General features: G+C 51.2%; 1 protein-coding gene across 1 annotated transcript; it reads right to left on the bottom strand.

Annotated features, from left to right (window-relative positions):
• Positions 1-20,687: 20,687 nt before the first annotated feature.
• On the bottom strand, positions 20,688-66,504 carry LOC140390215 (zinc-binding protein A33-like). Its single transcript, XM_072475185.1, has 6 exons — positions 65,995-66,504; positions 62,603-62,698; positions 59,898-60,131; positions 46,716-46,738; positions 46,452-46,624; positions 20,688-27,813 (listed from the first exon to the last, which is right to left on the bottom strand). The coding sequence occupies exons 1-6, from the start codon at positions 66,502-66,504 to the stop codon at positions 27,290-27,292; spliced, it is 1,560 nt and encodes a 519-aa protein (XP_072331286.1). The 3' UTR covers positions 20,688-27,289.
• Positions 66,505-71,537: the final 5,033 nt, after the last annotated feature.

Genomic DNA, 71,537 nt, shown 5'->3' with positions numbered 1-71,537 from the left:
CCCTTCGGGGAGGAATGTCCGATGGCCACTGGCGTCGGTCTGGTCGTTGCCTCGCCCAAGGTACCGCAGGAGTGCGGGGGGACGTTTTTGGGCGGAAAGGGTTTCGCCCCAAGGCATGCACTTCCATTCCCTGTAGCTCCTGTACTCCTCGCTCTGCGCTCTCTCGGGACAAGACTATTTGTATTGCCTGTTGAAAAGTCAATGTTGGCTCCGCTAACAATTTTCTCTGGGTGGCCGCATTGTTAATACCGCAAACCAAACGGTCGCGTAACATTTCTGACAAGGTCTCACCATAGTCACAGTATTCCGCAATCCCGCGTAGCCTGGATAAAAAAATCGGCAAGGGATTCTCCAGGGGTCCTCTCAGCGGTATTAAACCGGTAACGCTGGACTATCGTGGACGGGGTTGGGTTAAAGTGTTGCCCCACTATATTCACAAGTTCGTCAAACGTTTTGGTGTCCGGCGCAGCTGGGTACGTAAGGCTCCTAATCACCCCAAACGTATGCGGCCCGCAGGCGGTGAGCAATATGACCACCTGGCGCTCGTTTTCAGTGATATTGTTTGCCCGGAAATAGTAACGCATCCGTTGCGTGTAATGGTTCCAGCTTTCCAGCGCAGCATCAAAAACATCCAAACGTCCGTACAGAGGCATGGTATAATAGAAAACAACTTCCAACCTGTATCCAACAAAAATCCAGGGAGGTGGCTTCAGCAGTGTAGACAGCTATTCACTTTTACCTTCGTCGCCAGTTTTGTAAGGGCCCCGAAGAATCCAGCACGAGTTTTAAGGATACAAAATAATAAAGTTTATTTACTATAACAATATATACATAGCAGTAGCAGCAACTTCCCCTGCTACCTTCTCCTTCTCCTTCCTCCTGGTTCCTGGACTGGCCAGCTTATTTATAGTAGGAGTTTCTCCGCCCCCCTCATTGGGGAAGTTCATACTCCCATAGGATTGTGGGATAGTCATTAGTCCCCAGCCAATCGTCAGTAGGCAGGTTATAACAAGTTCCAAGTACTTTTCAATGCACCCCCTCACCCGTAGACACACCCCCTCATCTGCCATTAGTCCCATGTCCATTCTCCAGGGTGGGCGCCCTCCTGTTTCCTCCCCTATCTCCAAGTCTACACTGTGTGGAGCGTGATCCGAAATGGCTATAGCCGTATACTCCGTTCCCCTCACCTTCGGGATCAACGCCCTTCCCAGCACAAAAAAGTCTATTCGCGAGTAGACTTTATGGACATAGGAGAAAAACGAGAACTCCTTACTCCTAGGTCTGCTAAATCTCCACGGGTCTACACCTCCCATCTGCTCCATAAAATCTTTAAGTACCTTGGCTGCTGCCGGCCTCCTTCCAGTCCTGGACTTCGACCTATCCAGCCCTGGTTCCAACACCGTATTAAAATCTCCCCCCATTATCAGCTTTCCCATCTCTAGGTCCGGAATGCGTCCTAGCATCCGCCTCATAAAATTGGCATCATCCCAGTTCGGGGCATATACGTTTACCAAAACCACCGTCTCCCCCTGTAGTTTACCACTCACCATCACGTATCTGCCCCCGTTATCCGCCACTATAGTCTTTGCCTCGAACATTACCCGCTTCCCCACTAATATAGCCACCCCCCTGTTTTTCGCATCTAGCCCCGAATGGAACACCTGCCCCACCTATCCTTTGCGTAGCCTAACCTGGTCTATCAGTTTCAGGTGCGTTTCCTGTAACATAACCACATCTGCCTTAAGTTTCTTAAGGTGTGCGAGTACCCGTGCCCTCTTTATCGGCCCGTTCAGCCCTCTCACGTTCCACGTGATCAGCCGGGTTGGGGGGCTTCCTACCCCCCCCCCCTCCTTGTCGATTAGCCATCACCTTTTTCCAGCTCCTCACCCGGTTCCCACGCAGCTGTATCTGGGCTTGGTTATTTTTAAAACAAACTTTATTATGACTTCAATATTAAACATTTTAAACTTCAATTTTCCATTAAACAACAAGAAAATAAACATACAGCTCTCAATCCAGCTTAAACAGGCATGGCATAGAGTAATACTTATTTTACAGAACAGATTCTGGCTCTTGTTAGAACACATTCACACTCTGGCTGAATGTCTTCAAATGGCTGCCTCAGCTGGGTTGTTTCAGCCTCTTCGACCATCAGACAAAGGAGCAGAATTAGGCCACTTGGCCCATCGAGTCTGCTCCGCCATTCAATCATGGCTGATATTTTCTCATCCCCATAACCCCTGATCCCCTTGTTAATCAAGAACCTATCTATCTCTGTCTTAAAGTCACTCAGTGATTTGGCCTCCACAGCCTTCTGCGGCAAAGGGTTCGACAGATTCACCGCCCTCTGGCTGAAAAAATTCCTCCTCATCTCTGTTTTAGTCTGAAGTTGTGCCCTCTGGTTCTAGTTTTTCCTACGAGTGGAAACATCCTTTCCACATCCACTCTATCCACGCCTCGCAGTATCCTGTAAGTTTCAATAAGGTCCCCCTTCATCCTTCTAAACTCCAACGAGCACAGACCCAGAGTTCCAGGGATCATTCTTGTGAACCTCCTCTGGACCCTCTCCAAGGCTAGCACATCCTCCTTAGATACAGGCCCAAAACTGCTCACAATACTCCAAATGCGGTCTATCCAGAGCCTTACACAGCCTCAGAAGTACACTCCTGCTCTTGTATTCTAGTCCTCTCGACATGAATGCTAACATTGCATTTTGCCTTCCTAACTGCTGACTGAACCTTCACATTAACCTCAAGTGAATCTTGAACAAGGATTCCTAAGTCCCTTAGTGCTTCTGATTTCCCAAGCATTTCCTCATTTAGAAAATAGTCTATGCCTCCATTCCTCCTTCCAAAGTGCATAACCTCACACTTTTCCACATTGTACTCCATCACGGTAGCACAGTGGTTAGCACTGTTGCTTCACAGCTCCAGGATCCCAGGTTCGATTACCGGCTTGGGTCACTGTCTGTGCGGAGTCTGCACGTTCTCCCCGTGTCTGCACGGGTTTCCTCTGGGTGCTCCGGTTTCCTCCCACAAGTCCCGAAAGATGTGCTGTTAGGTAATTTGGACATTCTGAATTCTCCCTCCGTGTACCCGAACAAGCGCCAGAATGTGGCGACTAAGGGCTTTTCACAGTAACTTCATTGCAGTGTTAATGCAAGCATACTTGTGACAATAAAGGTGATTAATTATTAATTAATTCTTTGCCAACTCTCCTAGCCTGTCCATGTCCTCTGCAGCCCCCCTGCTTCCTCAATACTACCTGTCCCTCTGCTTACCTTTGCATCTTCAGACAAGACTGTTCTGCTTTTAAATCATATTACTTTTTTGAAAATAATTGTCTTACTGGGAAAGAAAACTGCTTTTTCATGTGGTGAAAACAAGGTTTGCCTGATAAGATCTTACTTCCAAAAACTTTCTCCAAAATCTCTCTCTCTGAGCTCCACTCAGCACTGACCTCATCTCCCCAAGATTTAAAAAAAACAAATTAGCTTTCCAGGGACTAAAAGCACATTTCCCCTGGGATTTCCCCAGTCAAAACACTATGCATAAGCCCAGACTGATAAACATATTCCTTCATCAATTTCATCTTCTGGCTGCTAAAAGCACCCAGACCCTGCAAAACAGAATTCTTTTTTTAAAAAAACATGACCACTGCAGTCAAACACACTCTAACCCCAGGCCTTTAATCCTTACATTTCCACTAGATTTATAATCCAACTTTTCTAAAATCCTCCAATCGTTACAAGCAGTCCCACCAACAATCGATTACAACAGTTCACGGATTCCCAGGCCGCCTGTATTTTCTGCTGCCTCGAGGAGTCCATGCCCCATGTCTGGATAGGGTGTGTGAAGTTGCAGCGCCTCTTTGGTTACTTCAGGGGGCTGCTCCTCAGCTATTGCTTGCACTTCAGCCCCACGTTCCTGATCCTTGGCCACCCAGTATTGGAAAGGGGCAGACTGATGGGAGGGCCTCCTCGTTCACCTGCCCCGGGACCAGGCTAGATGGCAGAGTGGCCTGCATGACTCTATAAGAACATGTGTGCACTGTACATCTGGTGATGTCCAACTCACGGCCAAAGCAATTCAGCACCTGAAAACTCTGGTGCTTGCCTAACAGAGAGTTTCTAAGTTTTACCTGTTGTCGCGAGACTTCAAGAGGTCCAGAGGGAGGGCCTGGAAGTAGGAGAGCTGGAGGGTTAGGGATCACTGAAGGGTTGAGGCAGGAATTTTGAATACAGACTATCCTAGAAGGGAAAAAGGAAAGAAAGCAGGTGAGATTGTGTAGGAAGGGCAGAAAGAAAAGAAGTGAATAGAGGGAAGAAAATATTAAGTGGAACTGAAGTCATAACTCAGGGCCAGGTTAGTAACCAAGTATAAATACACAGAAGGCTGAGTAGTCGGGTGAACGCTGCACACACTGTATTACTCCCATTGGGAATACCAACATGGCAGTCCCTGTTTGGGCCGGCCTTTATACAAGGTAATTATGAGCCTCAGCTGGGCAAGCCGCTATTCACTGACCGGGAAGCTCATATTCCACGAGTCCCACAGGGAGATTAATCAGGCTATCCCCGTGGGCTTCGTGGGGGCTATTACACCCATTACCTGCCCCCAGTCGGAAAGTTTCCCCTCTACAATCATATGGGGAGGCCTTCTTCAAAGCTTTGAACACGTTGTGTTTCTGCCAGTGGTGGGTCTGGGTTGGGTGGCATGTAGCGATTTGTTGATCATCTTTTTCGAGATGATCTCTGGAGGGATTCTGCCGGGGGGTTTGGCTTTAGGCAACAAATTATCTTTGACCGCGAACGCTTCGAAGTCCATCTCCAACCTGAGTTGTTGTCATCTTGACCATGGCAGGTTGGCACTCTTTTTGACTACTGAGAGATTCCATAGAGATGGAGGTGCTGACACCCCTGCTGTGGCATGGTCCTGTAATGAAAAAGGAACCTTGTCAGTATCGTGTATCGAGGGAGCCCATGGTCTGCTTCACTTAAATGGTTGTACCGCCCACTTTGACAAGCCGTTTGAGGACCGGTGTTAAGGGGTGGTCCGGATGTGCCTTACCCTGTCAGCACACACCAATGCTAAGAACTCCTCGATCGTGAATGTTAACTGTGATCAGTACCTCTGGTATATCATTGGTACGAAACAAGCACTATAATTTCTCAATAGTGGATCGCGAGGTAGTGGGGGTCATCCTGTGCTCATCTAGCCATTTAGAATGAGCATCTACAAGGACTAAAAACATGAACCAGTGAAAGGTCCGGCAAAGTCAGCATAAAACTGCACCCAGGGGCACCTTGGTCGCTCCCAAGGATGAAGCAAGGCCGACGGAGGGAGTTTCTGGCGCCCTTGACATGCCAAGCATCTTTTCACCATTCATTCAATATCACCATCGATCCATGGCCACCAGACATAGCTCCTAGCCAGCATCTTTATCTTCAAAGTCCCTGGGTGTCCGCCATACAGTCCTGCAGCATCAACTCTTGGCCCGGTCATGAGATGACTACGCAAGCTCCCCATAGGGAGATGCCATCCTTTACACTCAGCTCTTACTGTTTCATGATGTTGGGCTGCCGGGGAGATTCCCCTGCAATCCACCCTGTAAAATGATGTGACTAAGTTTCGCCAATGTATGATCTCTCCGAACAAAGAATACAGCATACGAACAGGCCCTTTGGCCCTCCAAGCCTGCGCCGATCACGTGTCCTATCCAGACCAACCACCTGTATCCTTCTATACCCCGTCTGTTCATGTGTCTATCCAGATAAGTCAAAGGTTGCTAACATATCTGCCTCAACCACCTCACTTGGCAGTGCATCCCAGGCCACCACCACCCTCCACTAAACATATCCCCCCCCCCCCCACCTTGAAATTGTGCTCCCTTGTAATTGTCATTTCCGCCCTGGGAAAAAGCCTCCAACTGTTCACCCTATCTACACCCCTAATAATTTAATAAACTTCTATCAGTTCGCCCCTCAGCCTCCGTCCCTCTTGGGAGAACAATCCCAGTTTATTCAATCTCTCCTCATAGCTAATACCCTCCATACCAGGCAACATCCTGGTAAACCTTTACTGTACTCTCTCCAAAGCCTCCACGTCCTCCTCTGATTCCATGTACTAATCTGTGCGGCTGTTACTGGCAGACTATCCATGAAATTTAATGTTGCGACGACTTCATCCAACGCTGATGGAGAGGGGCAGCTCACAGGCAACGGGAGATGACTGAGGGCGTCAGCATGTGCAATTTGGACCCCTGGGCGATGTTGATATGTGTATTCGTACGTCAACACTGCGCTCCGGCGCTAAACCTTGACACCTTTAGTGTCTAGAAATCTATTTCATTCTTAAATATATTCAGTGACTTGGCCTCCTCAGCTTTCTATGGTAGAGAGTTCCACAGGGTCAGCACCCTCTGAGGGAAGAAATTTCTCCTCATCTCAGTTCTAACTGGCCTACCCGTATCCTGAGACTGTGACCCCCCAGACAGAGGAAGCAACATTCCTGCATCCAGTCTGTCCAGCCCTGTCAGAATGTTATATGTTTCAATGAGAAGGGGCGGCACGGTGGCATAGTGGTTAGGACTGCCGACTCAGTTCCGGGTGCGGCAATGACCAGCTACGTCGCACATTTCGGCATCTCCTGGTGGAATGGACTTTTGGGCTCTTGATAGGAGCCCCAACGGCAATTTAAACGGCTAAAAACACTGTGCGGTAAACCAGAAGGGAATCCCCCCGGACACGCATGGAAAAGGGAGAGGATAGCGGCCGGATTGCGGAGGATCCTCTAGAGCAGTGGCAAGGAAGGCAAGATCAAAGCAAGATGGCGTCGGAAGGTGGCCGTTTGGTATGGGGCCCGGACCAACAAGAGTTCCTGCGGCGCTGTGTGGAAGAACTTAAAAAGGAGATGAAGAAGGAGCTGTTGGCCCCGATATTACAGGCGATTGAAGGGCTAAAGGAGGAGCAGAAGACCCAGGAGCAGGAGCTTCGGGTCGTGAAGGCAAAGGCTGCTGAAAATGAAGGCGAAATACAGGGCCTGGTGGTGAAGACAGAGATGCACGAGGCACAGCACAAAAGGTGTGTGGAAAGGCTGGAGGTGCTGGAGAATAATTCGAGGAGGAAGAATTTAAGGGTTCTGGGTCTTCCCGAAGGCGCAGAAGGGGCGGACGTCGGGGCATATGTGAGCACGATGCTTCACTTGCTAATGGGATCGGAGGCCCCGACGGGCCCTTTGGAGGTGGAGGGAGCTTATAGAACATAGAACATAGAACAATACAGCGCAGTACAGGCCCTTCGGCCCACGATGTTGCACCGAAACAAAAGCCATCTAACCTACACTATACCATTATCATCCATATGTTTATCCAATAAACTTTTAAATGCCCTCAATGTTGGCGAGTTCACTACTGTAGCAGGTAGGGCATTCCACGGCCTCACTACTCTTTGCGTAAAGAACCTACCCCTGACCTCTGTCCTATATCTATTACCCCTCAGTTTAAGGCTATGTCCCCTCGTGCTAGCCATTTCCATCCGCGGGAGAAGGCTCTCACTGTCCACCCTATCTAACCCTCTGATCATTTTGTATGCCTCTATTAAGTCTCCTCTTAACCTTCTTCTCTCTAATGAAAACAACCTCAAGTCCATCAGCCTTTCCTCATAAGATTTTCCCTCCATACCAGGCAACATCCTGGTAAATCTCCCCTGCACCCGTTCCAAAGCCTCCACGCCCTTCCTATAATGCGGTGACCAGAACTGTACGCAATACTCCAAATGCGGCCGTACCAGAGTTCTGTACAGCTGCAACATGACCTCCTGACTCCGGAACTCAATCCCTCTACCAATAAAGGCCAACACTCCATAGGCCTTCTTCGCCACCCTATCAACCTGGGTGGCAACTTTCAGGGATCTATGTACATGGACACCTAGATCCCTCTGCTCATCCACACTTTCAAGAACTTTTCCATTAGCCAAATATTCCACATTCCTGTTTTTCCTTCCAAAGTGAATCACCTCACACTTCTCTACATTAAACTCCATTTGCCACCTCTCAGCCCAGCACTGCAGCTTATCTATATCCCTCTGTAACCTGCTACTTCCATCCACACTATCGACAACACCACCGACTTTAGTATCATCTGCAAATTTACTCACCCACCCTTCTGCGCCTTCCTCTAGGTCATTGATAAAAATGACAAACAGCAACGGCCCCAGAACAGATCCTTGTGGTACTCCACTTGTGACAGAACTCCATTCTGAACATTTATCGAGTTATGGCGCGAAGACCGAGGGCTGGATAAATACCTTGGGCTATAGTGGTGAGGTTTTTCCGCTATAATGACAGAGAGATGGTCCTCAGATGGGCGAAGAAAACTCGGAGCTGTAGGTGGGAGAACGCGGTGATCCGCATATACCAGGATTGGAGTGCGGAGGTGGCGAGAAGGAGGGCGAGTTTTAATCGGGCTAAGGCGGTGCGTCACAAAAAGAAGGTTAAATTCGGAATGTTGCAACCGGCAAGACTGTGGGTCACACACCAAGGGAAGCACCACTACTTTGAGACGGCAGAAGAGGCGTGGGCATTTATTGTGGACGAGAAGCTGGAATAGGCGGGCGAGAAAAATAACTTTTGGGACAAAGTGGTGGGGTGATTATGTGGGGTGAGGGGGGAAAAAAAGGGAGAGGGGTTGATTTTTCAAGTTGTTAATCTTGCGACCCTGTAACTTTTCTCTCTTCCCCATGTTGTGGGGGAGGGGGGGGGGGAAATGAGGAACTGTGGGCGCCGGTCATTAGGGGCGGGGCCAAGTGGGAAATGCGGGCTTTGTTCCCGCGCTATGGTAATTATGGCGGGAACAGGGACGCAGGAAGGAGGGGGCCTCGCACAGTGGGGGCCGAGGACAAGGGGGGAAGCCGAGGTCAGCCAGAGTTCGCTGACTTCTGGGAGCAACATGGGGGGTGCAACTACGCTAGAAAGGGATCTAGCGGAGGGGGGGGGGAGGGAGGGGGGTTAACTGGGTTGCTGCTGCTAAGGAGAAGGGGGAGCTGTTATGGGGTGGGGTGGTCGAGGCGGGAGGGCGCCGTCGGGGGGATATACGGGTACGTGGGAACCGGGTGAGGAGCTGGGTTAAAAAAGGGGATGGCTAGTCGACAAGGGGGGAGGAGCGGGTAAAGAGCCCCCCAACCCGGCTGATCACGTGGAACGTGAGAGGGCTGAACGGGCCGATTAAAAGGACACGGGTACTCGCACACCTAAAGAAATTAAAGGCAGATGTGGTTATGTTGCAGGAGACGCACCTGAAACTGATAGACCAGGTCAGACTACGTAAAGGATGGGTGGGGCAGGTGTTTCATTCGGGTTTAGCTGCGAAGAACAGGGGGGTGGCTATCTTAGTGGGGAAACGGGTACTGTTTGAGGCAAAGACCATAGTGGCGGATAGTGGGGGTAGATATGTGATGGTGAGTGGCAGATTGCAAGGGGAGGCGGTGGTTCTGGTGAACGTATATGCCCCGAACTGGGATGATGCAAATTTTATGAGGCATATGTTGGGACGTATCCCGGACCTGGAGGCGGGAAAGTTGGTAATGGGGGAGACTTCAATACGGTGCTTGATCCAGGGCTGGACAGATCGAGGTCCAGGACTGGGAGGAGGCCGGCAGCGGCCAGGGTGCTCAAGGACTTCATGGAGCAGATGGGAGGGGTAGACCCCTGGAGATTTAGTAGGCCTAGGAGTAAGGAGTTCTCGTTTTTCTCCTATGTCCACAAAGTATACTCACGGATAGACTTTTTTGTCTTGGGAAGGGCACTGATTCCGAAGGTGACAGGGACGGAATATGCGGCCAAAGCTATTTCGGACCACGCTCCACATTGGGTGGACCTGGAGGTAGGAGAGGAAAAAGAACAGCACCCACTCTGGAGAATGGATATGGGATTATTGGCGGATGAGGGGGTATGTTTAAGGGTGAGGGGGTGTATTGAAAGGTACTTGGAGCTTAATGATAATGGGGAGGTTCAGGTGGGAGTGGTCTGGGAGGCGTTGAAGGCGGTGGTTAGAGGGGAACTGATATCCATAAGGGCACAGAAAGGAAAGCAGGAGGGTAAAGAAAGGGAGCGATTGCTGAAAGAACTTTTGAGGGTGGACAGGCAAATTGCGGAGGCACCGGAGGAGGGACTGTACAGGGAAAGACAAAGGCTACACGTAGAATTTGACCTGCTGACCACGGGTAAGGCAGAGGCACAGTGGAGGAGGGCATAGGGTGTACGGTATGAGTATGGAGAGAAGGTGAGTCGGTTACTGGCCCACCAACTGAGGAAGAGGGGAGCGGCGAGGGAGATAGGTGGGGTGAGAGATGAGGAGGGAGAGATGGAACGGGGAGCGGAGAGAGTGAACATTTTCAAGGCATTTTATGAAAGGTTATATAAGGCTCAGCCCCCGGAAGGGAAGGAGAGAATGATGTGTTTCTTGGATCAGCTGGAATTCCCTAAGGTGGAGGAGCAGGAGAGGGCGGGACTGGGAGCACAGATTGAGATGGAGGAGGTGGTGAAAGGGATTGGGAGCATGCAGGCGGGGAAGGCCCCGGGACCAGACGGATTCCCGGTGGAATTTTATGGGAAGTATATGGACTTACTGGCCCCGCTTTTGACGAGAACCTTTAATGAGGCTAGGGAAAGGGGACTATGTCAGAAGAAACGATATTGCTCCTTTTGAAGAAGGAAAAAGACCCGCTGCAATGTGGGTCCTACAGGCCCATTTCCCTTTTAAATGTAGATGCTAAGATCCTGGCCAAGGTGATGGCGACGAGGATAGAGGACTGTGTCCCGGGGGTGGTCCACGAGGACCAAACCGGGTTTGTGAAGGGGAGACAGCTGCACACGAACATACGGAGGTTGCTAGGGGTAATGATGATGCCCCCGCCAGAGGGGGAGGCGGAGATAGTGGTGGCGATGGACGCCGAGAAAGCATTCGACAGAGTGGAGTGGGATTATCTGTGGGAGGTGCTTTGGTTTTGGAGAAGGGTATATCGGATGGGTACAGCTGCTGTATAGGGCCCCGGTGGCGAGTGTGGTCACGAACAGACAGAGGTCTGATTACTTCCATCTTCATAGAGGGACGAGGCAGGGGTGTCCCCTGTCTCCGTTACTGTTTGCATTGGCGATTGATCCCCTGGCCATAGCACTGAGGGGCTCCAGGAAGTGGAGGGGAGTGCTTAGGGGAGGAGAAGAACACCGGGTATCTTTGTATGCAGATGATTTATTGCTGTATGTTGCGGACCCAGTGGAGGGGATGCCTGAGATAATGCAAACACTTAGGGAGTTTGGGGAATTTTCGGGGTACAAATTGAATATGGGGAAAAGTGAGTTGTTTGTGGTGCATCCGGGGGAGCAGAGCAGGGGAATAGATGACTTACCGCTGAGGAAGGTAACAAGAGATTTCCGGTACTTAGGGATTCAGATAGCCAGGAATTGGGGAACCTTAGACCGGCTTAATTTAACACGATTGGTGGAACAGATGGAGGAGGATTTTAAGAGATGGGACATGGTGTCCCTGTCACTGGTGGGTAGGGTGCAGGCGGTTAAAATGGTAGTCCTCCCGAGATTCCTCTTTGTGTTTCAGTGCCTTCCGGTGATGGTCACAAATGCTTTTTTCAAGAGAATTGAGAAAAGTGTCATGCGTTTTGTGTGGGCCGGGAAGACCCCGAGAGTGAGGAGGGGGTTCTTGCAGTGTAGTAGGGATAGGGGGGGGCTGGCACTACCGAGCCTAAGTGAATATTACTGGGCCGCCAATATCTCAATGGTGTGTAAGTGGATGGGAGAAGGGGAGGGAGCGGCGTGGAAGAGATTGGAGATGGCGTCCTGCAAGGGGACCAGCCTACAAGCAATGGTGACGGCGCCATTGCCGTTCTCCCCGAAGAAATACACCACAAGTCCAGTGGTGGTGGCAACACTAAAAATTTGGGGGCAGTGGAGACGGCATAGGGGAAGGACGGGAGCCTCGGTGCGGTCCCCGATAAGAAATAACCATAGGTTTGTCCCAGGGAGAATGGATGGGGGATTTGGAGCATGACAAAGAGCTGGGGTTGTGCAACTGAGAGATCTGTTCGTAGATGGGACGTTTGCGAGTCTGGGAGCGCTGACGGAAAAATATGGGTTGTCCCAAGGGAATGCATTTCGGTATATGCAATTGAGGGCTTTTGCGAGGCAACAGGTGAGGGAATTCCCGCAGCTCCCGACACAGAGGGTGCAGGATAGAGTGATCTCAGAGACATGGGTGGGGGATGGTAGGGTGTCGGATATATACAGGGAAATGAGAGACGAGGGGGAGATCATGGTAGATGAGCTAAAGGGGAAATGGGATGAAGAGCTAGGGGAAGAGATTGAGGAGGGGCTGTGGGCTGATGCCCTACGTAGGGTAAACTCGTCGTCCTCGTGCGCCAGGCTAAGCCTGATACAATTCAAGGTTCTACACAGGGCGCATATGACCTGAGCAAGGCTCAGTAAATCTTTCGGGGTAGGAGGATAGGTGTGGGAGATGCTCGAGAAGCCCAGGGAACCACACCCACATGTTTTGGTCATGTCCGGCACTACAGGGGTTCTGGGTGGGGGTGGCAAAGGTGCTTCCAAAGGTGGTGGGGGTCAGGGTCGATCCAAGCTGGGGGTTGGCTATATTCGGGGTTGCAGAAGAGCCGGGAGTGCAGGAGGCGAAAGAGGCTGATGTTTTGGCCTTTGCGTCCCTAGTAGCCCGGCGCAGGATATTGCTTATGTGGAAGGAAGCCAAACCCCCGGGCGTGGAGACCTGGATAAATGACATGGCAGGGTTTATAAAACTAGAACGGATAAAGTTTGCACTAAGGGGTTCGGCTCAAGGGTTCACCAGGTGGTGGCAACCGTTCATTAACTACCTCGCAGAACGATAGAGGGAATGGGAAGGCAACAGCAGCAACCCAGGGGGGAGGGGGGGTGGGGTGGGGGGGGGGGGTGCGAGGGGCCCGGGCGGGTCCTCAGGGATGTCTCTGTATATGTATAGATATTTGTATTAGGTAATGTATATTGGATTGTTGGATTGTATTTTTGGAGAGTTATTATTTTTGATAAGGCAGTTGCCACTTAGTTTTTTGTTTATATATTATTTATTTATTTGTTAAAAAACTGGCCACTGTTATTTATATTGTTTTATTGTTGTTAAAAAGGAAAACCTTTGTATTGTTATGTTTGGACAAAAAATTTGAATAAAATATATTTTTTAAAAAAGGACTGCCGACTCATTGCACCGAGGACCCGGGTTCGATCCCGGCCCTGGGTCACTGTCCGTGTGGAGTTTGCACATTCTCCCCGTGTTTGCGTGGGTTTCGCCCCCACAACCCAAAGATGTGCAGGGTGGGTGGATTGGCCACGCTAATTGCCCCTTAATTGAAAAAATGAATTGGGTGCTCTAAATTTATATTTTAAAAAAATATGTTTCAATGAGTCCCTCTCTCATTCTTCTGAATTCTAGTGAATACAGGTGTAGTTGACCCAATCTCTCCCCATATGACAATTCTGCCATCCCAGGAATCAATCTGGTGAACCTTTGATGCATTCCCTCTATGGCAAGTATATAATTTCTTAGATAAGTAGATCAAAACTGTACACAATACACAAGGCATACCTGTAGTAAGACATTCTTGCTCCTGGATTCAAGTCCTCAAGCAATGAAAACCAAAATACTATTTGCATTCTCAGCTGCTTGCCGTGGTTACACACTTTTTCCAGTGCCTGGTGTACGAGGATACGCAGGTCACTTTGTATGTCAACATTTCCAAATCTGGGCAGTTTCGCCAGCACTTCAGGTTGGGGGTAGGTTCAAGGGAAATGCCGATTCGGGGGAATCACAGATTTGAGCCAGGGAAGTGGGATGGGAATTTTCGGAGATGGGAGGAGAAGGGAGTTAGGGCACTAAAGGACTTGTTTCTAGGCGGTCGGTTTGCAGGATTGAAGGAGCTGGGAGCGAAGTATAGGCTGGAGAGGGGGGAAATGTTTAGATACTTGCAGGTTCGAGATTTTGCCAGAAAGGAGATACAGAGCTTCCCGGTGGAGCCGGCCTCCACATTGCTGGAGGAGGTGCTGACGACAGGGGGACTGGGGAAGGGGGTAGTGTTGGCGGTTTACGGGAATATTTTGGAAGAGGAAAAGGCACCGCTGGAAGGAATCAAAGCAAAGCTGGAGAAAGAGTTGGGAGAGGGTATGAAGGAGGTATTTTGGTGTGAGGTGCGAGTGAACGCCTGCACCTCGTGCGCGAGGTTGGGGCTGATACAGCTGAAGGTGGTATACAGAGCGCACATCACAAGGGCGAGGGTGAGCTGGCTCTTTGAGGGGGTAGAAGATGTGTGTGAGCATTACGGGAGGGGGGGGGGGGGCGCAAACCACGTTCATATGTTTTGGTCCTGTCAAAAGCTGTCTGGAGGATTACTGGAAGGTGGCTTTTAGGTTAATCTCTAAGGTGGTGCACGTGAAACTGGACCCAGGCCCCTTGGAGGCCATATTCGGGGTGTCGGACCAGCCAGGGTTGGAAACGGGTGCAGAGGCAGATGTTGTAGCCTTCGCCTCGTTGATCGTCCGAAGGTGGATCCTGTTGGGATGGAGATCAACCCTGGTGTGGTGGGGGGACACCTGCTGGAATTCTTAACTCTTGAGAAGGTTAAGTTGAAACTGAGGGGAAGGATGGAGAGGTTCTACAATTCATGAGCATTATTCGTTATGCACTTTCAAGAATTGGATGACATCGAACATTAGGGAAGGGGGGGTTTGGGGGTGACTGTGTATATTGCTGGTGACTATGGGTGATTCCTGATTGCTTTTTTATTTGATGTTTGTGTTGACATGTGGCCTGTTGTTTGGGGGTTGTTGGGAGGATGTGATTGTTGTTGTTGATGAGGAGATTGACATTGTATTTGTTACCGTTGATTGTTTGTTGGTGGGTGTAAAGTTTGAAGAAAAAGTGAATAAAGAATAAAAAATATTTTTAAAAAACGTTCCCAAATCTGTCCCCATTTAAATAATACTCCGTCATTCTTTTTTTCCTACCGAAGTGGATAACTTCACATTTATCCAGATTATACTGCATCTGCCATGTATTTTCACTCAACTTGTCAAAATCACCTCCAAGATTCTTAACATTCTCCTCACCACTCACCTTCCCACCAAGTTTTATGTTGTCAGCAAACGTGGAAATATTGGGCTGGATTCTCCGGTACCCCAACCGTGCGCCATCCGCTGGCGGCAGGATTCTCTACTCCCGCCACTTATCAATGGGATTTCCCTGATTTTTATACCTACATCATCCTTCTTCACAGCGAACACAGATGCAAAATACTCATTTAAAACCTCGCCTATATCTTTCAGTTGATAGCTGTGACGCCTTGATGGTCGTCTCCTCGGAGTAGTGACCTCTTGGGTGATGGGGGGGAACGACACCACGTGACCTGGCCTGGCCTGATCAGATGGAGATCCTGTGAGACAATGGGCATGTGGTCAGTGAGAGGGAAGGGTCATTTTCTCTAACAGGAACTATTCACTTGAGACAGGTCGCCTGGGTGAAGGGGCATTGGATCCTCACCCCTGTAGCGCAGGCAAACCTTGCTGGCGGTGACTGCTCTCTCCTCAGGCAACCCCACAATTTACAGGGCCCGTTCCTCATAGGGGCTGAGGACTCGAATCTCTGGCATCCTGTCCTCTGTCTTGGCCCTTTCCTGCCTATGATGGGCTATCTTCTCCTGCAGGGACAAAGGCAGGGCATGTGAGCCGCAAACTTGGATGGGTTAGGGGGGTCTATAGCAGGTGGCATGTGTGGGCACCGTACCTGGACATGATGGGGTTATGCTAGTGGGTGCCAAGGGATGCTGAGGAACAAGCACGAAAATTGGATGCGGGGAGGGTGAGAGCTGTCGGCCAGTGAATTGTGGATGCAATGGGATTTGAGAATTTGAGGCGTGTCAGGCAGAGCTAATGCCAGGAGGGAGATGGTAATTTACCCTTACAGCTCGAATGAGGTCATTCGTCTTCTTCCAACATTGTACGCCGGTCCTCCTTGTCATGTTGCCCACACTGACAACTGCTGCCACTGCCCCCCAGGCGGCATTGCTGACCCTGCTGCTGATCCTCCAACTCTTTTGGGGGAACATGGTGGCCCGTCTCTCACCGATGGCGTCGAGAAGGCTGGCCAGGTCGGCATCCCCAAAGTGAGGAGCAGGTCTGCACACTGCCATGCTTGTGTGTTGACTGGGAGCAAGTGGTGAGGGAGCGTTTAAAAGCAACTCCGCCTTGTTAGTTGCAAGATGCTGAGGTGCAAGTCTGATGTATCAGACCGGGAAGGAGTCAGTAATGGCGACAATCTCATGGGGACTCATTTTTGACACTAAGTACCGTTAAGTACTGGCCACCATCTCACAAGGTGGCTGTTATGAAACACGCCGCCAAAAGCGGCCGAAATTACACTTAGAAATATGTCCCTTTGTCTACACGTCATCTAGTGCCATTGATATTTTTCAAGTTATCACATTTTTTTTCATAGACACTAGCATTTCCCCGACCATTGATGTTACGCTAACTGGTCTATAATTCCCTGTTTTCTACATCCACCCTTTTGTAAATAGTAGGATTTTAGGGGTCGTGAGATGTGAACACGGGAGCAGCTGTACTTTCGCATGATATGGCTTCATTGTCTTTGCATCCTTTTTCTATCCTGATGCACATCCCTTACTTACTTATTTTTGGGATATTATTCTTGTAATATGTCCCTGGAAAATTCTGGCTGGATTTTGACGATGAGGAGCCCAGATAAGTAAAAACAGAATCCTCGTCTCATTGAGGCAGCCAGAGGTGGTTAGGGTGGGGTCCAGCTTGCAATGGTGGGTTTGCTGTTGAACCACAATGCCTCAGCGGTGCTCTCGGCAACGAGACATTAAAAAAAGAACAAAGAACCGTACGGCACAGGAACATACCCTCCAAGTTGCCCCTCTAACCTAAAACTAAATTCTACACTTCCGGGGTCCACATCCCTCTATTGCGATCCTATTCATAGATTTGTCAAGATGCTCCTTAATTGTCACTATCGGACCTGCTTCCACCACCTCCCGCTGCAGCGAGTTCCAGGAACCCACTACCCTCTGTGTAACAAATTTCCCTCGCACATCTCCTCTGAACTTTCCCCCTCGCACCTTAAATCTATGTACCCTAGTAATTGACTTTTCCACCCTGGGAAAAAGCTTCTGACTATCCACTCTTTTTCTGCTCCTCATAATTTTGCAAACCTCTATTAGGTCGCCTCTCAACCTTTGTCATTCCAGTGAAAACGATCCGAGTTTATCCAACCTCTCTTCATAGCTAAAACTATCTAGACCAGACAACATCTTGGTAAACCTCTTCTCTACCCTTTCCAAAACATCACATCCTTCTGGTTGTGTGGCAACAGAATTGTACAAAATATTCCAAGTGTGGCCCAACTAAGGTTCTGTACAACTGCAGCATGGCTTGCTAATTTTATACTCAATGCCTCGACCGATGAAGGCAAGCATGCCGTATGCCTTCTTGACTAACTTATGCACCTGCGTTGCCACTTCCAGTGATCTGTGGACACTTTTGCCCAGATCTCTCTGCCTGCCAATACTCTTAAAAGGTTCTGCCATTTACTGTATAATTCAAATCTATGTTAGACCTTCCAAAACGTATTACCTCACACTTGTCGGGATTAAACTCCATCTGCCATCTCTCCGCGCAATTCTTCAACTGATCTATATCCTGTTGCATCCTCTGGCAGTCCTCAACACTAACCCACAATTCTACCAACCTTGCATCCTCTGGCAGTCCTCAACACTAACCCACAACTCTACCAACCTTTGTGTTGTCTGCAAATTTACTAATCAAACCAGTTACATTTTCCTCCAAATCATTTATATATACGACAAACAGCAGAGGTCCCAGCACTGATCCCTAGAACACCACTAGTCACACCCCTCCATTCAGAAAAGCTCTTGCGAATTATGTTCGAGACGATGTTCTTGGCTCCGTGGTGCAGGTTATTGGTGCTCACTTTGATTTTTTTTTAAAATATTTTTATTAAAGATTTTTCACTATAAACACAATAATATGAAAGAGTTAATAAAAGTTACAATGCAAGAAGAACACAATAACCAATCAAGAACCTACATCAACTTAACCCCCCAACCAAACCCGGTAACAACTGATGGTGACTATCTCTTTCAAAAAGGAAATTAATAGGTGCCATCTTAGGTGGAACCCTCTACCGACCCTCTAATGGTGCACTTGACCTTCCAAATGCAAGAATGACAGGAGGTCACCCAACCAAGCTGAGGCACTGGCGGAGCGAGGATCTCCACCCAACCAGAACTCGTCTCCGGGCTGTAATGAGGCAAAGGCGAGGATATTCACCATCACCCCCATCTGCAGCACTGGCGAGCCGGACACCCTGAAAATGGCCACCAACGGACATGGCTCCAGGTCAACATGAAGAATTTCTGACATGGTGCTGAAGAGAGCCAGAAGCTCACCGACTTGAGACAAGACCAGAATATATGCATGTAATTAACCGGCCCCCGAGAACAACACTCACACCTGTCCTCCGCCCCAGAGAAAAAAATGCTCATCCTCACCTTGGTGAAATGAGTCTTGTGCACCACCTTGAACTGGGTCAGACTGTCGAATGCGAGAGGATGTGGAGTTGACCCTCAAAGAGCCTTGCTCCACACCTCATCCAGAATAGGATCCAATTCACCCTCCCATTTCTCCTGGACCCCATCCAACAGAGCGGACTCCGCTGACAGGATCTGGCTGTAACTACCTGAGATTTACCAGGATGTTGCCTGGTAGGGAGGGAAAATCTTATGAGGAAAGGCTGATGGACTTGAGGTTGTTTTCGTTGGAGAGAAGAAGGTTAAGAGGAGACTTAATAGAGGCATACAAAATGATCAGGGGGTTAGATAGGGTGGACAGTGAGAGCCTTCTCCCGCGGATGGAAATGGCTGGCACGAGGGGACATAGCTTTAAACTGAGGGGTAATAGATATAGGTCAGAGGTCAGAGGCAGGTTCTTTACGCAAAGAGTAGTGAGGCCGTGGAATGCCCTACCTGCAACAGTAGTGAACTCGCCAACATTGAGGGCATTTAAAAGTTTATTGGATAAACATATGGATGATAATGGCATAGTGTAGGTTAGATGGCTTTTGTTTCGGTGCAACATCGTGGGCCGAAGGGCCTGTACTGCGCTGTATCGTTCTATGTTCTATGCTCTCCTCACCAGACCTGGTCAAAGGCAAGATTCTGTTCAACAGGGAGGAAGGGACTTCCGGTTGCGGCGATGACCAGCTAGGCCGCATGTTTCGGCGGCTCCAGCTCCAACGGACCTTCGGGCTCTTTTAAGAGCCCCAACGGGAAATTTTTGGGCGACGAAACCCGGTGTGGGGTGAGTGAATAGGGAGCCCCCCCCCCCCCCCCAACGAAAGAGGAAAATATCGTCGGCGGCGGCTGCAGCGCGAGGAATCTTCGACGAAAGGGACAGAAAGGGAGAAGACACAAGTTGGCGGATGAGAAAGCCCAGGCGACATGGGGGCCCGAGCAAGACGAATTCCTGAGACGGTGTGTGGAGATACTAAAGAGGGAGGTGCTGACCCCGATGCTACAGGCAATTGAGGGGCTCAAGGAGGCACAAAGGACCCAGGAGACAGAGCTCCGCGTGGTGGAGCAGAAGGTGACGGATAATGAGGGCGAGATCCTGGGCCTGGCGGTCAAAACACAGACGCACGAGGCACTCCATAAAAAGTGCATTGAAAGGATTGAGGCCCTAGAAAACAGAGTGCGAAGGAAGAACCTTCGGATACTGGGTCTCCCTGAGGGAGTGGAAGGAGCGGACTGTGGAGCTTATGTAAGTACGATGCTAAGCTCATTGATGGGAGCTGAGGCCCCTACGGGCCCCTTGGAGGTGGAGTGGGCACATCGGATCCCGGCGAGAAGACCAAAAGCGGGAGAACCACCCAGGGCGACAATCGTACGATTTCACCGCTTTAAAGATAGAGAAGAGGTCCTGAGATGGGCTAAAAAGGTGCGGAGTAGCAGATGGGAGAATGCGGTGGTACGGGTGTACCAGGATTGGAGTGCGGAGGTGGCGAGAAGGAGGGCGAGTTTTAACCGAGCCAAGGAGGTGTTACACAAAAAGAAGGTGAAGTTCGGGATGCTGCAGCCGGCACGGCTATGGGTTACGTACCAGGAGAGACACCATTATTTCGATACGGCGGAAGAAGCATGGACCTTTATTAAAGAGGAGAAATTGGATCGGAACTGAGGGACTGAGGCTGTAGGGAATGTTATTGTTATTGTTACGGTTGATGTAAATAGAGAAGTAAATTGGGATGGGGAGGGGGGAAAGAAGGGACATAGGCGGAGAATGAGGAATGGGAGGGGGAGAGGAAAGGGAGCTGGGCCACAAGAGGCATGTCAGATAAAGGGATGTTCCCGCACCAGAAAGATTATGGCGGGAAGACAGGCACAAGGCGGATGGGAGTTCCCCACACGGGGGGGTCAAGGAGTGAGCAGGAGTAGACGGGGTCAGTTGAAGTCAGCTGACTTGCGGAAGTAATATGGGGGGGGAGCAATCACGCTAGAAAGGGATCTAGTGGGGGGGGGGGGGGGCGGGGGGGGGGGACAACTGGGTTGCTGCTGCGGAAATCAAAAAAGGAAATGGCTAAAGAGTGGGTGGACGGGGATGGAATGCGACGCCTGGGGAGCGAGTGGGAGCGCGGAGGCGGGATATGGGACTGGCCTAGAGAAGGTGATGGCTAGTCGACACGGGAGGGGGGCAGGTAGCCCCCTAGTGAGGCTGATCACGTGGAACGTGAGAGGTCTGAATGGACCGATTAAAAGGGCCCGAGTGCTCGCGCACTTGAAAGGACTAAGGGCAGACGTGGCTATGCTCCAAGAGATGCACCTGAAGGTGGCGGACCAAGTTAGGTTAAGGAAAGGATGGGTGGGACAGGTGTTCCACTCAGGACTAGATGCAAAGAATAGAGGGGTGGCCATATTGGTGGGGAAACGGGTAGCATTTGAAGCAAAGAACATCGTAGCAGATAGCGGAGGTAGATCTGTAATGGTGAGTGGCAGGCTGGAGGGAATGGAGGTAGTGTTGGTTAATGTATATGCCCCGAATTGGGACGATGCGGGATTTATGAGACGGATGTTGGGTCGTATACCGGACCTGGAGGTAGGAAACTTGATATTGGGAGGGGACTTCAATACCGTGCTGGACCCAGGGTTAGATAGATCCAGATCAAAGACCGGAAGAAGGCCGGCAGCGGCCAAGGTGCTCAAGGGGTTTATGGACCAAATGGGGGCAGTGGATCCATGGCGATTTCTTAGACCGAGGGCCAGGGAGTTCTCCTTCTTCTCCCATGTCCATAAAGTGTACTCCCGGATAGATTTTTATGTTCTGGGAAGGTCGTTGATCTCAAGGGTGGAAGAAGCTGAGTATTCAGCCATAGCGGTTTCGGACCATGCCCCACACTGGGTGGACCTGGAACTAGGAGAGGAAAGGGAGCAGAGAGCACGCTGGCGATTAGATGTGGGATTGATGGCGGACGAGAGAGTGTGTGGAAGAGTGCAGGGGTGTATTGAGAGGTATCTGGAGGCCAATGACGACGGGGAGGTCCGTGTGGGAGTGGTATGGGAAGCACTAAAAGCGGTGGTCAGAGGAGAGCTGATCTCCATTGGGGCCCACAAAAGGAAAACAGAGGCCAAGGAAAGGGAAAGATTACTAGGGGAGATTTTAAGGGTGGACAGGGAATTTGCAGAGACCCCGGAGGAGGAACTGTACAGGGAGAGGAGGCGACTCCAGACGGAGTTTGACCTCTTGACCACCAGAAAGGCGGAGGTGCTGTGGAGGAAGGCACAGGGGAGGAGGTATGAATATGGGGAAAAGGCTAGTCGCCTGCTGGCTCATCAGTTGCGAAAGAGGACAGCGGCGAGGGAGATAGGGGGAATTGGAGACGAAAAGGGAGCCACGGTGCGAAGAGCAGGGAAGATAAACGAGGTGTTCAAGACCTTTTATGAGGGACTGTATAGGTCCCAACCCCCAGAGGGAGAGGAGGGGATGCGGCAGTTCCTGGATCAATTGAGGTTCCCGAGGGTGGAGGAGCAGGAGGTGGAAGGCCTGGGGGCACCGATTGGGGTGGACGAGGTTATTAAGGGGCTGGGGAACATGCAAGCAGGGAAGGCTCCGGGACCAGACGGGTTCCCGGTGGAATTTTATAGAAAATACGTGGACTTGTTGGCCCCGTTGTTGGTGAGGACGTTCAATGAGGCCAGGGAAGGAGGGACTTTACCCCCGACAATGTCGGAGGCGACGATATCGCTAATTCTGAAGAGGGATAAAGATCCGTTGCAGTGCGGGTCCTATAGACCTATTTCATGATTGAATGTGGACGCCAAATTGCTGGCAAAGGTACTGGCATCGAGGATAGAGGACTGTGTCCCGGGGGTGGTGCACGAAGACCAGACAGGGGACAGGGTTCGTAAAGGGGAGACAACTGAATGTCAACGTGCGACGACTATTAGGGGTGATAATGATGCCCCCAGTGGAGGGGGAGGCAGAGATAGTGGCGGCAATGGATGCAGAGAAGGCATTTGATAGGGTGGAGTGGGAGTACTTATGGGAGGTGTTAAGGAGGTTTGGGTTCGGGAACGGGTTTATTAGCTGGGTCAAACTTCTTTATGGGGCCCCAACGGCAAGTGTAGTCACGGGTCGGCAAAGATCGGAGTATTTCCGACTAGATAGGGGAACAAGACAGGGATGCCCGCTATCTCCACTGTTGTTCGCGTTGGCAATTGAACCTCTGGCCATGGCGTTGAGAGACTCCAGGAAATGGAGAGGGGTGATTAGAGGGGGAGAAAAACACCGAGTCTCGCTATCCGCGGATGACCTACTGTTGTATGTGTCGGACCCAGCGGGGGGGGGATGATAGAAGTCATGCAGATATTGAGGGAGTTCGGAGATTTCTCCGGATATAGGCTTAACATGGGGAAGAGTGAACTATTCGTGATACACCCAGGGGACCAGAGTAGAGAGATAGAAGGCCTGCCTCTAAGGAAAGTGGAAAGAAACTTCCGATACCTGGGGATTCAGATCGCTAGGAGCTGGGGAACCTTACACAGACTTAATCTGACATGATTGGTAGAACAAATGGAGGAGGACTTCAAGAGGTGGGACATGCAGCCTCTGTCGTTGGCGGGCAGAGTGCAGGCAATTAAGATGATGGTCCTCCCGAGGTTCTTATTTGTATTTCAATGTCTCCCTATACTAATCACTAAGACCTTTTTTAAAAAAATAGACAGGAGCATCACGAGCTTCGTGTGGGCAGGGAAAGTCCCGAGGGTAAGGAGGGGGTTCTTACAACGTAGCAGGGACAGAGGAGGATTGGCGCTACCGAATTTGGGCGACTACTATTGGGCCGCCAATGTGGCGATGATTCGTAAATGGATGATGGAGGGAGAGGGAGCGGCATGGAAAAGACTGGAGAGAAAGTCCTGTAAAGGGACGAGCTTAGAGGCGCTGGTGACGGCGCGCTACCGCTCTCACCAAAAAAGTTTACCACGAACCCGGTGGTGGCGGCAACATTGAATATTTGGGGACAATGGAGGCGACAGAGGGGTGTGCGGGGAGCCCTGGTGGGGTCCCCAATCAGGAACAACCATAGGTTTGCCCCAGGAAGAATGGATGGAGGATTTCAGAGCTGGCACCAGTCGGGAATTAGGAGGGTGGGAGATTTATTTATAGATGGGACGTTTGCGAGCTTGGGAGCATTGGAAGAAAAGTATAAGTTGCCCCGGGGAAACTTCCTTAGATATATGCAGGTGAGGGTGTTCACAAGACAACAGGTGAGGGAATTTCCACTGCTCCCGGTACGGGGGATTCAGGACAGAGTGCTTTCGGGGGTGTGGGTCGGAGAGGGCAAGGTGTCAGAGATATACCGAGAGATGAGGGAAGAGGGGGAGGAGTTGGTGGGCGAATTAAAAGGAAAGTGGGAAGAAGAGCTAGGGGAGGAGATAGAGGAGGGTATGTGGGCTGATGCCCTAAGCAGGGTAAATTCCTCTTCCTCGTGCGCCAGGCTTAGCCTGATTCAATTCAAGGTGCTACATAGAGCACACATAACGGGAGAAAGATTGAGCAGGTTCTTCGGAGTGGAGGACAAGTGTGGGAAGTGCGGCGGAAGCCCGGCAAACCATGTACATATGTTTTGGTCGTGCCCGGCACTGGTGGGGTATTGGAAGGGAGTGACGGGAGTGATTTCCAAGGTGGTGAAGGCCCGGGTCAAACCAGGCTGGGGGCTAGCTTTATTTGGAGTTGCGGATGAGCCGGGAGTGCAGGAGGCGGAAGAGGCCGACGTTGTGGCCTTTGCGTCCCTAGTAGCCCGGCGCAGGATCCTACTCATGTGGAAGGAGGCGAAACCCCCGGACTGGAGGCCTGGGTAAACGATATGGCGGGGTTCATAAAATTGGAGCAGATAAAGTTTGCGGAGAGGATCGGCTCAAGGGTTCACCAGGCGGTGGCAACCATTCCTCGACTACCTAGGGCAACGTTAGAGGGAAGACAGATGACCAGCAGCAGCAACCCAGGGGGGAGGGGGGTGGTGGAAAGTTTTAGTTTATGTTAAACGATTAGATTACCATGTTGATTAGCCATTTGTTTATTGTTAAATTTTCTTTACTGTTATGTTTGATTTGTAAAGGGAAAAAATTGTGATCGAAAAATTTTCAATAAAATATATTAAAAAAAAAAAATAGGGAGGAAGGGGGTGCCAAAGGAAAGGAGGGAAAAGCCTCACGTGAAATATTGTGAATCTGAAAATATCTAAACAGATTGGAACCAGGGAGTTGACATTTTCCGTCAGCTCCTTAAAGCTGGTAAACCTTTCTTCCACGAACAAATCTCTCCAAAACCCTTCCCCTCCCACGACTTAATCGTCAAATCTAAACTGCAGATAGGGGCCAACAAAGAGCTACGTTTAAAATGTTGTTTGAAATGCTTCCAGACTCTCAGGGTGAACACCACCACCAGGTTCGAGAAAACATTACCGGAGAAAATGGCAACAATGCAGTTACTAAGGCACCGAGGCTGAAACCCTCACAAGGACTCACCTCCAATTGCTCCAATATGGAGCCCAGATCGCTGAACCACCCCTATACTTTCTCATTATTAGCTGCCCATTAATAAAATAATAAACTGGATAAAGCTAAACCTACTGTCTATCCCTCTGGAGGAACGCCCTACAGATCCGAGGGGTCTTACCTGTGACGCCCCCTGGGAGTCACCATCCGGTTCCACGTGACTACCAGTGAGTATGAACCCCCCAGTAAAACGGGATGGGGTTTCCCCCTCACTGTGTAAAAATCCTGACCTGGGTTCAGGTTGGCGAGGGTGACCCTTCAGGGCAAGGGGAGTTAGTTGTGGGTACCTAAATAGACCTGTGTTAATTTTATCCTACTGTGCGTTACCGTGTCTCTTCATTGGATTCTACAGTCCCCTCCCAAATGAAAGAGGATGCTAATTTGTTAATTCTGATAAAGAAGGACTTGGGGAGAAAAATGGGGAGACACTGCCAAAGAAATAAATATCTCAGGAGTACATTCATCTTTTGAAAAAAAAATTTGAGTACCCAAATTCATTTTTTCCAAATAAGGGGCAATTTAGTATGGCCACTCCACCTACCCTGCACATCTTTGGGTTGTGGGGGTGAGATCCACGCAAACACGGGTATCATGAGTTCATGGCTGTATCCTGGTGGGAGTTCCACTGAAAGTTAACTGAAAGGGCCGAGAGCTTCAAGTTCTTAGGTGTCCAGATCACCAACAATCTGTCCTGGTCCCCTCATGCCGACACTTTAGTTAAGAAAGCCCACCAACAACTCTACTTTCTCAGAAGACTAAGGAAATTTGGCATGTCAGCCACGACCCTCACCAACTTTTACAGATGCATCATAGAAAGCATTCTATCTGATTGGTATGGAGCCTGCTCTGCCCAAGACCGCCGGAAACTACAAAAGGTTGTGAATGTAGCCCAGTCCATCACGCAAACCCGCCTCCCATCCATCGACTCTGTCTACAATTCCCGCTGCCTCAGAAAGGCAGCCAGCATAATTAAGGACCCTACACATCCCGGACATACTCTCTGCCACCTTCTTCCATCAGGAAAAAGATACCAAAGTTTGAGGTCAGTACCAACCGACTCAAGAACAGCTTCTTCCCTACTGCCATCAGACTTTTGAATGGACCTACCTCTACACCTTGCTATAACTGTAACATTATATTCTGCAGTCTCTCCTTCCTTCCCTATGTACGGTATGCATTGTTTGTACAGCATGCAAGAAGCAATACTTTTCACTAGACTAATACATGTGACAATAACAAATCAAAAAAGTAATCTTGATCTGCAAAATGGCAGACAAGCGGTCAATGTGTGGAGCAGATGGGACAACCTTTTTTTAAATTCTCAGGTAGAGAATTCTAAGATTGTCTGTCAGGAAGATCCAATTGTTAAAAGTGAAGTGACTTTCCAGTGAGAATTTTACAGCCTGCAAGTTCAGGACCACCATTAGAAGATCGCAGTAAAACCTCAGGATTGATACAAATAGCATAAATAAAGTCACCATAGTCCCAGCTGACCAGAGGTTACTTTCCCATTTGACGGGGAGAGCTGACTGGTGGTGATTTAATGTGAGGGTCACCACATCTCAGGCGAGGTGCAAGATTGAGAAGGTAGGGCCTTCATGAACAACCTCAGCCGGGATGGGAATTGAACCCACACTGTTGGCCTCGCTCTACATCATGAACCAGCTGTCCAACCAACTGAACTAAACCGGCCCCCATTGCCTCAGTGTACATAAATAGAGAAGAGGACAGGAGATCAACAATAGAGTTGGTTCAGTGTAATCACTGAGCTTGGTACCTCTATATGTATCTGTGGATTTACGAAAAGAATGAGAGAGAGGAGGTAGAGGCCATGAAAATTTGGTGAACTGGTGCACAGCTTCCCACGCGGTGAGGGAGTGCATCGCCCACGAGAATTCAGGATAAGGTGTAAGTTATGGTTGGGCCACTTTTCTTGCTTTGTTTTTGAGCCAAAAAAGAATGCATAACTGTTGCAATATTCCTTAAATATTAGCCAATACTATCCAACATCACGCCTTTCAATGAACTTCCCCAACCTATTTTAGCCAACTCACACCTCATACCTTTATAGTTTCTCACATCAGTCTACAGTTAAAATTGACGCAATTTAATAGCAGCATTTTTGCCAACATCGCATGATCTAGGAGAGAAGAAAGGGAAGAGTTTCTCAGTAAAGGTGTCAGTTAAAGTGTGGAGAATGGACATGTCATCAGCATTGTAAAAGGTGACCCGTCCTCCCTCATAGTCCAGGAAAACTCCAATGTTCCTGCGATTTACACTCCGGGTTAGGGGGACTGATGGGATTTTGGCAGCTACAATTTCAGTCCCATTTGACAGCGGGATCTGCCAGTAACCATATTTAAATGATCCCTTCCTATTGGCTGATTCGATCACCACACCCAAGCCCCAGTCAACCTTGTCCCCGACCTGCACCTCCCAGTAGTGTTTCCCTGATGTGAAGCCCTGAGAAGACAGGACACATGGAACTGTGTCAAATCTCTGAAGATTATCAGGAACATTTAATCCCCCAATACCGAGTCTCACACTGGTCCGGTCCTCAGACAGGATGAGGTTACGATGAGCAGTATTTGGATCCAGGGTCAGTGAGGCTGGAGCTGTGGGAAAATAAAAAAAGATATCATGTCAAATATTTATGGCAAGGAAAGGTGCGAAAACACAGTTTAATTTTTGGCATCTGCAAAACTTGACTCAATGTCCTGTTCATAATTTTATTGGGTTAAAGTCCAACAGGTTTGTTTCGATGTCACTAGCTTTCGGAGCGCTGCTCCTTCCTCAGGTGAATCCTGATTCATCTGAGGAACGAGCAGCGCTCTGAAAGCTAGTGACATCGAAACAAACCTGTTGGACTTTAACCTGGTGTTGTAAGACTTCGTACTGTGCTCACCCCAGTCCAACGCCGGCATCTCCATATCATAATTTTATTATCAGTGAACAATACAGCTAGCAACAGTTCCAGACTCCAGTCGGTACAGAGAACAGACATTACAGACTGGGTACGGTGTACAGTTAGATATATTCCCAGACTCCAGTGTGTACAGTGAACAGATATTACAGACTGGGTACGGTGTACAATTAGATATATTCCCACACTCCAGTGGGTACAGCAAACAGATATTACAGACTGGGTACGGTGTACAGTTAGATATATTCCCAGACTCCAGTGTGTACAGTGTACAGATATTACAGACTGCGTAAGGTGTACAATTAGATATATTCCCAGACTCCAGTGTGTACAGTGAACAGATATTACAGACTGGGTACAGTGTACAGTTAGATATATTCCCAGACTCCAGAGTGTACAGTGAACAGATATTACAGACTGGGTACGGTGTACAGTTAGATATATTCCCAGACTCTAGTGTGTACAGTGAACAGATATTACAGACTGGGTACGGTGTACAGTTAGATATATTCCCAGACTCCAGTGTGTACAGTGAACAGATATTACAGACTGGGTACGGTGTACAGTTAGATATATGGCCAGACTCCAGTGTGTACAGTAAACAGATATTACAGACTGGGTACGGTGTACAGTTAGATATATTCACAGACTCCAGTGTGTGCAGTGAACAGATATTACAGACTTGGTACGGTGTACAGTTAGATATATTCACAGACTCCAGTGCGTACAGTGAACAGATATTACAGACTGGGTACTGTGTACAGTTAGATATATTCCCAGACTCCAGTGTGTACAGTGAACAGATATTACAGACTGGGTACGGTGTACAGTTAGATATATTCCCAGACTCCAGTGTGTACAGTGAACAGATATTACAGACCGGGTACGGTGTACAGTTAGATATATTCCCAGTCTCCAGTGTGTACAGTGAACAGATATTACAGACTGGGTACGGTGTACAGTTAGATATATTCACAGACTCCAGTGTGTGCAGTGAACAGATATTACACACTGGGCACGGTGTACAGTTAGATATATTCCCAGACTCCAGAGTGCACAGTGAACATATATTACAGACTGGGTACGGTGTACAGTTAGATATATTCCCAGACTCCAGTGTGTGCAGTGAACAGATATTACAGACTGGGTACGATGTACAGTTAGATATATTCCCAGACTGCAGTGTGTACAGTGAACAGATATTACAGACTGGGTACGGTTACAGTTAGATATATTCCCAGACTCCAGTGTGTACAGTGAACAGATATTACAGACTGGGTATGTGTACAGTTAGATATATTCCCAGACTCCAGTGTGTGCAGTGAACAGATATTACAGACTGGGTATGTGTACAGTTAGATATATTCCCAGACTCCAGTGTGTGCAGTGAACAGATATTACAGACTGGGTACGGTGTACAGTTAGATATATTCCCAGACACCAGTGTGCACAGTGAACATATATTACAGACTGGGTACGGTGTACAGTTAGATATATTCCAGACTCCAGTGTGTGCAGTGAACAGATATTACAGACTGGGTACGGTGTACAGTTAGATATATTCCCAGACTCCAGTGTGTGCAGTGAACAGATATTACAGACTGGGTATGTGTACAGTTAGATATATTCCCAGACTCCAGTGTGTGCAGTGAACAGATATTACAGACTGGGTATGTGTACAGTTAGATATATTCCCAGACTCCAGTGTGTACTGTGAACAGATATTACAGACTGGGTACGGTGTACAGTTAGATATATTCCCAGATTCCAGTGTGTACAGTGAACAGATATTACAGACTGGATACGGTGTACAGTTAGATATATTCCCAGACTCCAGTCGGTACAGTGAACAGATATTACAGACTGGGTACGGTGTACAGTTAGATATATTCCCAGACTCCAGTGCGTACAGTGAACAGATATTACAGACTGGGTACAGTGTACAGTTAGATATATTCCCAGACTCCAGTGTGTACAGTGAACATATATTACAGACTGGGTACGGTGTACAGTTAGATATATTCCCAGACTCCAGTGTGTACAGTGAACAGATATTACAGACTGGGTATGGTGTACAGTTAGATATATTCCCAGACCCCAGTGTGTACAGTGAACAGATATTACAGACTGGGTACGGTGTACAGTTAGATATATTCCAAACTCCAGTGTGTACTGAACAGATATTACAGACTGGGTACGGTGTACAGTTAGATATATTCCCAGACTCCAGTGTGTACAGTGAACAGATATTACAGACTGGGTACGGTGTACAGTTAGATATATTCCCAGACCCCAGTGTGTACAGTGAACAGATATTACAGACTGGGTACGGTGTACAGTTAGATATATTCCCAGACTCCAGTGTGTACAGTGAACAGATATTACACACTGGGTACGGTGTACAGTGAGATATATTCCCAGACTCCAGTGTGTACAGTGAACAGATATTACAGACTGGGTATGTGTACAGTTAGATATATTCCCAGACTCCAGTGCGTACAGTGAACAGATATTACAGACTGGGTACGGTGTACAGTTAGATATATTCCCAGACCCCAGTGTGTACAGTGAACAGATATTACAGACTGGGTACGGTGTACAGTTAGATATATTCCCAGACTCCAGTGTGTACAGTGAACAGATATTACACACTGGGTACGGTGTACAGTTAGATATATTCCCAGACTCCAGTGTGTGCAGTGAACAGATATTACAGACTGGGTATGTGTACAGTTAGATATATTCCCAGACTCCAGTGTGTGCAGTGAACAGATATTACAGACTGGGTATGTGTACAGTTAGATATATTCCCAGACTCCAGTGTGTACTGTGAACAGATATTACAGACTGGGTACGGTGTACAGTTAGATATATTCCCAGACTCCAGTGTGTACAGTGAACAGATATTACAGACTGGGTACGGTGTACAGTTAGATATATTCCAAACTCCAGTGTGTACTGAACAGATATTACAGACTGGGTACGGTGTACAGTTAGATATATTCCCAGACTCCAGTGTGTACAGTGAACAGATATTACAGACTGGGTACGGTGTACAGTTAGATATATTCCCAGATTCCAGTGTGTACAGTGAACAGATATTACAGACTGGGTACGGTGTACAGTTAGATATATTCCCAGACTCCAGTGCGTACAGTGAACAGATATTACAGACTGGGTACGGTGTACAGTTAGATATATTCCCAGACTCCAGTGTGTACAGTGAACAGATATTACAGACTGGGTACGGTGTACAGTTAGATATATTCCCAGACTCCAGTGTGTACAGTGAACAGATATTACAGACTGGGTATGGTGTACAGTTAGATATATTCCCAGACTCCAGTGTGTACCGTGAACAGATATTACAGACTGGGTATGGTGTACAGTTAGATATATTCCCAGACTCCAGTGTGTACCGTGAACAGATATTACAGACTGGGTATGGTGTACAGTTAGATATATTCCCAGACTCCAGTGTGTACAGTGAACAGATATTACAGACTGGGTACAGTGTACAGTTAGATATATTCCCAGACTCCAGTGTGTACAGTGAACAGATATTACAGACTGGGTACGGTGTACAGTTAGATATATTCCAGACTCCAGTGTGTACAGTGAACAGATATTACAGACTGGGTATGGTGCACAGTTAGATATATTCCCAGACTCCAGTGCGTACAGTGAACAGATATTACAGACTGGGTACGGTGTACAGTTAGATATATTCCCAGACTCCAGTGTGTACAGTGAACAGATATTACAGACTGGGTACGGTGTACAGTTAGATATATTCCCAGACTCCAGTGTGTACAGTGAACAGATATTACAGACTGGGTATGGTGTACAGTTAGATATATTCCCAGACTCCAGTGTGTACCGTGAACAGATATTACAGACTGGGTATGGTGTACAGTTAGATATATTCCCAGACTCCAGTGTGTACAGTGAACAGATATTACAGACTGGGTATGGTGTACAGTTAGATATATTCCCAGACTCCAGTGTGTACAGTGAACAGATATTACAGACTGGGTACGGTGTACAGTTAGATATATTCCAGACTCCAGTGTGTACAGTGAACAGATATTACAGACTGGGTATGGTGCACAGTTAGATATATTCCCAGACTCCAGTGTGTACAGTGAACAGATATTACAGACTGGGTACGGTGTACAGTTAGATATATTCCCAGACTCCAGTATGTACAGTGAACAGATATTACAGACTGGGTATGGTGCACAGTTAGATATATTCCCAGACTCCAGTGTGTACAGTGAACAGATATTACAGACTGGGTACGGTGTACAGTTAGATATATTCCCAGACTCCAGTGTGTACAGTGAACAGATATTACAGACTGGGTACGGTGTACAGTTAGATATATTCCCAGACTCCAGTGTGTACAGTGAACAGATATTACAGACTGGGTATGGTGTACAGTTAGATATATTCCCAGACTCCAGTGTGTACAGTGAACAGATATTACAGACTGGGTACGGTGTACAGTTAGATATATTCCCAGACTCCAGTGTGTACAGTGAACAGATATTACATACTGGGTACGGTGTACAGTTAGATATATTCCCAGACTCCAGTGTGTACAGTGAACAGATATTACAGACTGGGTACGGTGTACAGTTAGATATATTCCCAGACTCCAGTGTGTACAGTGAACAGATATTACATACTGGGTACGGTGTACAGTTAGATATATTCCCAGACTCCAGTGTGTACAGTGAACAGATATTACATACTGGGTACGGTGTACAGTTAGATATATTCCCAGACTCCAGTGTGTACAGTGAACAGATATTACAGACTGGGTACGGTGTACAGTTAGATATATTCCCAGACTCCAGTGTGTACAGTGAACAGATATTACAGACTGGGTATGGTGTACAGTTAGATATATTCCCAGACTCCAGTGTGTACAGTGAACAGATATTACAGACTGGGTACGGTGTACTGTTAGATATATTCCCAGACTCCAGTATGTACAGTGAACAGATATTACAGACTGGGTACGGTGTACAGTTAGATATATTCCCAGACTCCAGTGTGTACAGTGAACAGATATTACAGACTGGGTACGGTGTACAGTTAGATATATTCCCAGACTCCAGTGTGTACAGTGAACAGATATTACAGACTGGGTACGGTGTACAGTTAGATATATTCCCAGACTCCAGTGTGTACAGTGAACAGATATTACAGACTGGGTACGGTGTACAGTTAGATATATTCCCAGACTCCAGTGTGTACAGTGAACAGATATTACAGACTGGGTACGGTGTACAGTTAGATATATTCCCAGACTCCAGTGTGTACAGTGAACAGATATTACAGACTGGGTACGATGTACAGTTAGATATATTCCCAGACTCCAGTGTGTACAGTGAACAGATATTACAGACTGGGTACGGTGTACAGTTAGATATATCCCAGACTCCAGTGTGTACAGTGAACAGATATTACAGACTGGGTACGGTGTACAGTTAGATATATCCCAGACTCCAGTGTGTACAGTGAACAGATATTACAGACTGGGCACGGTGTACAGTTAGATATATTCCCAGACTCCAGTGTGTACAGTGAACAGATATTACAGACTGGGTACGGTGTACAGTTAGATATATTCCCAGACTCCAGTGCGTACAGTGAACAGATATTACAGACTGGGTACGGTGTACAGTTAGATATATTCCCAGTCTCCAGTGTGTACAGTGAACAGATATTACAGACTGGGTACGGTGTACAGTTAGATATATCCCAGACTCCAGTGTGTACAGGGAGCAGATATTACAGACTGGGTACGGTGTACAGTTAGATATATTCCCAGACTCCAGTGTGTACAGTGAACAGATATTACACACTGGGTACGGTGTACAGTTAGATATATTCCCAGACTCCAGTGTGTACAGTGAACAGATATTACAGACTGGGTATGGTGTACAGTTAGATATATTCCCAGACTCCAGTATGTACAGTGAACAGATATTACAGACTGGGTACGGTGTACTGTTAGATATATCCCAGACTCCAGTGTGTACAGGGAGCAGATATTACAGACTGGGTACGGTGTACAGTTAGATATATTCCCAGACTCCAGTGCGTACAGTGAACAGATATTACAGACTGGGTATGGTGTACAGTTAGATATATTCCCAGACTCCAGTGTGTACTGAACAGATATTACAGACTGGGTACGGTGTACAGTTAGATATATTCCCAGACTGCAGTGTGTACAGTGAACAGATATTACAGACTGGGCATGGTGTACAGTTAGATATATTCCCAGACTCCAGTGTGTACAGTGAACAGATATTACAGACTGGGTACGGTGCACAGTTAGATATATTCCCAGACTCCAGTGTGTACAGTGAACAGATATTACAGACTGGGTACGGTGTACAGTTAGATATATTCCCAGACACCAGTGTGTACAGTGAACAGATATTACAGACTGGGTACGGTGTACAGTTAGATATATTCCCAGACTCCAGTGTGTACAGTGAACAGATATTACAGACTGGGTACGGTGTACAGTTAGATATATTCCCAGACACCAGTGTGTACAGTGAACAGATATTACAGACTGGGTATGGTGTACAGTTAGATATATTCCCAGACTCCAGTGTGTACAGTGAACAGATATTACAGACTGGGTACGGTGTACAGTTAGATATATTCCCAGACTCCAGTGTGTACAGTGAACAGATATTACAGACTGGGTATGGTGTACAGTTAGATATATTCCCAGACTCCAGTGTGTACAGTGAACAGATATTACAGACTGGGTACGGTGTAAAATTCTATGTATTCCCCGACTCGACTGGCAGTGATTGGACACAATCCGGGAGCTTTCCCGGGCGGGAAGGGTTCAAACGAACAAGATGAATGTACTGCCAAGGAACCTTTCCTGTTTCGATCCATACTGAGCTTCATCCCCAAGGTCTTTTTCCTAAAAATAGACATGATGATCATGGCGTCTGTGTGTGTGTGTGGGGAGGGGGGGGGGGGGGGGGGGGGGGAGCCGCTGGGCAGCCACAGCCGAGAGAGTGAGGGGATGGTAAGGGAACCGCATGGAATGGGTGAGGTTGGAGGAGTCCTCCTGTACGGGAACGACCCTCCGAGTCCTCGTCATGACAACATTCCCATTCCCGCCAGCAAAACACACAACCGGCTCAGTGGGGGTAGCAACACTAAGGAGCTGGAAGCAGAGACAGCACATTGTCTAACTGAGCTGTTCACCATGGCCCCCATCTGTGGCAACCACAGGTTCCCACCAGTCAAGCGAGACGCCACCTTTAAGAGGTGGAGAGAGGACGGGGGAACACTAGTGGTTAGGGACTTTTACACAGTCCCTTGCGACCTTAGAAGAGCTGATGGAGAGACTGGAACTACAGAAGGGACAGGAACTCCGACATTTCCAAATCAAAAACGTTTCTCTGCAAGGAGATGATGAGGCATCTCAGAGCCCCGAGAGACACAATGCTGGAGGAGCTCCTGGACGTGGGCAGTCTGGAGAAGGGGAACTGCGGGGACACATACGGACGACCTTAAGAAAGGGGGAGAACACCACTGGACGGAGCAAGGCAGAAGTGGGAGGAAGAACTAGGGATGGATGTAGGTTAGGGACACTGGAGCGAAGGACTGAGCAGGGTGAACTCCACCTCCTCCTGCGCAAGGCTAAGCCTAATGCAGCTTAAAGTGGTGCACAGAGCGCACCTGACCAGAACCCGAATGAGCAGGTTCTTCCCGGAGGTGGACAAATGTGAGCGGTGCCAGGGAGGCCCGGCCAACCACACCCACATGTTTTGGGCTTGCCCCAAACTTGACGAGTTCTGGACAGCCTTCTCCGAGTCAATGTCCAAGGTTGTGGGGGTGAGGTTAGAGCCTGCCTGAGAGTGGCAGTCTTCGGGGTATTGTACCAGCCAGAACTACAGATGGTGAAGAGGGCCGATGCCATTGCTTTTGCTTTCCTAATCGCCCACCGGAGAATCCTACTCGGCTGGTGATCAGCAGCACCATGCACAGCTGCAGACTGGCTGGCAGACCTGTCGATCTGCTCCAGATCCAAGTCCACCATCCGAGGATCGGACGATAGCTTCCACAAAGCATGGGGCCGTTCATCAGCCTGTTCCAAGACCTGTTTGAAGCCAACAATGGGTAGAACGGGGGGGGGGGGGGGGGGGGGGGGGGTGGTGGGGGCGGGGGGACACATGGGTACTACCAGGGCCACAGAAGCAGGCAGAAATGAGGGGGGGGGGGCAACAGGGGGATTGGGGAGGGGGGGGGTGGGAGAGACTCAAAGAAACGGTACGAGGGAACGCAGGGAGAGACCGACATGGGGACCATGGTGACCAGAGGGCCCCTCAAAACGCTAGAAGAGCAAAGCAAACAACAAAACAGACCAGCTACTGTGAAGGCAAGTGCCCAGGATAGGACCCGGAGACAGCAGAAAAGCGGAGGAAGGGGAAAAAAAGTTGGGGGGACTGTGGAGAGGGGGTGTTGAAAAGGAACAATGTGTAAATTTAAATAATAACTTCCATCCATCTCTTTTTATAAAAACATTTTTATTCGCTATATTTTCATCATTTCCGCCAAAAACAAAACCACAACAATATAACACCTAAAACATAGACTCGTAGAACAAAAATGAATACAGCCCCCCCTCCCACAGTGTTCAACGGAAACCAACTCCTGAAAGAGCATGATAAACAAACTCCAAGAATTGTAGAACCCCTCCTTTACCCCCAACTCAAATGTCACCTTCTCCACGGTCAAAAGCTCCAGCGGGTCCCCCCGCCGCGCCGAGGCATAGGGGCGGAGAAGCAGACCTCCACCCCAACAAGAGCCACCTAGGAGCGATCAGCAAAGCGAAGGCCGAAACGTCTTCCACCCCACCCGCTACTCTGGCCATCCGACAAGATAGTGCTACATCCCACCGTCCGAAACCTTTCTAGCTTCAGACAGGACCAAACCATCGGAACATGATATGTGGGGCTCCTCCCACATCGCTCACAGACATCCTCTGCCCCCTCAAACAGCCGGCTCATACTTGACTTGGTGAGGTGTGCCCTGTGCACAACCTTCAAATGTATTAGCCCCAACCTCGCGCACAAGGTTGAGGTGTTCACCCTTCGCAGCACCTCACACCACATTCCCTCGACCATTGCCCTCCCCAATTCTTCCTCCCACTGCACCCTAATCCCCTCCATCGACTCCCTGTCCTCCTCCAGGATCCTCCCATAAATCGCCGATGCAACCCCCTTCTCCAACCCTCCGCTGACAGTACCCGCCTCCAACAGCTATCGGGAAGGTCGGGAAAACCTTCATTGCCGTATGTCGAACCTGCAGGCACCTAAACCCTCCCTCCTGCGCGAACCCATACCTCTGTCCCAGCTCCTCCAAGCTTGCAAATCGTCCCGCAAGAAACAGATCCTTAATTTCCTTAATCTCATCCCATCTCCGAAACCTCACAACATTCCTCCTCGGGTTGAACCCATGACTCCCCCTAATCGGCATTCCCCTTGACCCAGCCCCCAGTTTAAAATGTTGCCTAAACTGCCTCCAGATCTTCAAAGTGGCTAGCACCACCGGACTCCCTGGATACTTAGCCGGTGCAACCGGGAGTGGTACCGTTACCAGCGCCCGCAACCTCGACCCCCTACACGAGCCCTCCTCCACCTTAACCCATCGGGATTCCCCCTCCCCCTCCCCCCCCCCCCCCCCCCCATCCCTTGACTCAGCCCCACACCTTCTCCACATTCACTGCCCAGTAATAGTACAGTAAGTTTGGGAGGATTAGCCCCCCTGCCAGCCGCCCTCTCTGCAAGGTCACCCTCCTAACCCTGACCGAGGCATAGGACATCCCTGCCTCGTAACCCGGTGCAGCGCAAAGTACCCCGAATTTATATTATTAGTGAGAACACTCACCATCGTCTCCTTGTACGACAGCCGTACCCACGCCTCGAACCTCGGCCCAATTCCAAATCTCTCCAACAGCGCCATCAAGTAGTCCCGATCTCCCCGATCAAACGCCTTCTCTGCATCCAGTGCCACCACCACCTCCATCTCCTTTCCCTCTGCAGCAGACATTGCAATTAACAACTTCCTCACTTTCAAAAACAGTTGCCTTCCCTTCTCAAACCCCGTCTGCTCCTCACCAATCACCTTCAGGAAACACCCTCCAGCCTTACTGCCAGAACCTTTGCCAATATCTTGGCATCCACATTCAATAGGGATATGGGCATCCACGCCCCGCACTCCACCGGGTCCTTGTCCTTCTTTAACAGCAGGGAAATCGAGGTCTGTTCCAACATCTGTGGCAAGACAACCCTACCTGTTGCCTCCTCAACCATTCCCACCATCAGCGGCCCCAACTTATCCATAAACATCTTATAAAATACCACTGGGAATCCATTCGGTCTCGCCGCCTTCCCTCACTGCATCCTCCCAATTGACTCCTTTACCTCCTGTTCCCCCACCGGCCCCTTGAGCCCTGCCCTGTCCCCTTCCCCCAACTTTGGGTACTCCAACTTGTCCAGGGACTCCCTCGTGTCTCGCACTCTCCCGGTGGTTCCGGCCTATACAACCTCTTATAGAACTCTTCAAAAACTTTGTTGAACTGCTCCGGCTTCCAGCTTCCCATCTTATCCTGCTCCTGGACTATCTCCCTCACCTCCCTCCGGAGCTGGCCGGCCAATCTACACCCTGCCTTCTCCCCATGTTCACAGACTGCCCCCCTCAGCCTTCTCAACTGGCACACCGCTTTTTCTGTGGACAACTGAAGCTCCCTCGTCCTGGCCAAAAGGGCCGGATCCGAGTACCCCGCGTACCTCCGATTCACCTCCAGCATATCCCCTATCAACTTTCGGCACTCCTCTCTCTCCTCCTTGTCCACCTTAGCCTTAAAAGCGATCACCTCCCCCCTTATAACTGCCTTCAGGGCCTCCCAAACTACCAACTGCAAAACTTCCCCTGTGCAATTAAATCCGACATATTCCGCAGTCACCTTCCGCATCTTATCACAAAGCTCCGGACCCCTAACAGCCCCATTCGGTCCCCCAACAGTCCATTCTCCACCCCGGTCTCTGAGACACCCCCTTCTCCAAAACCACATCCACTCAATTCGGCGCATGGTCCGAAATCAATGACGCTGAATACTTCAACCCTTTGAGCCCGGCCAATAATGCCTTCCCCACCATATAAAAGTCTATTCTCAAGTACATTTTATGTACCGGGGAGAAAAACGAATACTCCCATTTCCTCGGGTGCGGGAACCTCCATGGGTCCATCCTCCCATCTCTCTCATGAGCCCAGCCAGCACCTTCGCTGCCGCCCCCCCCACCCCCACCCACCCTCCGACACCTCCCCCCCACCCCCCCCCCCCCCCACCCCCACCCACCCCCCCGGACTGGGCCAGCGAGTGCGGCTGAGACCTGTCCATCATCAGCTCCTGCACCATAGTCCAATCAATCCCACTATTGACTTATGGGTATCCAGATCCGAGATGGCCACCAGCACCCTCTTCATAAACCCTGCATCATCCCAGTTGGGGCCATTACACTCGCCAGTGCCACCAACATCCCCTCAAACCCTTCCTAAGCCTCACTTGATCTTTCACACGCAGGTGGGTCTCCTGCAGCATCCACCACATCGGTCTTTAGACTCTTTAAATGTGCAAACACCTTCAACCTCTTCACCGGTCCCACTCACCCCCTTATGTTCCACGTTGCTATTCTGACTGGGGGTCTTTCAACCCCCCAACCACCCCCCCCCCCCAACCCTCCCCACCACTCCTATCTGCCATCATCATAACCCCGGGTCCTGCCCACTGGGCCTGACCCAACTCGTCCCTTTGTTGCCGTCGAACCCCTTCTCCCCTCCCTCCCAGAATCCCCCCATCCCTTTCCTCTTGCCAACATCTCTCTCAGTATCGTTCCTGTCCCCTCACCTTTCACACCTCCCAGGCCCATTGAAACCTGTTTGACCAGGTTTCAGTGAACCCCGCCCCTCCCCCCACCACACTCCTGTTCACCAGCTTGCTAGCATGGAGGCCCTTGCCCAGGCCCTCCTTCTCCCAGTCCCCCCCATGATCCAATCCCTGGAAAACAAAGACACTCAAACATAACCAGTGCACAAAAGCCACGCCCCAGAAAAACGCCATAACCCCAAAGCTCAATGTTCTCATCCCACTGTAACCCATTGCAGAGGCTACACCGCCCTGCCCCATCAACCAACCCACAAACCAAACCCCCAACTGTTACCCCCACAAATACAGAACAAACACACATCCTGAAACAAGAAATAAGACGGTAGACAACATTTCACCCCCCTTCCTTCAGTCGGGACCAGACCCCAGTACTATCTCAGTTTAACCCCAGTCCTTCAGCCTTCATGAATCCCTGCGATGCGCCGCCCCGAAAGTAGAAGTCCCTCGAATTATAGGTCACCCTCAGCTTCACCGGGTGCACCATGCCGAGCCCAACACCATTACTGTAGAGTGCCACCTTCACCACATCAAAGGCTGCCCATCTTCTCGCCAACTCCACAGTTAAATCCTGGTATGTGCAAATACCAGCTCCTTCCCACTGCACCTCATGCCTTTGCTTTGCCCAACTCACAGAACCTTCTCCTTGACGTGATATTTGTGGAAACAAATGATGACCGCCCTTGGTGGCTCGTTTGTCCTCGGCTTGGGCCTGAGTGACCGATGAGTCCTGTCCAGTTCATACCGGGAGGGTTCTTCCCACTCCCCAGCAACTTCACCAACACCTTCGCAAAGTACTCAGTCGGCCTCGGGCCCTCCACCCCCTCAGGTAAGGCCACAATTCTTACGTTTTGCCGCCTTGACCTGTTCTCCAGGTCCTTCACCTTGGCTCAGAGTCCTTTGTTAGCCTCCACCTCCGCAGCTGCTCGCCCATCGAGGGTGAACTGTCAATGTGCTGCAGCAGAGCTTCCTCCGACTTCTCTCCTTGCTTCCCCACCTCACCGGGGCCATCGCCTCCTCCACCAGCTCCTTCATCGCAGCCATCACTTCTCCTTACGCATCACTTCCATGTGTTTGGCAAATTGCCTCCCAAACTCTCTAGCCATCACCTAGGTCAGAGTTTCCACTGTGAAGGGTGCGCCCCCCCCCCCGCCCCCCCGGCCCCCCCCCAGCCCCCCTCACCCCCCCCCCGCCCCCCCGCCCCCCAGCCCCCCCCCGCCCCCCAGCCCCCCCCCAGCCCCCCCCCCCGCCCCCCCCGCCCCCGCCCCCCCCGCCCCCCCCCCCAGCCCCCCCCCCCCCAGCCCCCCCCAATCGATCCATCCTCCGCCATCTTTCCTGCTGCTGGGCTGACTCGTTCACTCGATGGCAAACTTTTGCTCACCCCCTTCTTCCCAGTGGTTTTTTTGGGGGTCTTCGACATTCCCTACCTTCCTTCTGTCTTCCTGCACCAGCTTATCCAAAGACTGCCACCGGAACCGGGCATTAAACTCCAAAAACCAGAGCCTTGAGCAGGAGCCTCCCAATGTGCAACTTCCACCTACATGGCGCCACTGGAAGTCAATCCGTGTCATCAATCACTTGTACAGTGTACAAATGTAAACTGTAATATAAATATTCTTTTTAGAAGATATATTCCCAGATTCCAATGTTCTCTGTGAAGAAATTTTAAAGATTCCCAGTCTGATCGCTGTTCAGTGATTGCCACTTGATAGACTAAGAGTTGGTGCTCTGTTCCCCTCAAGTCTTGAATCTCTTTGAACGCGATCTACCAGCTGTGTTATGGCTGAATGTAGACTCGACCCAGCCGCTAGATGCCAGGGGAAGCCTCCCCCGGGCTTCCCGACGGCCGTTATGCCTCACGCAAAATATCCCACAATGGACAGGATCTAGTCTTGCAGAGTGTAACCGGCTTAGGAGCTGACTTACCTCGCCTTCGCCAGATCGAACGGCCACCCGGCATCTACCAGCCTTGGCAGGGAGACCCCAACCGGGCACCGTTCAGTACTGGTCCACACAGACGGGGACCAGGCGGAACCATAGCTTGTGGGGGGGAGTCTCCTATGCGATTGGAGGCCGCTGGGTGGTCAGCCTCTGGACAGGGTGGCACCCTGGCACTGCTGGTACCACCCGGGCACCTTAGCACTGCCATCCTGACTCCCTGGCAGTGCCACTCGGGTCCCAGCCTGACACTGCCAAGGTGCCCAGCTGGCACTGCCAGGCTGGCAGGGTCACTGCCAGGGAGCGTGGGCACGAAAACAAGATTGATAGCGGGGTCGTTCCCAGCGAGTAAAAACGGCACTCTGCTTTATTTTGGTTAGAACATAGAACAGTACAGCACAGGTCAGGTCCTTCAGCCCACGATGTTGTGCCAACCATTTATCCGAATCTAAGATCAACCTAACGTACACCCCTTCAATTTACTGCTGTCCATGTGCCTAAGAGTCGCTTAAATGTTCCTAATGGCGGGGCAGCACGGTGGTGCAGTGGTTAGCACTGCTGCCTCACGGCACTGTGGTCCCAGGTTCGATCCCGGCTCTGGGTCACTGTCTGTGTGGAGTTTGCACATTCTCCCCGTGTTTGCGTGGGTTTAGCCCCCACAACCCAAAGATGTGGAGGGTAGATGGATTGGCCACATTAAATTGCCTCTTAATTGGAAAAAATTAATTGGGCACTCTAAATTTTTTTTTTTTAAATGTCCCTAATGACTGTGACTCCACCACCTCTGCTGGCAGTGCATTCCACACACCCACCACTCTCTGTGTAAAGAACCGACCTCTGACACTGTAAATTCTATGATCTATGATATCTCCCCATACCTTCCTCCAATCACCTTAAAGTTATGTCCCCTCGTGACAGCCATTTTCACCCTGGGGAAAAGTCTCTGGCTATCCACTCTATCCATGCCTCTCATCACCTTGTACACCTCTATCAAGTCACCTCTCTGCCTTCTTCGCTCCAGTGAGAAAAGCCCTAGCTCCCTCAACCTTTCTTCATAAGACATGCCCTCCAGTCCAGGCAGCATCCTGGTAAATCTCCTCTGTACCCTCTACAAAGCATCCACATCCTTCCTATAATGAGGCGACCAGAACTGGACAGAATATTCCAAGTGTGGTCTAACTAGAGTTTTATAAAGCTGCAGCAAAACCTCGCGGCTGTTAAATTCAATCCCCCTGTTAATGAAAGCCAACACACCATCCAACTTCTTAACAACCCTATCAACCTGGGTGGCAACTTTGAGGGATCTATGTACGTGAACCCCAAGATCCCTCTGGTCTTCCACACTTCCAAGAATCCTGCCTTTAACCCTGTATTCAGCATTCAAATTCGACCTTCCAAAATGAATCACTTCACATTTATCAAGGTTGAACTCCATCTGCCACTTCTCAGCCCAGCTCTGCATCCTGTCAATGTCCTGTTGTAACCTGCAATAACCCTCAACACTATCTACAACTCCACCAACCTTCGTGTCATCGGCAAACTTACTAACCCACCCTCCCACTTCCTCATCCAAGCCATTTATAAAAACCACAAAGAGCAGAGGCCCCAGAACAGATCCTTGCGGGGCACCACTGGTCACCAACCTCCAGGCGGAATACTTTCCATCCACTACCACTCGCTGTCTTCTTTCGGCCAGCCAATTCTGTATCCAGACAGCCAAATGTCCCTGTAATAAATACCCCAGGAAACATTCTTCCCAACAATCAACTATACAGCCTGTACAGATTTTTCTCCTTTTTCACCATCGCCCCCCCTCTCCCTCCCCCCCCCCGGCGGCGAACAGCTCCTCAAACACGGTCACAAACATCCCCCACCTTTTCTCAAACTCCCCTGCTGAGCCCCTTAACTCATACTTTATCTTCTCTAACCGCAGGAAGTCATACAGGTCACCCAACCACGCTGCTACCCCCGGTGGCGATGCCGACCGCCACTCCAGCAAAATTTGTCGCTGGGCAATCAGAGAGGCGAAGGCCAAGACATCGGCCTTCCTCCTCTCCATGAGCTCCGGCTTCTCTGAAACCCCAAATATTGCCAACAAAGGGTCCGGATCCACGCCCTCCTCCACTATCCTGGCTAAGACCGCGAACACTCCCGCCCAGAATCTTCCCAATTTTTCACAACCCCAAAACATGTGCGCATGATTCGCTGGCCCCCGCCCACCTCTCACACTCATCTGCTACCCCCTGAAAGAACCCATTCATTCTCGCCCGAGTCATATGCACCCTGTGCACCACCTTAAACTGTATCAGGCTCATCCTTGCACAAGAGGAGATCCCTTTTACCCTTCGCAGTGCCTCACTTCATCCTCCCCAATTGATTTCCATTCTCAACTCCGCTTCCCATTTCTCCTTGATCTTCACCACCCGCTTGCCTCCCTGCTCCTCCAGCCACTTATATATATCCCCTATTCTTCCCTCCCCTTCCACATCCGGAAGCAGCAGTCGTTCCAGCAGGGTGTATCCCAGTAATCTAGTGAACCCCTTCCAGACCTTTCGGGCAAAGTCCCTAATCTGTAGATACCTGAACTCAATACCCCTCGGTAGCTTTACCCTCTCCTTTAGCTCCTCCAGACTGGCGAACCCTTCATCCAAATACAAATCCCTCACCTTGACCAGTCCCACTTCCCTCCACCTCCTGTATACACTATCCAACACCCCCCCCGGCTAAAACTCATGATTCTCGCACAGCGGCGTTAGCACCGACATCCCTTCCACCCTAAAATGCCTCCTCAGCTGATTCCATATCTTCACCATGATGAACACCTACTCGGAGCCATTGGCAGTGCTGCCATCACCATAGCCCTCAAACTGGACCCCTTACAAGATTCCTCTCCATCCTAGCTTACTCTACCCTTTCTCCTTCCCACCACCGCCGCACCTTGTCCACTCCCGTAGTAACCTTGGGTATATCCCGTCAGGCCCAGGGGACTTATCTATCCTGATGCTTTTCAAAATTTCCAGCACATCCTCCTTCTTAATATCAACCTGTTCGAGTCTATTAACCTCGTTCACACTGTTATCATTGGCAACAAGGTCCCTCTCTCCAGTGAATACTGAAGCAAAGTATTCATTTAGAGCCTCCCCCATCTCTTCAGACTCTGGGCACAAGTTCCCTCCACTATCCTTGATCGGCCCTACTCTCACTCTGATCATCCTCTTATTTCTTACATAAGTGTAGCCTTGGGGTTTTCCCTAATCCTTCCCGCCAGGGCTTTTTCATGCCCCCTTCTAGCTCTGCTCAGTCCATTTTTGAGTTCCTTCCTGGCTACCTTGTAACCCTCTAGAGCCGAGTCAGATTCTTGCTTCCTCAACCTTACATAAGCTTCCTTCTTCCTCTTGACTAGAAGCTCCGCTTCTCTTGTCATCCAAGGCTCCTTCACCTTACCATTTCTTCCTCGTCTCAGTGGGACAAAACTATTCAGCACTCACAGCAAGTGCTCCTTAAACAATCCCCACGTTACTGTTGTGCATTTCCCCAAGAACAATTGTTCCCACTTTATTCTCCTTAGCTCCTGTCTAATAGCAGTATAATTTCCCCTCCACCAATTAAATACCTTCCCATACTGTCTGTTCCTATCCCTCTCCATGACTATGGTAAAGGTCAAGTTGTGGTCACTGTCACCGAAATGCTCTCCCACCGAAACATCTGACACCTGGCCTGGTTCGTTGTCGAGCAACAAGTCAAATATAGCCTCCCCCCTAGTCGGCCTATCTACATATTGAGTCAGGAATCCTTCCTGTATACACCTGACAAAATCTGCTCCATCCAAACCATTTGCACTAAGGAGGTTCCAGTCAATATTAGGGAAGTTGAAGTCACCCATGACAACAACTCTGTTACTTCTGCACTTTTCCAAGATGTGCCGCCAAATCTGTTCCTCTATCTCTCTGCCGCTATTGGGGGGTCGATAGAAAACTCCCAATAAAGTGACTGCTCCTTTCTTGTTTCTGACTTCCACCCATATTGACTCAGTAGACAAACCCTCCTCAACTACCTCCTTTTCTGCAGCTGTGGTGCACTCCCTAATTAACAGTGCCACTCCCCCTCCTCTTTTACCTCCCTCCCTATTCGTCTTAAAACATCTAAACCCCGGAACATCTAACAACCATTCCTGCCCCTGTGAAATCCATGTCTCCGTAATGGCCACAACATCGTAGTTCCAAGTAGATCGCGCCCTTAATCTATTGTCCAACATTGAGGAGTCCTTTTACTGAAGAACCCAGTGCTGTTGCCTCAGTGCTATGTCCCCAGTAACAGGCAGCACCTTCTCAAGACGTGGGGGTGAGAGTAGGAAACTGTACAGAAAGTGAACACCAAACTGCGGAGCTTCTTACCTGGAGAGATGATCTGTTTCATTTCTCTCCACACTATGTAGAGAAGTGGTCCTCGAAATCTTGTATATCCCCTTCGTAACTCCATTATCGTCCTCTTCTTCCTCCGAATCTTGGATTTTCTGGATATCACCATCTCTCCCTGCATGTCCCACTTCCTCGTCTTTAACCCGTAACTGTTTAAATGGGAGATTTAATCACTCACTGCTCGATACAGACGGTGATCACAGTGTAAAAACCATGTGACAGTTTGGTTCAGACACTCACCTTTCTCGGTATCTTTTCAGTTCCTGCAGGACAGAGAATCAGAAACATTTTAGCAAATTTACACAGTGCTGTTCAGTTTGTCATTTTCAATGATATCGAATCAGTGATTCAGATAAAATGTGAAGGGATTTGCGTGGAGCTTTCAGTGACCAGTTTCTGCGATCTCATAGCATGTTAGTTTCCCCTGTAAGATTCTTAGGGATCGTGGGCTGGATTCTCTGTTTTTGGGACAAAGTCCCCACGACCTCGGGAAAACTGTGGTCTTTTACGCCAGCAAAACTGGCATCAAAAGGCCACAGCTTTCCCGTTTTGCTGGAGGCTAGCAGGCAGCTGTCGTAGAGGTCGCAGCTCTAGCTGCCGATACGGCCCCCGCACCTCCGGGTTAGAGGCTATTCATGCGCATGGCGGCGGCCTCCAGCGGCTGCGCCATGCCCCATGGCGGACTCAGCCCGCGGACCTGGACCGGCAAAATAGTGCCCCGCATCGGCCGCTCGCGCGCCCCAGACCGCCCACACACATTGTCCCCAGACCCAAATGAAGACCCCACTGCCCGCCGATCGTCCCTCCCCCAACTGTGGCGGCCCCGGACTGAGTCCGCAGCCGCCACGCGAGGATCACGGACGGTGGGACCAGGAGAGGTCCACGCCGACGGGAATTCGGCCGGTCGGCAACGGAGCATCGCCATCGCGGGGTGGGCCTCAGGCAATGGCCTGAGGCGGTGGACACTCGGCGCGGTGTACTCCATGTGTATGCCGCTTTTCGGGGGACGGAGAATTGAAGAACCGGCGCTGCTCCCGATTTCGTGAGCAAAAACGGATTGCCGCGTCGGGGAGCGGAGAATCCAGCCCCTTGTCTTGGTTTGAAGTCATATTTATGGATATTTTATCCTAATCACCTTTTAAATCAGTTTGAATTTCGGCTTCCTGAGTGAGGGAATTCAACGGTTAACCATAACCTGGAAAGAGGAAAGCAGCTGCTTGCGAGTAACTGTCATTCTTAATAAGCTAAAGATGTCAAAAGTTTAGAATCAAGGAATTATATCTGTCCTACTCACATTTTGTGTGATTCTAGACATTTCTATTTGTTTTAAAGGAATAAACAGAAGGTTTTGAATTGAATCCTGTCTTTGAATTTCTTTGCTGATACCATTATCTGTGAACCATATCTGGAGGATAGAACCGCAAGTTTTTAAAACATCCTTTCCTGACACCCTGCCGGGAATAACATCTGCTCTTTGTTCTTAGCATCCATGGGAATGACTTGGTTAGTTTGCGCGAATCATTGGAATATTTAATGTGTCTAATGTCGAGATAATGGAATGTTTGTACAACTGCAATCTGTATCAAAAAAAATCTATCATATGTGCACAATGCCATGTAAGCTCGAGGGCCCAGAAAATAAGAGATTCAGATTTATCCCACACTACGAACCGCATGATGAGGGCTTTAAAGGTGGGGGGGGTACATCAGATGCCCTGACCCTTCGCCATCATTTTGTAAGAAGTATTGAAGTTTACATTTTTACACTGGACATGAGTGAAACAGTTATTATTTACAATTTACATGCTGTTCTTTTTGGGTACCCCCTCTCACCTCCTCCCCCCCCCCCCCCCCCCCCCCGCCACCCCCCCACCCCCTTTGTTCCACCCACCTCTGCTGTTCCCCTCCACTTTTCTACTATTTTCGGGCCCTGTCTTAGGCCCTTACCTCTGCCGTAGATGGTTTATTTATCACTCGTTTTGCTCTTATAACTTTGGAGGGGGGGGGGCCCATGTTGGTCTCTCCCTGGGTACCCTCCTGGCGTTTGCTTGGGCCTTGGGTCTCTCCCCAATTGCGCCCCCACCCCCTTTATTCATGTCTGTTTTCTGTGGCCCTGGCGGTTCCCATGCGTCCCCCCCCCCACCCACCTTCAAACAGGTCCGGGAACAGGCTGGTGATTGTCGCCACGTTTTGTGGAAGCCCTCGTCCGACCCTCTTCTCCAGGTGGAGAAATTCCGAGAGGCCAGCGAGCCAGTCTGCAGCTGTGGGTGGTGCTGCCGATCGCCAGCCGAGCAGGATTCTCCGGCGTGCGATTAGGGAAGCGAAAACCAGGGCGTCGGTCCTCTTCCCCAAATGAAGTTCTGGCTGCTCCGATACCCCCGAAGATTGCCATTCTCAGGCATGGCTCCACCCTCACCCCCACAACCCTGGACATTGCCTCGGAGAAGGCTGCCCAGAACCTGACAAGCTTGGGGCAAGCCCAGAACATGTGGGTGTGGTTGGCCGGGCCCCTCTGGCACCGCTCACATTTGTTCTCCACCTCCGGGAAGATCCTGTTCATTCGGGTTCAGGACAGGTGCGCTCTGAGCACCACTTTAAACTGCATCAGGCTCAGCCTTGCGCAGGAGGAGGTGAAGTTGGCCCTGCTCAGTGCTTCGCTCCAGAGTCCTCACCCTACATCCATCCCTAGTTCGTCCTCCTATTTCTGCCTTGCTCCGTCCAGTGGTGCTCTCGCCCTTTCTAAATTATATCCGTATATGTACTCGCAGTTCCCTTTTTCCATACTGTCCATGTCCAGTAGCTCCTCCAGCATTGTGTCTCTCGGGCCCCTAGGTTACCTCGTCATCGCCTTGTGGAGAAAGTTTTTGACTTGTAAGTGTCGGAGTTCCTGTTCGTTCAGTAGTTCGAGTCTCTCTGTCAGCTCTTCTAAGGTCGCAAATCTGTCCCGTGTAAAAGTTCCTGATCACCCCTACCCGTCCTCTCTCCCTCTCTTAAAGGTGGCGTTTTGCATGGCTGGTGGGAATCTGGGGTTGCCGCAGATGGGGGCCATTGTGGACCCCTTGGTTAGACCGATGTGCTGTCCCATCTGGTTCCAGGTTCTCAGTGTTGCTACTACCACTGGGTTGGTTGAGTGTTTTGCCGGCGGGGATGGGAGCACTGTCATGGCGAGGGCTCGGAGGGTCACCCCCTGCAGGAGGACTCCTCCAGCCTCACCCTTTCCATGTTAGATTCACTTATCCATCCCCTCACCCTCTCTGCCGTAACTGCCCAGTGGTAGTATTGTCGATTGTGCAGTGCCAGACTTCCCATATCTTTCCTCCTTTGCAGTATCGATTTAGGGATCGATTGGTTCTTACCCCCCACACGGACACATTGTGTGTGGTGTCTGGGTGTGCGGTGTCTAGGTGTGTGCATGTGTGTGTGTGTGTGTGGGGGGGGGGGGTGGTGTCTGTGCTTTCTGGGTGTGCGTGTGTGTGTCTGATGTTTGGCTGTGTGTGTGTGGTGTCTGTGTATGTGTGGTGTCTCGGTCTGCGTGTCTGGGTGTGCGTATGTGTGTCTGGGTGTGTGCAGTGTGGTGTGAGTGTGTATGGTGTCTGGGTGTGTGTATGGTGTCCGGGTGTGTGCAGTGTGGTGTGAGTGTGTATGGTGTCTGGGTGTGTGTATGGTGTCCGGGTGTGTGCAGTGTGGTGTGAGTGTGTATGGTGTCTCGGTGTGTGCAGTGTGGTGTGAGTGTGTATGGTGTCCGGGTGTGTGTATGATGTCCCGGTGTGTGTATGGTGTCCGGGTGTGTGCATGGTGTCCGGGTGTGTGCATGGTGTCCGGGTGTGTGCATGGTGTCCGGGTGTGTGCAGTGTGGTGTGAGTGTGTATGGTGTCTGGGTGTTTGCAGTGTGGTGTGAGTGTGTATGGTGTCCGGGTGTGTGTATGGTGTCCGGGTGTGTGTATGGTGTCTGGGTGTGTGCAGTGTGGTGAGAGTGTGTATGGTGTCTGGGTGTGTGCAGTGTTGGTGTGAGTGTGTATGGTGTCCGGGTGTGTGCAGTGTGGTGTGAGTGTGTATGGTGTCCGGGTGTGTGCAGTGCGGTGTGAGTGTGTATGGTGTCCGGGTGTGTGCAGTGTGGTGTGAGTGTGTATGGTGTCCGGGTGTGTGCAGTGTGGTGTGAGTGTGTATGGTGTCCGGGTGTGTGCAGTGTGGTGTGAGTGTGTATGGTGTCCGGGTGTGTGCAGTGCGATGTGAGTGTGTATGGTGTCCGGGTGTTTGCAGTGTGGTGTGAGTGTGTATGTAAGGTGTCTGGGTGTGTATGGTGTCCGGGTGTGTGTATGGTGTCTGGGTGTGTGCATGGTGTCCGGGTGTGTGTATGGTGTCCGGGTGTGTGTATGGTGTCCGGGTGTGTGTATGGTGTCCGGGTGTGTGTATGGTGTCTGGGTGTGTGTATGGTGTCCGGGTGTGTGTATGGTGTCCGGGTGTGTGTATTGTGGTGTGAGTGTGTATGGTGTCCGGGTATGTGTGTGGTGTCCGGGTGTGTGCAGTGTGGTGTGAGTGTGTATGTGTGGTGTCTGGGTGTATGTGTGGTGTCTGGGTGTGTGCAGTGTGGTGTGTGTATGGTGTCTGGGTGTGTGCAGTGTGGTGTGTGTATGGTGTCCGGGTGTGTGCAGTGTGGTGTGAGTGTGTATGATGTCTGGGTGTGTGCAGTGTGGTGTGAGTGTGTATGGTGTCTGGGTGTGTGAGTGTTGGTGTGAGTGTGTATGATGTCTGGGTGTGTGCAGTGTGGTGTGAGTGTGTATGATGTCTGGGTGTGTGAGTGTTGGTGTGAGTGTGTATAGTGTCTGGGTGTTTGCAGTGTGGTGTGAGTGTGTATGATTTCTGGGTGTGTGCATTGTGGTGAGTGTGTATGGTGTCTGGGTGTGTGCAGCGTGGTGTGAGTGTGTATGGTGTCCGGGTGTGTACAGTGTGGTGTGAGTGTGTATGATGTCTGGGTGTGTGCAGTGTGGTGAGAGTGTGTATGGTGTCTGGGTGTGTGCAGTGTTGGTGTGAGTGTGTATGATTTCGGGGTGTGTGCAGTGTGGTGTGAGTGTGTATGGTGTCCGGGTGTGTGCAGTGTGGTGTGAGTGTGTATGGTGTCTGGGTGTGTGCAGTGTGGTGCGAGTGTGTATGGTGTCCGGGTGTGTGCAGTGTGCTGTGAGTGTGTCTGGTGTCTGGGTGTGTGCAGTGTGGTGAGAGTGTGTATGGTGTCTGGGTGTGTGCAGTGTTGGTGTGAGTGTGTATGATTTCTGGGTGTGTGCAGTGTGGTGTGAGTGTGTATGGTGTCCGGGTGTGTGCAGTGTGGTGCGAGTGTGTATGGTGTCCGGGTGTGTGCAGTGTGCTGTGAGTCTGTATGGTGTCTGGGTGTGTGCAGTGTGGTGTGAGTGTGTATGGTGTCCGGGTGTGTGCAGTGTGCTGTGAGTCTGTATGGTGTCCGGGTGTGTGCAGTGTGGTGCGAGTGTGTATGGTGTCCGGGTGTTTGCAGTGTGGTGTGAGTGTGTATGGTGTCTGGGTGTGTGTATGGTGTCCGGGTGTGTGTATGGTGTCCGGGTGTGTGCAGTGTGGTGTGAGTGTGTATGATGTCTGGGTGTGTGCAGTGTGGTGTGAGTGTGTATGATTTCTGGGTGTGTGCAGTGTGGTGTGAGTGTGTATGGTGTCTGGGTGTGTGCAGTGTGGTGCGAGTGTGTATGGTGTCCGGGTGTGTGCAGTGTGCTGTGAGTGTGTATGGTGTCTGGGTGTGTGCAGTGGTGGTGTGAGTGTGTATGATTTCTGGGTGTGTGCAGTGTGGTGTGAGTGTGTATGGTGCCTGGGTGTGTGCAGTGTGGTGTGAGTGTGTATGATTTCTGGGTGTGTGCATTGTGGTGTGAGTGTGTATGGTGTCTGAGTGTTTGCAGTGTGGTGTGAGTGTGTATGGTGTCTGGGTGTTTGCAGTGTGGTGTGAGTGTGTATGGTGCCTGGGTGTGTGCAGTGTGGTGTGAGTGTGTATGATTTCTGGGTGTGTGCATTGTGGTGTGAGTGTGTATGGTGTCTGAGTGTTTGCAGTGTGGTGTGAGTGTGTATGGTGTCTGGGTGTGTGCATTGTGGTGTGAGTGTGTATGGTGTCTGAGTGTTTGCAGTGTGGTGTGAGTGTGTATGGTGTCTGGGTGTGTGCAGTGTGGTGTGAGTGTGTATGGTGTCTGGGTGTTTGCAGTGTGGTGTGAGTGTGTATGATGTCTGGGTGTGTGCAGTGTGGTGTGAGTGTGTCTGGTGTCTGGGTGTGTGCAGTGTGGTGTGAGTGTGTATGGTGTCTGGGTGTGTGTATGGTGTCTGGGTGTGTGTATGGTGTCCAGGTGTGTGTATGGTGTCCGGGTGTGTGCAGTGTGGTGTGAGTGTGTATGATATCTGGGTGTGTGCAGTGTGGTGTGAGTGTGTATGGTGTCTGGGTGTGTGCAGTGTTGGTGTGAGTGTGTATGGTGTCTGGGTGTGTGTATGGTGTCTGGGTGTGTGTATGGTGTCCGGGTGTGTGTATGGTGTCCGGGAGCGTGCAGTGTGGTGTGAGTGTGTATGGTGTCTGGGTGTGAGTATGGTGTCCGGGTGTGTGTATGGTGTCTGGGTGTGTGTATGGTGTCCGGGTGTGTGTATGGTGTCCGGGAGTGTGCAGTGTGGTGTGAGTGTGTATGGTGTCTGGGTATGTGTATGGTGTCCGGGTGTGTGTGGTGTCTGGGTGTGTGCAGTGTTGGTGTGTGTGAGTATGTGTGGTGTCTGGGTGTGTGTATGGTGTCTGGGTGTGTGCAGTGTGGTGTGAGTGTGTATGGTGTCTGGGTGTTTGCAGTGTGGTGTGAGTGTGTATGATTTCTGGGTGTGTGCATTGTGGTGTGAGTGTGTATGGTGTCTGGGTGTGTGCAGTGTGGTGTGAGTGTGTATGGTGTCTGGGTGTTTGCATTGTGGTGTGAGTGTGTATGGTGTCTGGGTGTGTGCAGTGTGGTGTGAGTGTGTATCGTGTCTGGGTGTGTGTATGGTGTCTGGGTGTGTGTATGGTGTCCGGGTGTGTGCAGTGTGGTGTGAGTGTGTATGATATCTGGGTGTGTGCAGTGTTGGTGTGAGTGTGTATGATGTCTGGGTGTGTGCAGTGTGGTGTGAGTGTGTATGGTGTCTGGGTGTGTGTATGGTGTCCGGGTGTGTGTATGGTGTCCGGGTGTGTGTATGGTGTCCGGGAGTGTGCAGTGTGGTGTGAGTGTGTATGGTGTCTGGGTGTGTGCAGTGTGGTGTGAGTGTGTATGGTGTCTGGGTGTGAGTATGGTGTCCGGGTGTGTGTATGGTGTCTGGGTGTGTGTATGGTGTCCGGGTGTGTGTATGGTGTCCGGGAGTGTGCAGTGTGGTGTGAGTGTGTATGGTGTCTGGGTATGTGTATGGTGTCCGGGTGTGTGTGGTGTCTGGGTGTGTGCAGTGTTGGTGTGTGTGAGTATGTGTGGTGTCTGGGTGTGTGTATGGTGCCTGGGTGTGTGCAGTGTGGTGTGAGTGTGTATGGTGTCTGGGTGTTTGCAGTGTGGTGTGAGTGTGTATGATTTCTGGGTGTGTGCATTGTGGTGTGAGTGTGTATGGTGTCTGGGTGTGTGCAGTGTGGTGTGAGTGTGTATGGTGTCTGGGTGTTTGCATTGTGGTGTGAGTGTGTATGGTGTCTGTGTGTGTGCATTGTGGTGTGAGTGTGTATGGTGTCTGGGTGTGTGCAGTGTGGTGTGAGTGTGTATGGTGTCCGGGTGTGTGCAGTGTGGTGTGAGTGTGTATGGTGTCTGGGTGTGTGCAGTGTGGTGCGAGTGTGTATGGTGTCCGGGTGTGTGCAGTGTGCTGTGAGTGTGTCTGGTGTCTGGGTGTGTGCAGTGTGGTGAGAGTGTGTATGGTGTCTGGGTGTGTGCAGTGTTGGTGTGAGTGTGTATGATGTCTGGGTGTGTGCAGTGTGGTGTGAGTGTGTCTGGTGTCTGGGTGTGTGCAGTGTGGTGTGAGTGTGTATGGTGTCTGGGTGTGTGTATGGTGTCTGGGTGTGTGTATGGTGTCCAGGTGTGTGTATGGTGTCCGGGTGTGTGTATGGTGTCCGGGTGTGTGCAGTGTGGTGTGAGTGTGTATGATATCTGGGTGTGTGCAGTGTGGTGTGAGTGTGTATGGTGTCTGGGTGTGTGCAGTGTTGGTGTGAGTGTGTATGGTGTCTGGGTGTGTGTATGGTGTCCGGGTGTGTGTATGGTGTCCGGGTGTGTGTATGGTGTCCGGGTGTGTGTATGGTGTCCGGGAGTGTGCAGTGTGGTGTGAGTGTGTATGGTGTCTGGGTGTGAGTATGGTGTCCGGGTGTGTGTATGGTGTCTGGGTGTGTGTATGGTGTCCGGGAGTGTGCAGTGTGGTGTGAGTGTGTATGGTGTCTGGGTATGTGTATGGTGTCCGGGTGTGTGTGGTGTCTGGGTGTGTGCAGTGTTGGTGTGTGTGAGTATGTGTGGTGTCTGGGTGTGTGTATGGTGTCTGGGTGTGTGCAGTGTGGTGTGAGTGTGTATGGTGTCTGGGTGTTTGCAGTGTGGTGTGAGTGTGTATGATTTCTGGGTGTGTGCATTGTGGTGTGAGTGTGTATGGTGTCTGGGTGTGTGCAGTGTGGTGTGAGTGTGTATGGTGTCTGGGTGTTTGCATTGTGGTGTGAGTGTGTATGGTGTCTGGGTTTGTGCAGTGTGGTGTGAGTGTGTATGGTGTCTGGGTGTGTGTATGGTGTCTGGGTGTGTGTATGGTGTCCGGGTGTGTGCAGTGTGGTGTGAGTGTGTATGATATCTGGGTGTGTGCAGTGTTGGTGTGAGTGTGTATGATGTCTGGGTGTGTGCAGTGTGGTGTGAGTGTGTATGGTGTCTGGGTGTGTGTATGGTGTCCGGGTGTGGGTATGGTGTCCGGGTGTGGGTATGGTGTCCGGGAGTGTGCAGTGTGGTGTGAGTGTGTATGGTGTCTGGGTGTGTGCAGTGTGGTGTGAGTGTGTATGGTGTCTGGGTGTGAGTATGGTGTCCGGGTGTGTGTATGGTGTCTGGGTGTGTGTATGGTGTCCGGGTGTGTGTATGGTGTCCGGGTGTGTACAGTGTGGTGTGAATGTGTATGATGTCTGGGTGTGTGCAGTGTGGTGAGAGTGTGTATGGTGTCTGGGTGTGTCCAGTGTTGGTGTGAGTGTGTATGATTTCTGGGTGTGTGCAGTGTGGTGTGAGTGTGTATGGTGTCCGGGTGTGTGCAGTGTGGTGCGAGTGTGTATGGTGTCCGGGTGTGTGCAGTGTGCTGTGAGTGTGTATTGTGTCTGGGTGTGTGCAGTGGTGGTGTGAGTGTGTATGATTTCTGGGTGTGTGCAGTGTGGTGTGAGTGTGTATGGAGTCTGGGTGTGTGCAGTGTGGTGTGAGTGTGCATGGTGTCTGGGTGTTTGCAGTGTGGTGTGAGTGTGTATGGTGTCTGGGTGTTTGCAGTGTGGTGTGAGTGTGTATGGTGTCTGGGTGTTTGCAGTGTGGTGTGAGTGTGTATGATGTCTGGGTGTGTGCAGTGTTGGTGTAAGTGTGTATGATTTCTGGGTGTGTGCAGTGTGGTGTGAGTGTGTATGATGTCTGGGTGTGTGCAGTGTGGTGTGAGTGTGTATGGTGTCTGGGTGTGTGCAGTGTGGTGTGAGTGTGTATGGTGTCTGGGTGTGTGTATGGTGTCTGGGTGTGTGTATGGTGTCCGGGTGTGTGCAGTGTGGTGTGAGTGTGTATGATGTCTGGGTGTGTGCAGTGTGGTGTGAGTGTGTATGGTGTCTGGGTGTGTGCAGTGTTGGTGTGAGTGTGTATGATGTCTGGGTGTGTGCAGTGTGGTGTGAGTGTGTATGGTGTCTGGGTGTGTGTATGGTGTCCAGGTGTGTGTATGGTGTCCGGGTGTGTGTATGGTGTCCGGGTGTGTGTATGGTGTCCGGATGTGTGTATGGTGTCCGGGTGTGTGTATGGTGTCCGGGAGTGTGCAGTGTGGTGTGAGTGTGTATGGTGTCTGGGTGTGTGCAGTGTGGTGTGAGTGTGTATGGTGTCCGGGTGTGTGTATGGTGTCCGGGTGTGTGTATGGTGTCCGGGTGTGTGTATGGTGTCCGGGTGTGTGTATGGTGTCCGGGTGTGTGTATGGTGTCCGGGTGTGTGTATGGTGTCCGGGTGTGTGCAGTGTGGTGTGAGTGTGTATGGTGTCTGGGTATGTGTATGGTGTCCGGGTGTGTGTGGTGTCTGGGTGTGTGCAGTGTTGGTGTGTGTGAGTATGTGTGGTGTCTGGGTGTGTGTATGGTGTCTGGGTGTGTGCAGTGTGGTGTGAGTGTGTATGATTTCTGGGTGTGTGCATTGTGGTGTGAGTGTGTATGGTGTCTGGGTGTGTGCAGTGTGGTGTGAGTGTGTATGGTGTCTGGGTGTGTGCAGTGTGGTGTGAGTGTGTATGGTGTCTGGGTGTGTGCAGTGTTGGTGTGAGTGTGTATGGTGTCTGGGTGTGTGCAGTGTGGTGTGAGTGTGTATGGTGTCTGGGTGTGTGTATGGTGTCCAGGTGTGTGTATGGTGTCCGGGTGTGTGTATGGTGTCCGGGTGTGTGTATGGTGTCCGGATGTGTGTATGGTGTCCGGGTGTGTGTATGGTGTCCGGGAGTGTGCAGTGTGGTGTGAGTGTGTATGGTGTCTGGGTGTGTGCAGTGTGGTGTGAGTGTGTATGGTGTCCGGGTGTGTGTATGGTGTCCGGGTGTGTGTATGGTGTCCGGGTGTGTGTATGGTGTCCGGGTGTGTGTATGGTGTCCGGGTGTGTGTATGGTGTCCGGGTGTGTGTATGGTGTCCGGGAGTGTGCAGTGTGGTGTGAGTGTGTATGGTGTCTGGGTATGTGTATGGTGTCCGGGTGTGTGTGGTGTCTGGGTGTGTGCAGTGTTGGTGTGTGTGAGTATGTGTGGTGTCTGGGTGTGTGTATGGTGTCTGGGTGTGTGCAGTGTGGTGTGAGTGTGTATGATTTCTAGGTGTCTGCATTGTGGTGTGAGTGTGTATGGTGTCTGGGTGTGTGCAGTGTGGTGTGAGTGTGTATGGTGTCTGGGTGTGTGCAGTGTGGTGTGAGTGTGTATGGTGTCTGGGAGTGTGCAGTGTGGTGTCAGTGTGTATGGTGTCTGGGTGTTTGCAGTGTGGTGTGAGTGTGTATGGTGTCCGGGTGTGTGCAGTGTGGTGTGAGTGTGTATGGTGTCCGGGTGTGTACAGTGTGGTGTGAGTGTGTATGATGTCTGGGTGTGTGCAGTGTGGTGTAAGTGTGTATGGTGTCTGGGTGTGTGCAGTGTGGTGTGAGTGTGTATGGTGTCCGGGTGTGTGTGGTGTCTGGGTGTGTGCAGTGTGGTGTGTGTGAGTATGTGTGGTGTCTGGGTGTGTGTATGGTGTCTGGGTGTGTGCAGTGTGGTGTGTATGGTGTCTGGGTGTTTGCAGTGTGGTGTGTGTGAGTATGTGTGGTGTCTGGTTGTGTGCAGTGTGGTGTGTGTATGGTGTCTGGGTGTTTGCAGTGTGGTGTGAGTGTGTATGGTGTCCGGGTGTGTGCAGTGTGGTGTGAGTGTGTATGGTGTCCGGGTGTGTACAGTGTGGTGTGATTGTGTATGATGTCTGGGTGTGTGCAGTGTGGTGTAAGTGTGTATGGTGTCTGGGTGTGTGCAGTGTGGTGTGAGTGTGTATGGTGTCCGGGCGTGTGTGGTGTCTGGGTGTGTGCAGTGTGGTGTGTGTGAGTATGTGTGGTGTCTGGGTGTGTGTATGGTGTCTGGGTGTGTGCAGTGTGGTGTGTGTATGGTGTCTGGGTGTTTGCAGTGTGGTGTGAGTGTGTATGGTGTCCGTGTGTGTGCAGTGTGGTGTGAGTGTGTATGGTGTCTGGGTGTGTGTGGTGTCTGTGTGTGTACACTGCCTACACTATGTTTGTGTCATGTCTGACGGATGAATTCTCCACCAGCGGGTTTCTTCGCTCTGCCGGCAGTGGGTTAGCTGGGGGCTTGGAGGTGGCTACAATGGGAATCCTATTGGCCAGTGGTGGGAACGGCGAATCCCGTTGCCAGAGACATGCGCCGTCGAGAAACACACAGCTGGGACGGTGAAGAATTCAGCCCTGGGTGTGTGTCTGGTGTAAGGACCCTCCCTGCTGATTCCCTTATTTCCCATTTCTTTTACTTTGTGGTTTTCATTTTGATTCATTGATATTTAATGGACATATACTTTAATTTGAGCAAAGCAAGTGAGGAACTTGAAAGTAGCAAAACAGTACACTGTGCGATTGGAGATTTAGATCTTGTACAGAAAAACTCAGACTTTCTGGTACCTGAGAAGTTGGAAGAATTTGTTTTGATTGGTTGGCTGGTGCCAATGGATTGGCCAAAGGCAGTATTCTGCCCGGCAGCAGACAGCGATTGGGTCCTGCCAGGTGGGATGTTTTTAAAATAAATTTAGAGGACCCAATTATTTATTTTTCCAATTAAGGGGCAATTTGGCATGGCCAATCCACCTAACCTGCACACCTTTGGGTTGTGGGGGTGAAACCCACACAGACACAGGGAGAATGTGCGAACTCTACATGGACAGTGACCCAGGGTCGGGATTTGAACCTGGGTCCTCAGTGCCGCAGTCCCAGTGCTAGCCACTGCACCACATGCCACCTCTTAGGTGGGATGTTTTCAGAGAACCTAGACAGAAAGTTCCTGGAGCCTGAGAAAAGAAGCTGTCAGTTGCTCTCTCTCCAAAAATGCTTCCTGCCTCCTGTTCCTGATGCTGCAGCGAAGGCTTGAGATCCTGATGAATCTACAGTGAAAACCGTTACAGGTTGAAAGCAAAGACCTTTCCCAACCGAGGGCCTAGACTAAAAGAATCAAACTCAAAGACTTCCATCTGAAACAGAAAGACAAATTGGCGGAGAATGGAAATATTAATCACCTCTGCCGATTTTGTAATGTCTCCCACTTGCACATGTAATCTATCCTCTGGTTCATCTCCATTGGGTCTGGTTTGCTCTCCCCCCGCCGCTCCCCCTCGCCCCCCCCCTGCCCCCACTCCCCCCCCCCCTGCCCCCCCACCCCCACCCCTGCCCCCCCCCCCCCACCCCCACCCCTGCCCCCCCGCTCCCCCCACCCCAACATCCCTCCAGTTTAAATGATGTCTAATATTTGCTTCAATGTTCCTCACAGGCATTCCCTGGTTTGAGGGCACCAATCTCTTAATTCCCGATCCTTTCCTGGACCTTTTATCCCGGCTTTGATCACAGTTTGTGGGACAATCGCCTCAACACTCCCGATCTCAATCCTGACTGATACCGGTTAGTCCTCAGTGATACCGCACATTGTACATTGTTGTGTTGGGGTTTGAGCCCTGTTGTAAACTGTTGTTCACAATCATACCAACAATATGAAGACTGGGTTATAAAGGGTCACCTTGAGAAAGGAGACATTGTCTTGCTGTTCGATGTCGACACAAAGGTTCGATATCTTCTCCTTAAGTGAAGCTAGTTCCTCTTCAATTCTTCTCAGATTCTCCTCCACTGGGCGTAGATCGTCCTCTTTTTGTCTCCTCAGGTCTTCGATTAAATGTTTCTCTTTGTCTTCAAGGAATCGATGGATTTTGGCAAATTCTGCAGAGATGTCTTTCTCCAGGGATCCAGTGAGTTCCTATGATAGCGAGAGAGATCATTTAAACAGTGGGTTGTTAAAGGGTTTCAGTGTTTAAAAAGAACTGAAGTCATTGTTGAACGTGGACGCCAAATTGTTGGCAAAGGTACTGGCATCGAGGATAGAGGACTGTGTCCCGGGGGTGGTGCACGAAGACCAGACAGGGTTCGTAAAAGGGAGACAACTGAATGTTAACGTGCGACGACTATTAGGGGTGATAATGATGCCCCCAGTGGAGGGGGAGGCAGAGATAGTGGCGGCAATGGACGCAGAGAAGGCATTTGATAGGGTGGAGTGGGAGTATTTATGGGAAGTGTTAAGGAGGTTTGGGTTTGGGAACGGGTTTATTAGCTGGGTTAGACTTCTTTATGGGGCTCCAACGGCAAGCGTAGTTACAGGTCGACATAGATCGGAGTATTTCCGACTATATAGGGGAACAAGACAGGGATGCCCGCTGTCTCCATTGTTGTTCGCGTTGGCAATTGAACCTCTGGCCATGGCGTTGAGAGACTCCAGGAAATGGAGAGGGGTGATTAGAGGGGGAGAAGAACACCGAGTCTCGTTATATGCGGATGACCTATTGTTACACGTGTCGGACCCAGCGGGGGGAATGATAGAGGTTATGCGAATTTTGAGGGGGTTCGGGGATTTCTCGGGGTATAGGCTGAACATGGGGAAGAGTGAATTATTTGTGATACATCCAGGGGACCAGAGTAGAGAGATAGAAGGCTTGCCTCGAAGGAAAGTGGAAAGAAACTTCCGATACCTGGGGATTCAGATCGCTAGGAGCTGGGGAACATTGCACAGACTTAATCTGACACGGTTGGTAGAACAAATGGAGGAGGACTTCAAGAGGTGGGACATGCAGCCTCTATCGCTGGCGGGCAGGGTGCAAGCAATTAAGATGATGGTCCTCCCGAGGTTCTTATTTGTATTTCAATGTCTCCCTATACTAATCACTAAGACCTTTTTTAATAAAATAGACAGGAGCATCACGAGCTTCGTGTGGGCAGGGAAAGTTCCGAGAGTAAGGAGGGGGTTCCTTCAGCGTAGTAGGGACAGAGGAGGATTGGCACTACCGAACTTGGGCGATTACTATTGGGCCGCCAATGTGGCAATGATACGTAAATGGATGATGGAGGGTGAGGGAGCGGCGTGGGAAAGACTGGAGAGAAAGTCCTGTAAAGGGACGAGTTTAGAGGCGCTGGTGACGGCGCCGCTACCGATCTCACCTAAAAAGTTTACCACGAACCCGGTGGTGGCGGCAACATTGAATATCTGGGGACAGTGGAGGCGACAGAGAGGGGTGCGGGGAGCCCTGGTGGGGTCCCCAATCAGGAACAACCATAGGTTCGCCCCAGGAAGAATGGATGGAGGATTTCAGAGCTGGTTCCAGTTGGGAATTAGGAGGGTGGGAGATTTATTTATAGATGGGACTTTTGCGAGCTTGGGAGCATTGGAGGAAAAGTATAAGTTGCCCCGGGGAAATTTCTTGAGATATATGCAGGTGAGGGCATTTACTAGACAACAGGTGAGGGAATTTCCGTTGCTCCCGACACAGGGGATACAGGACAGGGTGCTTTCAGGGGTGTGGGTCGGAGAGGGCAAGGTGTCAGAGATTTACCGAGAGATGAGGGAAGAGGGGGAGGAGTCGGTGGGCGAACTAAAAGGAAAGTGGGAAGAAGAACTAGGGGAGGAGATAGAGGAGGGTATGTGGGCTGATGCCCTAAGCAGGGTAAATTCCTCTTCCTCATGCGCCAGGCTTAGCCTGATTCAATTTAAGGTGCTACATAGAGCACACATAACGGGAGCAAGATTGAGCAGGTTCTTTGGAGTGGAGGACAAATGTGGGAGGTGTGGCGGGAGCCCGGCAAACCACGCACATATGTTTTGGGCATGCCCGGCACTGGAAGGGTATTGGAAGGGAGTGACGGGAGTGATTTCGCGGGTGGTGAAGGCCCGGGTCAAACCAGGCTGGGGGTTAGCTCTATTTGGAGTTGCGGAAGAGCCGGGAGTGCAGGAGGCGAAAGAGGCCGACGTTGTGGCCTTTGCGTCCCTAGTAGCCCGGCGCAGGATCCTACTCATGTGGAAGGAGGCGAAACCCCCCGGACTGGAGGCCTGGGTAAATGATATGGCGGGGTTCATTAAACTGGAGCAGATAAAGTTTGCCCTGAGAGGATCGGCTCAAGGGTTCACCAGGCGGTGGCAGCCATTTCTCGACTACCTAGGGGAACGTTAGAGGGAAGACAGATGACCAGCAGCAGCAACCCAGGGGGAGGGGGGGGGGGGAGGGAGGGGGGGTGGTTTTAGTTTAGGTCAAAGATAAAGGGGTTTTGTTACTTGTGTATTGTTTAAAATGTCTGTATTGTTATTGTTGTGTTTGCTTTGTAAGAGGGGAAAAATTGTTGTTTGGGAAAAAATTTTCAATAAAACATTTATAAAAAAAAAAAAAGAACTGAAGTAACCCTCACCTCCAGTTGGGAAATCTCCCGTTCCTGCTGCTGTTTCAATTTACTTTGATCTTTCCTTTCAGTCTCCATGGAATCCAAGCATAATTTCAGCTGGTCCTAAAAATGGAATCAGATCTCATCACATTGTCTGCTGTTATATCACACACTGTGAGGATGTACAAGATCCTGAGGTGAATTGACACTATAAAGGTCCATCTCATTTGTTTTCTGTTTATTCCCTTATTTCCCTTTCTTTTCTTTTTTCCATTACCATTTTGATCCGTGGGAGAGTAATGGACCTGTGACTCTAATTCGAGCAACAAAGGCTTTAAATCAAACCACAGGCTACAAGCAGGTTTTGATGTGAGCCAAAGTTCCCCAAGAAAGAAATAGGCCTGAATATGAACCTTTGAGTTGAAGGCCCAGTTTTATAAGAACTAAATGACTCTCCAGAAAGCCTGCTGCCTGTAAGTAGTGTACTGGGCGGCACGGTAGCACAGTGGATAGCACTGTTGCTTCAAAGTGCCAATGTTCCAGGTTTGATTCCCGGCTTGGGTCTCTGTGCGGAATCTGCACGTTCTCCCCGTGTCTGCGTGAGTTTGCTCCGGGTGCTCCAGTTTCCTCTTACCATCCAAATATGTGCAGGTTAGGTGGATTGGCCATGCTAAAATACTCCTTGTTATCCAAAGATGTGTAGGTTAGGTTAAAGGGGTATTGGGATAGGGCGGGGCTTGGATGGAGTTCCGCAAGTACAGCAATGCCGTTGGCATATCATTTAAGCGCCCGTCCCGGTAATCTCCGGGGCCTCCCGCGTTTCTCCGCCTTCACCAGGAGGAATTACTGATGCCGAGGTTCACTTGTGGTTTTAAAAATCGGGAAACAGGCGACGTGGCTGCTGAGAGAGAGGAGGTAGGACATGTTCCCAGAGATGTGACCATGGGCTGGCTGGGGGGCATCTGGCAGGACTGAGGGAATAGAGCGGGTTGACCAGGGGATGGGCTGTTGGTTTGAAGTGTCCAGGCACAAAACACCATTGCCGTGGCCTGCAAGGAAGCCATCTTGCGATGAACCCCACTGATTGCCCACCATGGCCCGTGGTTGCGCAGAGCGACAGCATCCCTCCCCAACACCCACAACTGGATGCCACCCTGCCGGTGGGCATCACGCAGCCCAGCAAAGGGGGCCTTCACAGTAGATCTACCAGGAGGGCGCTGGATGGGGCCACAGAGCTTTTGGCTGGCATGGATAGCACCAGCCACCGGTGGTACACCTGCTGGCATGGATGAGGCTCGGGGTCAGAAGCCCCCGTGCTGCCAGCACTGACGGGGCCAGGGGTGTGGTGCGGAGGGCGGAGTGCCAGGGGAACGGCCAGTGGGGAGTGTGGGGATGGGAGAGGGAAGGAGACATACAGGGGCAGGGGTAGTAGTGCAGGCCGGGGCCACCGTATAGCCCGTTGGACCTGGTTGGGCACAGGGACGGACACCATGGTAACATGTCTGCATTTCACCCCCCCTCCCCCGCAGACAATGGATTTGGATAGCAACCAGGGATGGTTGACATATCTACCTTGCTGCCACAGCCCTGGTGAATGCACTGAGGCTGTACAATCAGAAGCTGCTCGGGGAGAACCCTGCAGCAGCGGAGTTGTCCCAGGGGCACAGGAGCCAGCCGCTGATGATGGAGAGTCTGCTGCCCAACAGGTCGAGGAGGAGGTGCCAAGGAGGTGCCACATTTGGCCTTATGTGTACCGGCAATGCCTGTCATTCGAGAACCTGCTGGACTGGGCATGACGTCGGAGACTCCGGCTAACCAGGGAGACCATACGGCATATCTGCTGGACCATGGTGCACCTGGAACTGTGGGGGTATGGGAGAGAACACCCTGCTCTCGGTGGCCGTCAAGATGACAGTCGCTCTGAACATTTCCACCATGGGCTCCTTCCGGGCACTGAGTGAGGACCTGTCCGGGATCTTGCAGACTTTGGTGCCTTCACACATCCACGGAGGCTGTGTGTGCCCGGTCGGCACAATATGTCAGCTTCAATGTGGACCAAGCCCACCAGGATACCAGGGCAGTGGGGTTTGCCACCATCGCTAGGACGCCCCAGGTCCAGGGGGTGATCGATGGGATGCATGTCCCCCTACGATCACCGGCATCTGAGGGGATGGCCTTCATATATCAAAAGAAGTACCACTCCATACCCCATGAATGTGCAGCTGGTGCGTGACCATGAGCTGCACAACATTCACGTCTGCGCCCGATATCCAGGCAGCGTGCATGACATCTTCACCCTGGCACACTCAACAGTTCCTGACCTCTTCATGGCTGAGGAGTTGGCTATTGGGCGACAGGGGTTATCCGCTGTGATCATCACTGAGGCCACAGGACAGCACGGTGGTGCAGTGGGTTAGCACTGCTGCCTCACGGCGCTGAGGTCCCAGGTCCAACCCCAGGCCTGGGTCACTGTCCGTGTGTAGTTTGCACATTCTCCCCGTGTCTGCGTGGGATTCGCCCCCACAACCCAAAGATGTGCAGGGTAGGTGGATCGGCCACGCTAAATTGCCCCTTAATGGGAAAAAAAGAGATTGTGTACTCCAAATTTAAAAAATAAAATAACATTTAATTTCAAAAACAGCAATAGCCTTCAGCCGCACGGCCAGACGCCTCGGCAGTCGGAGGGGGTTATGGGTGATCGGTGGAGCAGACATGCAAGGACAAGGGTTGCCCTCAGAATGGATACACACGATCCAAGGGTTGGCATGGTGGTTGCCCTCCCCCTCCCCCTCCCACATGGCGGCCCACCCCTGCGGACGGGCGGCCCACTCCTGCGGAGAGTCTTCCCCCCCCCCCCCACCACAGCCGAGGGTCCCCCCACCCTCCGCCAATCTCTGGGGTGACAAGTCCAGCGACCCCGGGCTCTTCGCCTGTGAGCAAAGATGGCTACTCCCCTCCTCAGCTCCCCACAAGAACCCTTCCACCAGGTTCATGTTTTAAAAAGGAATACTAATTGGTCGCACTGTGACCACTTGCTGGGGAGACCGATGAATGACGGCAGGCCGTTAGATATGGGGTGGTTTCCGTTAATTGTATGGAAATAGGGCTTAAGTGCTGATAATTGGTATCTCGCTGAGGGAAGCGGGCCGGTTGCATCGCAAACTGTTTGGCGCCTGGCACGGTTCCTGTTTTCGGCCTCTCCCGCTGTTCAACGGTCTTGTTTACTTGAGCAAGAGCGCAACAAGGCCGGAGAATTGGGCCCTTACTCTCGGAAACGGAGAATTCAGCCCATTATCACTGAACTCCTTACCCTTGAAATTAAGTATTGCAAATAAAGTAATCAACAGCGGGGGGACCAACATTTGTCCATTGACTTCAAACAACCCAATGAACAATTGGAAACAAGTATCTGACTTTACCTTGTATGTTTGAATTGCGGTCTGACTCGGTAGGAACCTGTGGGCTGAGTGCACGGGAGAGTCTACACATTTGGCACAGATCAGAATCTCATCCACCTCACAGAACAGGATGAGCTTTTCCCGGTGTTCCTCACAGAGAGACAGCTCACTCTCTGTGTCCTCTCTCAGATTCCCCCATTCTTCCTCACACAGAGAGCGATCCTGCTCCAGTTTCAGCTCCAGCTGCCTGGTTTTCTCACAGAGATTGACCAACACCTTGTTACTGGTGAAACTTCTCCGGGGGAGAACCTGCTGACATTCCGGGCAGGACACAGCCTGACGCTGCTTTCCCCAAAACTTCTGGATGCAGGATTTACAGAAGTTGTGCTCACAGTCCAGCCGCACCGGCTCCACAAACACAGACTGGCAGACGGAGCAGGTTAAATCCTCGCTCAGGTTTAAGACGTGTTTACTGACGGCCATCGCTGTTGCTGCTCCTCGTTCTGTTATTCCCTTAAGTTTCAGTTTCATTTCCCCCCAGATCGCACGAAACTCACATCTGTTCTCTTAAAGGGGCACTGTCACCTCGTCAGATTTCCTGGCAAAACAAAATCTATCTTTGCTCATCTGACTTTTCCAGTCCTCACAGATTGAAAAGCTGGTGAGAAGTCAGGAATTTGAACAGTTTTAATACGTGTTTACTGATGGCCATTGCCGTTGCATTTCTTTATTTTTTTTGTCAGTGGTCGTAGACCCCACTTCACAAGATGTCTTCTTCCAGTGATGAAGCTGATGCTCTCCAGAGAGCAAGAGACAGAGGGTGGGATTCTCCATTGACTGACGGCGAAATTGGGAAACGCGATTTGGCAGAGAATAGGTTGCCATCACCTCGACAGCGGTGTCAATGCATTCCGGAACCCACGTACAGTAAACACCATTTGCATGTCATTAGCGGGCCTACCCGGTCTTCTCCGGGGCCCCCGTGATGCCCCTCCTCCGTGTCGTGGATGCTGAGGGGGAGAGAGGAGGTAGGACATAGAGAGAAGCGACTATGTGCTGTCAGGCCGGATACCGGCTGGGCTGGGGGGGGGGGGGCTGCCAGGGCCAAGGGAAGGGGGTTGGTGAGGGGGGGAACAGGCCAAGGGGCCGGGGTGACCCCCAATGGGACTGCGTGGTGTCCCGTCATGGCTGCAAGACAGCCATCTTGCTGTGCACCCGCTGGCAACCCACTTAGGTCCCTGGTTCTGCAGAGTGACACCCGCCACATGGGTGTCCGCACCCCCCACCATGTGGCGGAAGGTGGGGTGGGGGGTGATATTCAGGTGACCGACCTTCGCGTGATCTCACACATGAGGCAGCGAGGTGCGTATTGGTTCCCTTGGCGGCAGGGTCCCACGCAGAGGCCCGTCCCCGTCAGACACACATGAGTTGTTAGTGTGTGGGGCAGAGAGGAGAGGGGGCAGGGCCTCTGCGCGGCGCCCTGTCGCCAAGGAAACCAAATGAGCATTTCGGGAGGCGGCTTGCAATTCAGCTGTCTCCTTTTGCGTATTTCAATGAGAAAAAACGTCCTTCCATATTTTATACGGAAAATCCGTGCTGTTTGGCAACTCTGCCCACATCGGGAATGGGAGAAAACTGGAGGGGGACGTCGGACCTGTGGCCCCTGACCGCGGCACAGCAAAGTGCCCTGGATGTTGTCGGTGACCTGGAGGATAGGGAGGTCGCCGGGGTGGAGTACAGCCACTGGCGAGGGCCTGTTGAGTTGCGGTTCCCTTTGACACGTGTCAACACAGCCCCCCCACATCACCCTCACCCACACCACGCTCACCCCCACCTTCATCCCCACACCAACATAACCCCACCCTCACCCCCAACCTCACCGTACCCTCACCACTCAAACCTACATGCTCACCCCATCACCCCCCAGCCCATGGTCTAATCTTGCATCTTGTCTTGTGTCTTGCAGGAACAGCTGGTGATGGGGCGGGTCTATCCGGTGTTCCCCACCCACAGCCACAGCCAGTGCCACAGACGGAGACCCCCCACCCCCACCCCCATCCCCCTTCTCCCCCGTGAGCCAAGAAATGATGAGGATAGCAGCTCGGATCGCAACTCTCTGCCCGAGACTCACAAGGCCCAGAGCTCGGGTCGGAGGATTACATTGACTTTCTGTCACAGCTGTTCTCCAACACCCCCCACCAACCCAGAGACACTCACCTCGGTTGGGCACTTTACTAAAAAGGCTCCTGGGACACTCTCTGCTGCGCAACACACAGTTGATCTGGTACAGCAGGCGGAGGTAGGAACACCCGAGGTGACGGACGGTCGGAGGGCAGGCCTACCCCAGGAACAAGCTGCCGTCCAGACAGGTTTCGGGCCTCTGGAACGGACAGTCCCATCGATTGCAGAGATGCAGTCGCACAGCCAGGGATTACAAGAGGGGCTGTCAATGAGCATCCAGCACCTGCAGGTGCAGTTGGAGGAGTCCAACCGCGTGCAGGAGACAGTGTCGACCATGCGTGCCACCCAGGCCAAAACCTCACGGGTGGCGTCCGCGGTGGAGGCATTGAGGCAACGGTTTTGGCAATAGATCAGCGTGTTCACGGCTTGGGGTAATCTGTGCAGGGGCTGGCCGAGGAAGGCCGAGGGTGAGAGGATTGGGCCTGTAAAAGGAGCTGTGCCAGAGGAAGGCACAGGCTTTTTCCCGTGCTGAAGGCTGGAGGGGGCGGGGCTAGGGCGGGGAAGCACGGGTTTTTTCTGCGCTTGGGATGGAAGGGGGAGGCGGGGAGCCTGCTGGTGGGTAATGGAGGGGGAGGGGAAGTCCCACAATGGGAGGAGTCGAAGGAGAGGCGGGAGCGGCCGGGGTCAGCAAGAGTCAGCTGACTTGCGTGAGTGCAATGGGGAGAGCAATGCAGCTAGGAGGGGTCCTAGCTGGTGGGGTAGTGAGGCGGGGGGGGAGGGGGGGCGGTGCAGGGACCGGGTTGCTGCTGGTGTGGTCAAGGGGGAGCTGGAGCAAGTAGAGGGGGTTGGGACGGGGGTCTGCCGCCATGGGGAACGGGCCGGGCGTGGGGCGCAGGCGTGTGGCTGGCCGAGGAGGGGTTATGGCTAGTCGGCGAGGGAGGGGGGGCGGGTAGCCCCCTGATCAAGCTGATAACTTGAACGGGCCGGTTAAGCGGGCCGTTCAGGTTATCAGCCGGATCAGGGGACTTTAACACGGTGATGGATCCGGCACTGGATCGCGCCAGGATAGGACGGGTAGGAGGCCAGCGGCGGCTAAAGTGCTGAGGGGGTTTATGGACCAGATGGGAGGGGTGGACCCTTGCAGATTTGCAAGGCCAGGAGCTATGGAATTTTCATTCTTCTCGCACATTCATAAGGCCTATTCCAGGATCGACTTTTTTGTTATGAGCAGGGCGCTGATTGCGAGAGTAGAGGACACCGAGTACTCGGCGATAGCCATTTCGGATCACGCCCCGCATTGGGTAGACCTAGAGCTGGGGGAGGAGAGGGACCAGCGCCCGTTGTGGCACTTGGAGGTGGGGCTGTTGGCGGGTGAGGAGCTGAGCGAGCGGGTCCGAAGAAGCATAGAGAGATACCTGGAGGCCAACGATAACGGGGAGGTCCGAGTGGGGATGGTCTGGGAGGCACTGAAGGTTGGGGTTAGGGAAGAGCTGTTCTCCATTAGGGCCCACAAGGAGAGGAGGGAGCAGAGGGAGAGGCTGGTGGGGGAGATGGTGAGGGTAGACAGGAGGTACGCTGAGGTGCCGGAGGAGGGACTGTTGAGGAAGAGGCGTAGCCTCCAGGCCAAATTCGACCTGTTGACCACCAGGAAGGTGGAGGCGCAGTGGAGGAAGGCCCAGGGGGTGATTTATGAATATGGGGAAAAGGCAAGTCGGATGCTGCCGCATCAGCTTCGGAAGCGAGACGCAGCTCGGGAGATCGGGGTTCAGGATAGGGGAGGGAGTGTGGTGCGGAGTGGGGTTGGCATCAATGGGGTCTTCAGGGACTTTTATGAGGAACTTTATCGGTCCGAGCCCCCACTGGGGGAGGGAGGGATGGGCCGCTTTCTGGACCAACTGAGGTTCCCGAAGGTGGAGGAGGGACTGGTGGCGGGATTAGGGGCCCCGATTGGGCTGGAGGAGCTGATCAAAGGGATAGGGAGCATGCAGGCGGGGAAAGCACCGGGGCCGGATGGTTTCCTGGTCGAATTTTACAAAAAATATGCGGACCTGTCGGGCCCGTTGCTGGTTAGGACCTTCAATGAGGCAAGGGAGCTTTGCCCCCGACGATGTCCCGGGCACTGATCTCCTTGATCCTGAAGCGGGACAAGGATCCCCTGCAGTGTGGGTCTTACAGGCTGATTTTGTTGTTAAATGTAGATGCCAAGGTGCTGGCGAAGGTCTTCGCCACGAGGATTGAGGATTGTGTGCCGCAGGACATCCACGAAGATCAGACGGGGTTCGTGAAGGGGAGGCAGTTGAACGCGAATGTGCAGAGGCTCCTGAACGTTATTATGATGCCGGCGAGGGAGGGGGAGGCGGAGATAGTGGCGGCGATGGACGATGTGAAGGCCTTCGATAGGGTAGAGTGGGGGTACTTGTGGGAGGTGCTGAAGAGGTTCGGGTTTGGGGAGGGGTTCGTCAGGTGGGTTAGGCTGTTGTACGAGGTCCCGATGGCGATGAATAAGAGGAGGTCTGAGTACTTTTGGTTGCACCGAGGGACGAGGCAGGAGTGACCCCTGTTCCCCCTGCTCTTCGCACTGGCGATTGAACCTCTTGCTATGGCACTGAGGGAGTCGAGGAACTGAAGGGGGCTGGGGAGGGGTGGGGAGGAGCATAGGGTGTCGCTCTATGCGGACGACTTGCTGCTATATGTGGCGGATCCGGTGGGGGGAATGCCGGAGGTAATGAGGATCCTCAGGGAGTTCGGGGATTTCTCAGGGTACAAGCTCAACATGGGGAAGAGCAAGTTGTTCGTGGTTCACCCAGGGGACCAGGAGAGGGGAATTGGCGAGCTCCCACTAAAAAGGGCGAAGAGGAGCTTCTGGTATTTGGGGGTCCAGGTGGCCAGGAGCTGGGGGGCCCTGCATAGACTTAATTTCACGAGGCTGGTGGAGCAAATGGAGGAGGAGTTTAAGAGGTGGCACACGTTGCCGCTGTCCCTGGCGGGTACGGTGCTCCCAAGGTTTTTGTTCCTGTTCCAGTGCGTCCCCATTCTTATCCCGAAGGCCTTCTTTAGGCGGGTCAACATGAGCATAACGGGGTTTGTGTGGACGCAAGGGACTCCGAGGGTGAGAAGGGTGTTCCTGGAGCGGACTAGGGATGGGGGGGGGCTGGCGCTGCCCAACCTCTGTGGGTACTACTGGGCCGCCAATGCGGCGATGGTGCGCAAGTGGGTGATGGAGGGGGAGGGAGCCACATGGAAGAGGCTGGAGACGGCGTCTTGTGAGGGTACAAGCCGGGAGGCGCTGGCAACGGCACCGCTGCTGCTCCCTCCAATGAGATATACCACGAGCCCGGTGGTGGCGGCTACCCTCAAAATGTGGGGGCAATGGAGGCGGCACA

Source organism: Scyliorhinus torazame, chromosome 14 (genome assembly GCF_047496885.1).
Source record: "Scyliorhinus torazame isolate Kashiwa2021f chromosome 14, sScyTor2.1, whole genome shotgun sequence".
NCBI classification, from domain to species: domain Eukaryota; kingdom Metazoa; phylum Chordata; class Chondrichthyes; order Carcharhiniformes; family Scyliorhinidae; genus Scyliorhinus; species Scyliorhinus torazame.
This window is presented reverse-complemented; position numbering and strand designations above follow the sequence as displayed.

Excerpts from the sequence above, each read along its gene's own strand:
- LOC140390215 (XM_072475185.1), bottom strand. The coding sequence starts at position 66,504 with ATGAAACTGAAACTTAAGGGAATAACAGAACGAGGAGCAGCAACAGCG. Across the intron at positions 60,132-62,602 it reads GGGAGATTTCCCAACTGGAG|GAACTCACTGGATCCCTGGA; the intron begins GTGAGGGTTACT and ends TCGCTATCATAG. Across the intron at positions 46,739-59,897 it reads ACAATGTCTCCTTTCTCAAG|GAACTGAAAAGATACCGAGA; the intron begins GTGACCCTTTAT and ends TCTGTCCTGCAG.